General features: G+C 38.3%; 1 long non-coding RNA gene across 1 annotated transcript; it reads left to right on the top strand.

The window, feature by feature from the left end:
* The first annotated feature begins 18971 nt into the window (after window positions 1–18971).
* Window positions 18972–57819, top strand: LOC126235845 (uncharacterized). The gene is made up of 3 exons (XR_007544819.1): window positions 18972–19052; window positions 34945–35037; window positions 57746–57819. It is a non-coding gene; the product is annotated as an uncharacterized LOC126235845 (long non-coding RNA).
* The last annotated feature ends 14270 nt before the right edge of the window (window positions 57820–72089 follow it).

Here is a 72089-nt window from a genome sequence, read left to right on the forward strand (position 1 = left end):
AGTATTCACTCAAACTGTATATACATTTCTCTGTGAGATATAGTTTCAAATGATTTTTTAAACATTTTAGATCTGTTTCTTTTTTAATGATTTTGGGGAGTTTATTAAAAAAACCTTTTGCCTGCTTCTTCTGGGGCAGTCACAGCCAGTTTTAGATTTCTGTTTATCGTGTAGTAATTTTCATTTCCTCTTGTACCGTGTTTGTGTACATCTCTATTTAGGAGGTGTTTATCACGTGACCTTACCGCCATTACGCTTTGGTATATGTACAGTGAATACACTGTCATAATATTATAGTGTACAAAAGCTTGCCTACAGGTCTGTCTTGGTGGTATTTTTGCAATGCATCACACTGTCCTTTTCTGAATTGTGAATATTCTTTTTAGGTAGCCAGCTTGTGCATTTCCCCATATATGAACTGAATAAGCAAAATAACTGATGATGGTCGAAGTAGAGAGGATATCAAATGTAGACTGGCAATGGCAAGGAAAGCGTTTCTGGAGAAGAGAAATTTGTTAACATCGAGTATAGATTTAAGTGTAAGGAAGTCATTTCTGAAAGTATTTGTATGGAGTGTAGCCATGTATGGAAGTGAAACGTGGACGATAAATAGTTTGGACAAGAAGACAATAGAAGCTTTCGAAATGTGGTGCTACAGAAGAATGCTGAAGATTAGATGGGTAGATCACATAACTAATGAGGAAGTATTGAATAGGATTGGGGAGAAGAGAAGTTTGTGGCACAACTTGACCAGAAGAGGGGATCGGTTGGTAGGACATGTTCTGAGGCATCAAGGGATCACCAGTTTAGTATTGGAGGGCAGCGTGGAGGGTAAAAATCGTAGAGGGAGACCAAGAGATGAATACACTAAGCAGATTCAGAAGGATGTAGGTTGCAGTAGGTACTGGGAGATGAAGAAGCTTGCACAGGATAGAGTAGCATTGAGAGCTGCATCAAACCAGTCTCAGGACTGAAGACCACAACAACAACAACAAGACAAATGTGGGAAGACAAGTCCATAATACATTGATCTGAGGACTTTATCATCCACAGTCTTAGCTGTTTTATGCATGATGAAGATCTGTTTGTTTATCTTTTTACACAGTGCATCTATGTGCTCCCCCCATGCCAAATGTTTGTCTATTATAGTTCCTAGAAAATTTGTGCTGGTTACTTCTTTAATAGTCTTTACATTTATATTAACATTTATATTATAATTTTCACTATGCTTGGTCTGAAATACTACATTCATTGATTTAGACTGATTCATAAACAGGTTGTTTTGTGTTAAATATTTATTTGCATTTTCAATAGTCAGGAGTGCTCCCTTCTCAAGCTCCTCCTTTGTGTCAGCTGTGCAAATGATTGTTGTGTCATCAGCATACATTAAAAGTTTCTGATTTATATAGCTATGGAAGTCATTTACATAAGAGTATAAATAGTATTGGCCCAAGCACAGACCCTTGCGGCACACCGTGTTGAACTGTTTGTAATTCTGATCTGTAGTTTGTTATATATCCCCCACTAGTATGTCTGATTTCTGTGCATTATTTCCCATTTGTAATGTATGATTTAAGTATGTCATAGCATTTTCCTCTAATTCCATACTGATATAATTTCATCATTAATTTTGAGTGGTTCACACAATCAAATGCCTTAGATAGGTCCATAAAAATCCCACAAGTCTTTTGTTGCCTGTCAAGTAAATTAAGAATGTGGTCAATTATATCTGTTGATGCTGTTTTTGTTGACTTCCCTTCTCTGAAACCATGTTGTGATGAATGCAGTATACTGTACTTTGTTATAAAACTTACAGTTCTATTCTTTATGATCATTTCATAGATTTTAGCAAATGTTGAGATCAATGATATTGGCCTGTAATTTCCTAATTCATCCCTGTTCCCTTTCTTAAATATTGGCTTCACTTTACTTACTTTCAGTGAATCTGGAAATATACCTTCTTCTATCGCAGCATTCAGCATGTGTGTCAATGGTTTTAATATACATTCCCAGAATTTCTTTATGAGATGTGATGTGACACCATCCAAGCCAGATGAATGTTTAATTTTAAGTTGTTTTATTAGGTTTGAGACTTCTGCATCTGTTGTAGGTATGAAAACCATAGTATGATTTGTATGTGGGGGGTTTAACAATTTACTTACTGCATTTGTTTTATTTTGACTTGTTAATTCGTCTGCTACAGTAATATAATATCTGTTAAAAGTATTGGCTACTTCGAGAGGGTTTGCGTTGCTTTTCCCACTCATCAGTGGGCAGATGTCCTCTGCCCGATTTGTTACTTTTCCTCTCTCTTCATTAATGAACGACCATAAACCTCTTGAGTAGTTCTTTCCCTTATCTATAGAGATCCCGATGAATGATGCTTTAGTTTCTCTGATAAAACAACAGTACTCTTTCTTTTTTATTTTATACAGTGTGTTGTAGGCCTCAGTATTTTTTTGTTTGGAGAGGTCATAATACACTCTCAGATTATTTCTGGCATGGATTACTTCTCCAGTCACCCAGCTTTTCTTTTTTTGTTGCTGTTTGACAAGCTTTTTACTATCAGGACATGTAACATCATAATAATAATTGAATAAAGAATAAAATTGGTTCCATTTGGTGTTTGCATCTTTAGCTGCATATAATGTTTCCCAGTTTTCTGCCTCTAACATCTTCTTTAGCAGATTTATGTTATGTGGGTAGTTCTGTCTTCTCATCTCCCATATCTTCTGCACTGAATCACTAGTCTTTATATTTATGTCTATCATGATTGCAAAATGGTCTTCTAATGTGGAGTTTATTACCTGTGTGTCACAATAGCATGTAGGAATATTTGTTATTACATGATCAATAATAGTTTCACTATGCTTTGTTACTCTAGTTGGTTTATCTATTTTTATTTTTAGATTGTATATGCACAATAAGTCCAGTAGGGTCTTAGTACTGTCTGTATTTTTACTCATGTCTATGTTCGGATCTCCTATAATGATCAAATAAGCATATGTTTTTGAGAGGTGTTGGATTATATCTTCCAGCTGTTCAAAGAAGGTTTTAATTATACCATTTGGTGATCGATACAAACCTAATACACAACATAATTTCCCAGCAATTTTAGTTTCCAGTGCTGTAGCTTCAAAGCTCAATTCTATAGCGTATTTTGTTATATTTATGGCTTTAGTTGATTTATCGTTAGAAAAAATGGCAACCCAACCACCTTTATAGGAAGTTCTGCAAAAACTGGCTACTTTCACATAATTCTTCAAGTTGTACATTCCTATGTGATTTTCTTTTAGCCCATGTTCTGAAACTACTAGAATGTTTGGCCTATACTCCTGTAATATTACCTCTAGTTCCTCTGTTTTATTGTTTATGTATTGAACATTTTGGTGAAGTATTCTGACAGTTGGCTTTAAATGTAATAGTTCCCCTTCCTGTGATATACTAAGCACTTCACTTGCTCCCTTTGCTTCTGGTATTATGCAGTGATTTTTTTCAGTTTGTGTCATTAAACCTGGATCGTATCTTTGTCCAGTGTTTATATTCCCCTCACTATTGTCACACTGGTATTTAAGATGGACAGTTTTACTTACATCTTTTTCCATGTTCTCTTTCTGCTTACTCGGTACCATAAAAAATCCTCACTTAGTGTAGCAGGTCTCCTAGTTCTCAGGCATCTGTCTTGATTGGAAGCTGCTTCTGCTGTTGCTCTCCCAGGCCTCAGGTACCTCTTCTGTGTGGTTGCTGTTGCTGGTGGCTCCTGTGCTCCCCGACTTGGTGACTGCCCTTCTTTGTTAACTGCTGCGGCTAATGACCTTTGTATGTTTTCCTCACATGCATTTTCATTGCCTTGAGGTAGTATTATGGGGTCTGCTGTTCTGGATGCTGTTGCTGATGACGACAGCTCTGCTGATGATTGTGGTGATTCTGCTGCTATTGTTTATCTGGCACTGCTGCTGAGAATATCTGAGCCTTTGCTGCTGCTACTGGTATTTGTTGTAGCTCTACTGCAGATAATGATGGTTCCACTGTTACAGACAACTCTTGTTTTGGCGGAATTGGGATTGGAGACACTTCCATTACAGATGACTCATTAATAAATTTAAGTATTTCGGCACTAATAATCTTTTTCCCTTTTACGTTCATGTGGAGACCATGTCTTGTGAAGTGCTCTCTGTGAACACTGTTTATCTCTACGAAAGTCATATTCTGGAAACCTCTACATATTTTCTCAAATAGCCTGTTTACTGTAACAATCTCGATGTTTACGCACGAGTTTTCCATCAGGTCGTGTCTCCTGGGGATACTAACAATGTAGAAATGCACTCGAGGCATCCTTTTCATTGTTTCCTTTAGGATTCTCGTTGCACGCCAAGTTTCGTTACAGTAAACATCATTTGCGCCTCCTATTATGATACAACTGTTACCCGTCGTTAATATGTTGTCACTGTTTTTCAGAATTTCGCGTAATGGCGCGCCTGGTTTGATGATGCCTGTTACATTAAGGTCTGGGTGATTTCTTCTCATAATTTCCGTAACTCCTCTCCCACGACTATCTGCAAAAATAAATGTCTGTTGCTTGTATCCTTGCTTATGCATAACGTGGTTGTGTACTTTTTTTCTTTACGAATGTTTACCTTGTGTTTTTCTCCGTTTAATCCACTTGTATATTTTTGTGTGGATAGTTTGTTCATATTTTTATCCATAGATGCATTATTAACACTTTCTTTTGTTGCGTTTAATTCACTTGCGTCTTTCTGAGTGATCAGTTCGTTCATATTTCTAGTTACAGTCGTACTGTTTACACTTTGTACCTTTGGTTGTGCAGACCTACGAATTTTTTTGGCTAGCATTAATGAGATCTTGTTGCCTCGACGATTCAGACAGTTCCCTTATGATTAGTACCAAATTTTCCATCGTTTTTATATATTTTTTTACAATCTCAAGTTCTTTTTGAAGTTCGTCATGCACGCTGCCTTCTATTCCCGCGTAGCACTTTTCACTAGCGATCTCGCGGCCGTCACATTTACACTGTATTTGTAAATCTTCTTGAGCATAGCAGTGTGAATGGCACCATTTATGTTTAAACACGCATATTCTAATTCCATTTAGCACTGTTTCGTCACAAGCAATACACTTGATTGAAATTAAGTCCTCAAAAACTGCAGAGCGGTATAAAGATACGTGTACACTTGCCGCCATATAGGAAGTATTAAAACAAGAATTAACAGAGTAACCATTTTATTGCTCTTATGTTGCAGAGTATCCACAAACATTACTGTTTGAAACATAGGGCCACTGCATACTCCATTAGATCACATCCATCCTGTGATTAAACTGTTTTCTTAAAGTGAAAAATTCAAGTTAACATAGTTATTGAGGGAAATATTTTCTCACACTGAAAGTCATCTGTCAAATATGTCTCAGAACATTTTTTTTCATTAATTTCACACAAATCACCCGTTTTTAATGCAAGTGCATATTTTGTAACACCAAACATCTTAAAAGTAAGCTTATATAATAAACAATTATAATTTTGTTACAATATCTACACAGGATGTAAAGACTTAATTTTACTTCAATGTGATTCATCTTTCGAAGTTCATCATTACACAACAACAATTCTATGGACAAAATAGTTTTAAAAAATCTGTCAAAATGTCACACACATCTGCATGGAATGTCCCATTACATAATTTTTCCAATTTGAGCACTATACATTATTAAACAATATGAGTTTATTTAACTTCTGCCTTATACTTGATTTATTGTTTAAAATTTTCTCAGCAGCCTTTTTTTCCACATGTTTTTAAGCGTATGCAGGAGTATAGGGATGCAATCTTACAAACAAGTTGAGTCTGATGTAAGTCCTCAATCCTAATTTCATAATGGTAATCATGACCAAGAGCAGGAAATGGGTAATCTACAAATTTATTTTAAACACAATGCAAAATCTTGGCCTGTATATATTTCTGTCGCATATCCCCAGCAATCACAAACATCTGAAACAGTTTCTGAGTATTCTACAACAGAGTACACGCAGTCCCTTGTTTTAACCAGTTTTCCCCGGTTAACAGAATTTACAAATGCAATTTTATTGGCCATATTGGGAAAAGCATAGAGAGAATCACATTCTAATGCAGATTTAACTACTGGTGACTTCAGTATGTGAAGACAGTCTTTGCATGTGATCTGCCTTGAAAGACGCAATGACACATACCCTGCAATATAATAGAGTATGTTTTACTTGTGAAATGAGAACTTAAACTTATCATCAAGAAGTGCACACCACTCCTCTACTTCATTTTCTGCAGCACTTTCATCACTTTCTACTACATGCTTTCTTGCATGAAAATCATAAACAGGTGGCAAACAACACACATTAAAATTTGAGCAATTCCCATTCATTACAGTGACACTGTTACCCAAGAGCAACTTTCTCATGGCACATTTGAACAGGTATGCATTTGTATTGTTGTTCCAACCACATCTGGACCGAATGCAGGGGGAAAAAAGCTCTATGTGGTCTTGTGACAGTTTATATGTTAGCAAATACTTCAAAGGAGATTCAACACGAAGCATACTTGTCAGAGCTATGTGCCTTACTGATTGCATATTGAAAATTATCCCAAAAGCAAAAGTATTTCTTGCATGGAGCAGCAATGGAATACCAATGATTTTTAAGCTTTTGATATAATTTTCGGTGTGTCTGAAAATACCAACGTGTTGACTGGGTGTTGTGTGATGTCCTTAGGTTAGTTAGGTTTAAGTAGTTCTAAGTTCTAGGGGACTGATGATCATAGATGTTAAGTCCCATAGTGCTCAGAGCCATTTGAACCATTTTTTTTTAATACCAAGCCAATAAGATTTGTTGTCAAGTCTCAGGGGGCTCTTATACCCTTTACCTAATGGATTTCTGGAGTTCAGAATATCAAAAATCCTATCAATATTATACAAAAATTCTACTGTTGCTTCACGTCCTTTAATATTTGGATCACCAACCCTCCTCAAAAATTCTATACTATCTGCCACACTAGAACTCAAAGTCTGTGGGGCTAATGAAACATTCATTTTTCTATTTACGTTAACTTATATGTTGTCCTGATAGTTTGTTGGCAAATGTCATACCTTCTTCTTGTTGTACCTTGTTCAATTGCTCAATGAAATGGCATCTAATAATGCCAGTTGGAGACTCAATAGCAGATACTTCTGCTAGAGCATTCCTGGCAAACTTAATCATATGACATGTCCAAGATACAATAAACATCGTAGCTTTTAAAATCACCCTTGGAAAAATTTAAAGTACAGCCAAGTGTACATAAAGTGCTTATATTTACCTTGCAGCCATCACATGTAACACACCAAACCCTAATGCCAGAACTATGCAGCCTCTCTAAAGCGGATTTTATCAGTGTGGCCTGATTATTTGCCTGTACACCGTTGATAAAGAAATTTGCAATCGGGCATATAAATTTGCCTTTAATAGAGACAAGCATGAAAACCAGAGCCTCAGATGCCTCTATTACTTCTTTTGACTGAGGCACTTCCCCACCAAACTCTAAAAAACCTGTGTATTGCTTAGTTCCTTGGTCCCAAACTACTTGCTTCCTAATTGCCACAATGTCTACAATTAGACATGGATCGCTGAACTGGTCCCTTACAATTGGGTTCGAATCAACGTACTTAAAAACATCTTTTAAGAAGCCAGTTTCACAGTCGACACTTGCCACCCATTTGGAAATCAATGATTTATGGGTCACAGGCATTAATTTTTGCAGGTATTCATATGCTGCTGGTGAATAAAAGTACACAGTCATCGCAAACATTTTCACATTTGTTGTGTATCTATTACCCTTTGACGAGAGAGAGTTCTCCACTAAATTGCACACTAATTCCACTTGTGTTCCTTTCTGATGATTGAGGAAGTTATGTAACTTCTCAGGAAGATGCCCCTTCTCCTTCAATGAACTTATGATGTCATCCATGGAAAACACTTTCTTCTCTCTTCTTCGAAGTTTTTCACGGACACACTGCAGTTTACGTTTCAATTCGTGCACAATGTCTGAGAAAAAATTGCAAGTTTCAGTCGCCTTCTCTTCCATTTCTACTTTCGACTGTATACCACAATCAATTACTTGAGAACCAACTGCACTCGGAAATAAAGAAATAATTTCGTTATATATGATTGAAATAACTCAAGGCTTGATGAAAAAATATTATAAGAAAACTTTGGGGGTGTGAAAACATCCTTATACTAACGTTTTCGACACAATTCACAGCTTCTGCATTGGATAAATGGGACATGCTTTCCACGGAAGAATTCTCATTGATAACATTCTCCACGCAATCACTAGCTTCTGCAGAGGGCAAATCAAGCACGGATTCCAGGACAGAACGCTAAAAACAAAAATATGGAACTGTATTACAACATTGCTTAGACCTATGTAGCCCATTTGTGTCCGTACGAAATAAATTCACCAAAGTCAAAAGCACACACATAGCAAGGAAATTAACTAGCTACCTCCAATGGAGAAGCATCGTTGTCACTCAAAATCCTAACATGTCGTCGTGGCTGTTTATTTGGTGGCATCAAATGTGTCGGAAAGTCAAAAACTAATGGCACTGCTTCGGGCCTGAGACGTTTCTTCCACGTTCCAGGGCTCACTATGTAATCATCTTGTCGGAAAAGGTTTCCGCAAAGAAAACTGCAAGACGTAGGTTTAAAATCTTTCCGCTTCACGGAAGTAATCCACTTCTTTAGCAGCTCTGGGTGCTTTAGAGGAAACCTGTTCAAAAACATCGAATTAGCAAACGCACTAAGTCTGTATTGTTGTGGTATTGTATCGGTAGTCCTATTACCTGTGGAATGGTAAGTCACTTTCCTTACTCCATCGCTTCGTACAATTGAAAGCGGAACAAGAAATCACCATTTCGATAATCCTTAATTCCTTATACACCGTACAGACCGAGAGAAACTTCTTGGCAAATTCAAATATGGCGGGCAATACAGGCTATAGTAATCAGCTGGTAGAGCCATCTATCGGTAGGTCCGGTAGTTGAGCATCCCTCATTTCGCTAGCTTTAGACGCCTGTGTAGTAGCTGCAAGCAGCCAGATGCAAACGAGAAAAATTTTTCTCGCGCGCCCTAGATGCCAGATTCACATGCGTCTCGCGGGCCCCGAGGAATCGCTTCATGACGTCATCAACAAGGCTGAAAGCGTGACAGCGCTGCCTGGTGACTAGACCTGTTAACAACTCTGTTGACGCAAGTGACGTCACACGTTGGCTACAGTGTTTATACAGACTTGCCTTCAGCTGTTGTTTTGGAATGTCAAATCAATCCAGATTGTTTGAATGAAGCTTCCGTTAACAGAATAAAATGTAGAAAGAAGGTTTAAATGCGAATAATCTGTATTATGGTGACATGATAAATCCGCAGCATAGTCAAGGTTACATATTAGAGCTTTACGTGATTGATTGAAACCAACTCATTACAAATTATTGGTCGAAAGACAGAGTGATTTAAAGCATAACACATATTATGCATTGCGGACAATGTGTCTAAATGTTTTTAACACATTAACTGCTGCTTACTAATGTAGGCTAACTACCACTGAGACGTTTGCAGCACGAATTTGTCTTTGAACCCATACCAGCAGTAGCAAATGCGGAAAAACGAATCAAATATGGTAAAGGATGCGTAGTGGAACGCCCATTGCATTTTTCCAGTTTGTGTACGATATCTGTACGTAATATGCATCAAAACACGTCGGATGCTTGTTCATTTTCTAATATATGTTTTTTGGGGATGACCTAGTAGTTTTATTTTTTTTTATTATGAGAAATGCGTTAAATGTGGGAAAGTGCATTTAAATATGCCACAAACAAATATTAGGCAAAGACACATGTCTGTCTGTTACCACAACCTTTATTTCTCATTCGCTGTGTTCCACAACTGTCAACGAAATTATCGCTTTTCAACCTAATGTAGACCTCAGACTATGCTACAAATAAAGTTATTACTCCAGTCAAGGTTTCTAGGGAAAAATGTGCTCTTGCCCTGTGTGCGTTACTGATATGCTTAAATTTTGATCGTTGTTTTTCTGTAAACAAACAGCTATATGCCAATCACATCTTCCTGTATGTAGTTTCTCAAAAATCCAGTTTATGTGATCTTAAAATAAAAAGAGCTCAATGAGGGAATATTAATAGATCGAAGCAATACTGACATCTCCAAATTGTAAGACTGCTATAGATGGAAGTCACTGATTGTCAGAGTGTGTCAGTGGGACAAAACATTTGAAGTAAATCACGAAGCGTTAGGTTAGTTCAACTATTACTTCTTAATGTAGTAGGCAGTCACAATTTTCTTCCGTATTTTTATGTATATACATACTACACAAGCAACCAAATGGTACCGTTCCACTCGCAAATAGAGAGAGGGAAGAAAGGCTGTCTATCATCCGAGCCTTGATTTCTCATGCCTTCTAAATTTTCTCAATAGTGTTATACAAAATAATTCTCGCACATAGTTTGAAACTACTGGTAACCTATCTAGCATCCAGCCTCTGAGTTGCTTCAATGTGTTGCTTAAATCTGACATGGATCTCAAACTTTGGAGCAGTACTCATGAATGTGTCACATAAGTGTTCGATACGGGTGGTCTAAGTGATCTTCCCCTCATTTCCAGTCACAAAACATATTCATCTTTCCAGAGGAAGGAAGTAATGACCCTGAAAGCTAGAAATGGTTTTTTTATTCAAGTGCTGTTTCTCTCATACTTTGTACAAAGCATTTCAGAATTTTACAATGAGTACTGGCAGCCCTACATATAATGGTAACATTAAAACCCTGTTAATTTGAATCTTAGTGTTAACTATCATATGCATCCTTGATTAAGAACATTACGTTTAATTATAATTATAGAAGGAGAGGCTAATAAAAAAATTTTTTTACTTTGTATTTTATTAATATCTTAAGATTTTCAGTTTGCTGCTTGGTGTCTTGCAGCAACCTCTTAAAGACTTTCAATCAGAATTTGAAATTCCATTTCCTTCCAGTATTTTGCAAGTTCATTTCACTGAACAGAGTAAAATTACCCCTATTATGGACAACAAATACTATTAGGGAGTAAATATGTTGACATGTAAGTGAAAGACTCCGAAGGCCCTGAAGAGACTTCTGTAAGAAGCTGCACTATCGATTTTACACAATAATTTTACTCACATGGATCAAAAGTTCTGTTAACTTGCCATATCAGATTTGAATAATATCGCAAGCTTTTCATAACAGCCTCCATCACCGTCACCAGTAATGGTACTGGTATGTAATGGTATGGTGTACTGTAGCAGCACATTAAAAGTGTTTCAATTGAATTGATTCTGCATTATCTCTCTTCCCCATGTCCTTGACGTTAATGCTACCAAGTTATGTTCTTGTACAGTAATTAGTTTCCATGTTATTTTATTTATTTATCGTGTCAGAAGCAAACTAAAAAAAAAATCAATATTAGATACATTACTACATACATTATGGTTTATAAATTAAACTAGTCAAGAATGAAATAACTGATTAGACACAGATTGTGTTGTCAAACATAAGGTAATTTTAATCTATACAGTGGATGCCCAAAAATTTGCAACGTCCAGTGCACTTTGTGTAGCGTTTACGAGGTCCTCTATGGTGCACACAGTTGGAGGTAATGTGCATTGTATTAGATGTATTGATGTCTGCATGGCAGCTCCGCAGTCACGCTGGAGAGAGTCCACCTGGAAGCCCCACCCCTCCAGATTACTCTTGGATCTTGTGACAGAAGAACGCAGGCGGTTGAGTGATTTCCAAGTGGACCATTTCTCTGTGTGGCCTGGGGGAACTACTTCTTGCGGGATCAGCCACTCCTCCAGATGCTGGCATCTGACCTGCCATCTCTTCTCCCGGTGTTGATGTGGAGTGTCAGCGAGTGGTTCTGTACTGTGAAGGAAGCTCTTTCTAGACACAAGTCTTTGCTGTGCCAGTTGGTGGCCATGTAGTGGGTGGGCTTCGGATGTTAATGCCTTCTTTATTTCACTCCGTGCTGCTGTATCTCTTCGGATGTCCGGTGGGGGGGGGGGGGGGGGCTATGCCGGATAAGCAGTACAGTTTTTCCACAGGCGTGGCTCTTAGACAACCCGTAATGATACGACATGTCTCATTCAGAGCAACATCAACTTTCTTTGTATGTGTAGATCTACACCATACTGGGCAAGCACACTCGGCTGCAGAGTAGCAGAGGGCTAATGCGGATGTGCGCACTGTGTCTGGCTGTGCTCCCTGTGTTGTTCCAGTCAGCTTCCTAACCACGTTGTTCCTGGCAGCCACTTTTTGCTTTGTTTTTAAGCAGTGTTCCTTATATGTAAGAGCACGGTCCAGAGTGACTCCAAGGTATTTTGGAGTCTTGCAGTGTTCTAAAGAGGTTCCTTCCCAATCTATCTGCAAGGTTCTACTAGCCTGTCTGTTTCGGAGGTGGAAAGCACAGGTCTGGGTCTTAGAAGGATTTGGTTTCAATTGATTGTCCCTGTAATAGGCAGTTAATTATTTCAGAGCATCAGTTAGCTTCCGCTCCACCCTCTAAAAGCTGTGATTGCTCGGTCATCTGCATATATGAAGCTTTGTGTTCCTTCTGGTAACGGCTGGTCATTAGTGTATATATTGAAGAGGGTGGGTGCCAGTACACTGCCCTGTGGCAACCCATTTTTCTGCTGCCTCCATCTGCTTCTTTGTCCTTGATATTCCACAAAATATCTTCGGTTCTGCAGAAGATTTCTAATTAGACAGGTTAGTTTATAGTCCTTGGTGAGGTTGTATAACTTCAACAACAAGAGTCTGTGGTGGACAGTGTCGTAGGCGGCTGAAAGATCTATAAACACCGCTCCTGTTATCTGCCACCTTTGGAAGCCGTCCTCTATATGCTGTGTCAAATTCAACAACTGTGCTGTACAGCTCTTCCCTTGTCTGAATCCTGCCTGTTGAGGGATCAGTAATGGTTCTATCATATCTGTAATTCTTTGGAGGATCAACCTTTCCAATACCTTATACAGGTGGCATAGGAGGGAGATTGGCCTATAGCTTTTGGGGTCATCCCGGTCTTTCCCTGGTTTATGTATAGCTATAATTTTTGCTTTCCGCCAAGATTTTGGTATCTTGCCGCTCTTGATACAATTATTCATTAGCTCGAGTAGCCAGCACTTTGCGCCTGGACCAAAGTTCTTGATCTGTTCACTTCTTATATCATCTACCCCTGCTGCTTTTCCGACTTTGCACTTATTTAGAGCTGAGTCGAGCTCATTCAAACTGAATGGTCGAGACAGAGTGTTTCCCTCTTGTTCGGGCTCCCTTTCCAGGGTTCGTCTCCCGATTTTACTGGTATGATCAGGTTTACCATTTTTCAAAAGCTGGTATGCGATCTGATCTGCCTTCACATTTGTATGCGTATTGGGTTGGGAGGGATCATTGTTAAGGTGTCATAACAATCTCCAGGCCTTTTGACTACTTCTACTCATCTCACATTCTGTCATCAGTTTAATCCACTGTTCTCTCTTCGCCTCAGAGATTGAGGAGAGAGTATTTTGCGCAGCCAGATAAGTCTCCTCGCTATAAGGGTTTTCTTCATATAGTCGATAGTATCCGTACAGCAGAGCAGCTGTTTCAGGTGTCACACCCTGCAGATACATTGTCCTACACCCTCTTGGAATTGATGCCCGGGAGCAATGTTTGACAGTTTGAACAAAGCTGTCATAGTCTTCAGGAATAGGTCGCACAGACTTAATCTCCTTGTCCAGCATCTTAGCAAATTTTTTCCAATCAGCTTTCTTGAAATTGTATCTCCGTTTGAAATTCACCTCCTGTGGCCTTATTGCTGGAAGAACTTGACACAGTAGTGGCCTGTGTTGCGTCTTTGGTATGGGCGAGCACACTGATTTGGAGCAAAGCTGTGTGATGTCTTCACTCACAAAGAGGAGGTCAGGGTTAAATCCACGTTGCCACCTGCCACTGTTGAAGGAAGGGGGGTAGCTTGCTGACATGTATAAGAGACAACTGGCAGGATTCAGCCCAGGAGAGGACTGCCTCCCCATTTTCGTCATCTTCAGAGTATCCCCACAAATGACTATGGCTGTTAAAGTCACCGATTACAACAGACGTCTTGCTGTTATGGAAGTTCCTGGGTGGTGTGAAGGAAAATGCAGCCGAAGGGGCTTATACACAGAGGTAGCCACGCAGTTACTCAGCTCCACTGAAATGACTTCGATGTTATTTTCTACGGCGCAGTGAGCACTGATTATCTGAAGCCCTGGTCTTACAAATATAGCACTTCCATACTGAGAGTGCGGTGTTTCTGCAGCTAGTTTCATGCCCGGTATTTTTGGTCGTCTCTGTCGCTCATCTCTATGCATCTCTTGTATACACAGGACGTTGCATTTTTTGTCACGGCATAGGTTGGATAACAGATGTTCTTTGGCTGATGATATGCCTTCAATATTTATAGATATGATAGTTAAAGTTGGCTCTGATAAGGACCGTTTATTTCCATGTTATACCATGTTAAATATAGAAAGTTTAACTGTAACCAAGCAGTAGTTTTCTTTGGTGACAATATCAGTTCCAGTGCACAACTGAATTTAAAAATGTGTCTTGTGGGGTGAAAATCCGTTACTGCTGCTATCTTGTGCTGACAATGAGATGACTTTCATAGAAATACTGAATTATTTCATTTGTAATACAGTTTCATAGTTTTTGTAGTTGCTCGCGATCTTTACACTTGCATGCAATGGGTGTAGCATCAGCATACAGAACTATCCTTGAATTTGAGGAGCAGTATTTTGTCATTTACACAAATCAACAAAAGAAAGTATCCCAGTACAAAGTCCTGGGTACCCTGTATTACCTATCAGTAATGTTAGATCTGTGTGTGCCACTCGCCATCCTTATGAGTGAAAACTGATTTGTGTTAGATAAGGTTTTATTAAACTGTGAACAATTATCAGCATAATTACCAGCCGTTTTCCCTTAGTATTTACTATCTCTCTCTACAAGCAGCTGATAGAGATTAGCTAAAACAAATCTGTAATTTCAGATGGAGATCTGTCTATATCTAAAATTATGTTTCCTTTCCCATCTACAGCTTATCGCAGAAAGTTGAGTAACACCTTCAACACGTAGGAATTACATCTTTGAGCACCAATTATTGCCACTTTTTGCAACATTACCACAAGGTTTGATATCCCTACTGAAAGATGAGCAGAAATTCTTTGTTAATGGGTGCATAATAAGATTCTTTTTTGGTATACCAGTGCTCAGTAATAACTGAAACATCTGGTTTATTAAAACATGCTACTATGTCCAAATCATTGTGCTTATTTCCTGGGCTCGTAAAGTTTTGGAGGATGATCTTGGTTTGCAGGTTGCATTGTATCCACATATTTATTTATTTATTTTTTGTAACCATAAATATCCCCATTAAGCAAATCAGATGTGCTTGTCAAACTGGGAAGAGGAAACAAAAAGACCACACATGTACAAAATAATAATAAAAGGAAAGATCCCAAAAAGAGTTCCTGACAGCAAAATGTAAAACTTAATTGTTTTTGGATATATTACTTCTTATATCCTTCATTCAAAAACTTAAGAAGGCTGTTAGTTTAGTGTCTTCAAGGCATAATGCTGTTGAGCATTGCAACAATCAAGTCTGAGATAGTAGTGTACTATGATACTACCTATGAAGAAATTGATGCACTGGATGTGAAGTGCACAGTTTAGTCTACCCAGCAGGTGTTCCAGAAGATGTCACTGCACTGTTCTATACCATCATGAATATACCTATCGTTGATGATATATTCATCACTGACAGAAAATTGAATAATCACGTTTTTGCTTCAAGTTTCTGAAATGGCAGTTGATGAGATCATATCTGAAGAGACAGCTATCAACGCACACTTTCAGCATGAGGTAGGACTAGCAATTACCAGAATTCTGAAATGTGGATCTTGTAAACCTAGAGTTGCTCTAGGAAAACAAGTAAGATGTGACACGTGTCCCAGATCAAAGATGAGAAAATAAAAGGTTGCTGTATTAGTTATAGCATACAAATATGCAGTGAATAACAAGTTTGAAATGACGTGTTCACCGGCCGGGGTGGCCAAGCGGTTATAGGCGCTACAGTCTGGAACCAAGCGACCACTATGGTCGCATGTTCGAATCCCGCCTTGGGCATGGATGTGTGTGATGTCCTTAGGTTAGTTAGGTTTACGTAGCTCTAAGTTCTAGGGGACTGATGACCTCAGAAGTTAAATCCCATAGTGCTCAGAGCCATTTGAACCAACCATTTTTTGGCTGTGTTCAAAGCCATGTAGACTTGTTGAATTCCTGGTTTAAATAATTCACATTATTTCATTGCTGTTAGCTGCTGTCATCCATTAATACCTGAATGTCAACAACTACTTTGTTACTTTAAAACCTTCAACATGTTCACTGTGGCTGACACAAAGGTAAATAAGAGTTACTTACACCGTGCTGTTAAGTTTCATCCACAGTGAATGTGCAAAACATGAAAATTTTTGCAATTTAATTGAAAGTCCTAATTCAGCTTCCTTTTTCAGGCATGTTTATTTTTAAATATTAAAACTGATGAGAGTTTCATTACTAGACCACTAATTTTGAAATCTGGATGACATCATCCCAGCACTGCAACAAAATGTGCACCATACACAACAGGTTAAATGCAATCTCTCCTCTCCACAAATTTGCACCTCAGATGTGTTGTATGTCATATAATACTACAGTTAATTTTCCATATATCTGAGCAAAACCAATTCTTGTGTGTCCAAGTTTATCTCATCTAGACATTTCACCTTTCCCTTAACTTCAGTGTGCTTTACAATAAAATTTGTATGAAAAGTTTTCTGTGTAAATTACCTATTCTACACCTACAGCTAATGTTTGTGTAACCCAGTGTGCCATTCAGGTGGGTTTACTTGTGTGTCAATATAATTGTCAGGTTTGGTATGAAAGGGTTTCTTGAAATATATTCCCACATAAATTTTTTAGTATCTATTCCCAGTTGCAAAATATATTACACACTGTCAATGCCATTTCAATGCAAAAATTTTAAATCATGCTGGGGATTATACCAATAACACAGTTCCAGCCCACCTCAGAAATTTGATTGTTTTGCTTCAACCAATGAGAATTACGGACCAAGTCTTGCACTGCCCTATTTTGTGTATTAACCCGTTGGCTGGCATGAAGGTGCCGGTGGTCACAGCAGACTGCTCTGCTGGGGCCAGAAGTGATATGGTAAAAACCAGGTATCAGCAGTTTTTACACTTAAATCTTACCGAGGAAAAATATTTACTTATATTTGATATTCCTTGCCATTTCCAGACTATTTTTGGGTCTGCAGTAATTTTATTTAATGTCTTACAAAACCAAATGATTAAATGACTACAAAGTTATTCATGAATTCATTTTTAGATACATATTTAACTGTGTAAAGGATAATTCCTGAAACAGTAATTAGCATCCTAGCTGTTCTTTTTAGCCAGGACTGTACAGATGCATATACTTCACACTAAAAGTTCCTAAATGCCTGCTTAACACATTGACTACCATGCTGCTCACAGAAGAGCAGGACACTTAATGCTGTATGCCTGACCTGGTGGTGAAACATCCATTACTAATCATGTCAGGGTAAAGAAATGCAGAAGTTAATCTCTCAGGGAGTACTGTAATCCAGAAATGTAAAATTATAACTAAAAAGGCCATTACCAATAATGTCTACCAAGCAAATTATGCTTTCAGTCAGTGATTTCTTTTGCCATAAATGACTAGTGAACGCACATGCCTGAGGAAGGTAAATGTTCATATTTTGCCTCTGAGAAGCAGCAAAGCCATTAGAAACAGCTATGCCCTTAGTCCAATTTATGTTGAAATTATCACCTGGGTATTTTAATTAAATTTGGTCTACTATAAGCAACATGATAAAGGAATCAAAAGAAACACACACACACACACACACACTGAATTAATTTCTTTATTAACAACGCTCGGATTTCCACATCACCATAGAGGTACCAAGCTTGATGCGTTACTCGTTTTTTTACATGGCGAGTTTCCCCAGTAGGCCTATAAACCATGAAACAGACAAAAAGCTACTTCTCGCTGTCTTCTCTTCTTTGGATTTTTACTTCACTTCAGAAACTGAAACATCCATTACAAAAACAGATTACATCACTCACAAATCTGGATTCAGTCACTGCAATTCATACCTATTTTACTGTAAAAAATACTGACTATGATGAACGATGTAATTTTTAACATTCAAAAGTTTTCAAATGTGCAGGTTACTGACGTTAGAATAGTTACTACACAATTTTTGATCACGAAAAAGTTACGATGATAGCAACTTAAATACCGAAGCCATTTGTTATGAGAATACGCCGTTACCACAAATAACCCACATAGATGCATTGAAAGAAACTTTACTGGGTAACATAATGCATCAGAATATTATAGGCACAAAGAATGAAATTTCTGTAGATTTACCATACACTTTACTTTCCTTGAGCATTATAAGATTACTAACGGAAGTTACTTACCGTCCATTATCTGGAACATAAACTATCCTTTCTCCTCTGCAAGCATCTGCTTTTGCAGCAAGTATTATCAATTTTTTTTTTTTCGTGATTGAAAAGCTTTAACGCACACAAATCACAAAACCCGCCATTATACACCCACAATACATTAGCATGTCATGTTCAAAGAATATCCGCGTTTCGAAAACTACCAGCGATAGTGGCTAGCGTGAGAGACGACGTCATGTCATGATGTGACGTCATGATTCCTCGGGGCCCGCGAGACGCTTCTGCCAGATTCGCGCTTGCACAGAGTTGTCTGAGTTGTAGTGGGGAGGGGGTTAGTCTCCACGTGACCCGTGTTTACGTGATTTCGCTGCTTCTCTTCGTGTACAGCTCCCACGTCAAATGAAAACAAAACGGATTTCTGTGGCCGGGAGCTATCAAGTGAATTAAAATACATTCACATAGTTACGGAGGGCAAAAATATATTATTAATTTCAGTTTTCTGATTTTATTTTCTTTCCGAGTTAGTAGCAGTCAAGCATATTAATCGCCTTGCAGAAGAATGAAATTATTTTTGCAAGTTTGCTAAAGAAATTCCGCTGAGGCAATCATTTTATTTGAAACGAAGTGTTTCATTCTACAGTATTGGCTAGTTCCAACTGTTCGGTGAATTTCAAGTGCACGTTATCATCTTCTGCCATGTATGGCATTATGCCACGATCAAGAACCAAACATTAGATCGTAGAGTACTGGTACTCCAAGAAAATTTACATCCCAAAAACCACACTAAGCTTAATATCAGATGGAACCTACTTCATTGTGAATCTGGAAAAAGCCAATTTGCACTTAAAGCCGAATTATGCATTTTAGTATGGTTTAGGAAATATCGATGCTCCTTGGAGTATCCTCTGATGCCCTGTTTCTTTTTTGGTGTAATGTAAGCTCTCTTAGTGCTTTATACACACGAACATGCGGTCTTCCTACACCACTGCAGTTGCACACGCACAATAATACGTTTTCTGGCGCTCTCTGGCAAATGGTAAATCGAACCTATTTCTAACAGTATTGCGAACGGTCGTTAGAAAAGCGTTACTTTCAAAGTAAATTTCTTTTTACGCAAGATGAATTATGTTACGTATGAGAAAGTGGGATGGATATCTAAATCACAGAGCGTTCGAAACTGAACAGTTTGAGGACCAGCCACTTACAAGAATTTCGAGCCGAGGCATTTATAATTTTAAATTTACTGGCACGTTTGTGTGATGTATCTTAAAGTATAACACACGCAAAAAAATATCAATATTACATGTGAAAGCTTAGCTTCTATTGTAGCGTGTTAATCTTTTAGAGACCAATATTTATGAGAAAGCTTAGCTTTTCTTGTACATTAATGTAAACCGTTAACTTTTTCTCTTGTGTGTTCGCGCTATGTAACCAGTAATCTTGCTATTGGCTGACTATAACACGTATCCTATGCTCTGAATAGCTGCTGTCATCGGCTGGCGAGATCTCGTGGCTTGAGATATGGCTCGCTTACAAAAGGACATCGCAACCTCGGTTGCAACGCTCCGGAAACTAAGGCGCTGTGTTTGGTGCAATTCGAATTTATACTTTCGTAATACGAAATTATGCAGCGTATATGTTGCTACAAATCAAAGGTCTTTCCAAAACTTCTCTCCTTTTTTTTTTTATTAAAAGTCTCTCCAAAACTTCTCTGCTCCGTCTTTTCTTTTTTTTTCGGTAAGTTGTACGCGATTATATAAAACGTTAACCATTCAATGGATTGATAAGTTTTACAGTTTCGAGGGAAAATCTACGGAAAACCTACTGTCACTTAGCACAGAAAAAGTGTATTTTCGCCGGGAAAAAGCATATTATTTAAACGGGATATCCGGGAGAAATTCGGAAATAATCCGGGAATTTTTTTTCCTTATCACCGTATACACCCTGATAAATCCATCACATACAGTACATGTTAAAAGAGCATGTAAAAGAACAACACATTAATTCAATGTTTTAATTTTCAACATATTATATAACATTAATTTTATGTGTTTTAATGCAATGTTTTAATTTTCAACATAATGTTAATTTTGTGTGTTTGATAGAAATTTGTAATATTCTGCTGTGCATATTGTGGACAGTATTATGACAATTCCTATATCATGTAAATGATGAAAAGGGTGATAATGATGGTCAGATAATCCATTTACCACAGGGAAAGCATGTGTTTGTCCTACATCCTCTTGCTGTACAAATACATTATCTATTAGAGTACTTCTGTCCCGAGCTATACGTATAGGGAAATTGATCACTGATGTATGTTATATATCGATAACAACACTTCTAGTTCACTTTTCCTATCAGAATTGCTTAGAAAGTTAACATTGAAATCACCACAGATTAATAACTTTTTCTTTTTGTCTGACAGACAGCATAATAGAGAGTCAAACTTTTTTATGCATAGCTCCCAATCTCCTAGTGGAGACCTGTACACTGTTGCTAATATCAACACAACATTATCTAGCTGAAGTTCACATGCACAAACCTCAAAGTGCTGATCAACACAAAATTTGCTTTCTCCAACAGTTCTGTATTTATACCCTTGTTTTATGAAAACGGCAACTCGTCCTTTCTCCATACTAGATCTACAAGTGTAGGATGCTAAATTATACCCATTTATACTGACCTTTTCCATCCCCACAGTTACATGGTGTTCAGACAGACAAAGTATATCAATCTCATTCTTATTTTTGAGACCATCTAAACCAGTTATCAGTTCATCTACTTTATTTTTTATTCCCCTGACATTTTGGTGAAGTAAGTTGATACCACCCTTAGCTTTATCCGTATTTTCTGTGGATGAAGTTTCTTTTCTTCTATTTTCCTTGGTTGTTGTCTGCCTGGAATCTGGCTTTAACCTATAAAACCTGTCTGCCTGGTTCCAATAACCACAGGGATCACCCCTTGTGTGACTGTGGCCCCCCTCCCAGTATCTGCTAATAGAGAAGCTGACTTATCTTTCCCCTTCCTATTAATGTGCAGGCCATGTGTAATGTAACTCCACCTACCAATAGCATCAACTGAAACAACACTCATGTGAAACTTTGCCAGTGTCTGGAGTATCCCGTTCAGCTCAGTGTTAACACGCCTTACCGCAGTGTTTACCCATGGCTGATCATGGCGCTGAAAGACCTCCACAAACCCCACATTCGTGTGCCCAGTTTCTGCTCCTATTTTATCCAGGTCACTCCTAATACTATATCTTGGATTCATAGCCAGGCTGTTTCCTGCTCCCCGAACTATAATTACCTGATCTTCCTTCTCTAAGTCTTTGCGTAGCTGACCTAAGTTTGTATTGATTTGTATGTAATTTTCATTTTTAATAGTCCTAGATACCTTGCTGCTATTAATTACAATGTTGACTCAGTGAAATACATTCCATTTGCACGCAAATTCAGAAAACTTTACATCTCTCCAGTTTGGATATTATTTGCGAAGCATGTCGCTAGTCCTACTGGTGTCCTAAGGCCCTAATGAAATGTAATGAGCCTGAACAAGGCAAGAATAATAGCTGGTACTAATCTATGGGACCATTAGAGGAGGGTATGAAGAAAACAGGTTTTGCATCTGTGAATAAATACATGCCCACAACGTGAAAAGGGCTTCCTTCAAAGCTGACCAATCTTCCATTTCTACAATTGTAGTACGTTAAGTGCAAATGTTTTCTAGAGGACCTGCTGCAGTCACCAGATACCATATCACCAGGACTGCATTTACCAAATAAAAAACATCAGGATTGAACTATCAACCTCCTACACACACACACACACACACACACACACACACACACACACACACACACATATATATATATATATATATATATATATATATATATATATATATATAAAGGTATGCAGTATCCCACAAATACAAGGGTTCACAGTGCCCTACACAATCTTACATTAAAAACTGTTCATACAACTTTGATTGATTACATAAAAAATATTTTTCATGATTACTTTGTTAAGCTATAAATAAAAACACATTATGGTTGTAAAAACGCTGTTCAGTCTACTAATTCCAATCATAGTGAACATGTGACTGGAAATGCTATTGTCATTTAGCAACATAGTACATAAATATAATTACTTGCTGCTAGGCTGTTGAAGGTATTTGTTTACACTGTAATAGCAGTTGGTCATTAAATACTTGAATATTACTTCCTTAAATGCGGGCAATTTTTTTATTGATTTTATATGTCTAGAAGTTTGTTATATGATTTTGTACCTTGATCATTTGTTTGTTTTTGTGCAGTAGCCTTGTTTATTAAGTGGATATCATTGCACATTCTTGTATTATACAAGGTGCGACAATAATTTAATGAGACGGATGTGAAAAAAATGTTGCTTACTGTTTTAGTCAATTTTAGTGTTGTCTCCTTCAAAGTAGTTCCGTTCTGATTGCACACACTTTTTCCAACGCTTCTGCCATTGATGGTAACATTTCTGGATCTCATCTTCTGTAATATCCTCCAAGACCCTCCTCACAGCGTTTTGGACATCTTGTGTTGTTTGAAAATGGCGTCCCCTGCCCGCCATTTTGACTGTTGGAAATAGAAAAAAGTTGCACGGGGCAATATCTGGTGAATAAGGTGGCTGTGGTAGTACTGAAATTTGTTTTGAAGTTAAAAACTTCTGTACTGATAGAGCAGTATGGGATGGTGCATTATCGTGATGCAAAAACAAATTATCAGCAATGTTGGCACGGACACAAAGAATTCTTTTATGAAATCTTTCTAAAATTTGACAAGGAGGCACTCATTCTTTATAAACAATTCCCTTGGAATCAAAGAAGCACACAAGCATGCATTTCACTTTTGACTTTGACATGTGAGCTTTTTCTGGTCTGGGTGATACCTTTGAGCTCCATTGCAAACTTTGGCGTTTTCTCTCTTGATCATACTGAAAAAAACAACTTTCATCACCAGTGATAACAGAGCTCAACAATTCTGGATTGATTTTTGTTTGCTCTAACAGATTCGCTGCCACATTTTTCCGTGTTTCTCGCTGTTGTGATGTGAGATTTTTGGGGACCATTTTTGCACAAATCTTCAAGATCCTCAGTTACTATCTGATGAACCATTTCTCAATTGATGTTCAATTCTTCTGCAATCATTTTCATGGATAATCTTTGATCAGATCAGTTCACGCACCCTGGCCAAGTTGACATCTGTCCGTGATGTTGATGGTCATCCACTGTGGTCTTCATCTTCAACATTCATTCTGCCTTCACTAAACATTTTATACCAATGAAAAACTTAGCTCTTGACATAACCTCCTCTCAAAAAGCCTTCTGAAGCTCACTGTTAGTTGTCATCATATTTTCACCCAATTTAATGCAAAAAGAAATGGCATACTGTTGCACAATATTATGTGGTTCCATTTCCGTGACAAGAGACACAAACACGTGTTAACTTATTACAGCACAACTCTCAACTGAGCAGTTGCATCGATGTGTCACTTGGACTAGAAGGAGCTTATAGACCAAGGTCAAAGATATTGTGCCTACGCAAGCCTGCAGGGTTGCCACATTCTTCAAAGAAAATCAGTCTCATCGCTTTATTGTCACACCTCGTATGAATGCAGATATGAGTTAGTTTTGAAATTTTCACTGTATCTTTTTATGATAATTACAGTTTTTGTATGTAGAGACATGATAAAGGTAGAATATTTAGCTGTTGAAATAGCTGTTTGGATGGTGTTAGCCTTGAACTGTTGGTAATTATTCTGACAGCTCATTTTTGTAATGTGAAGATGAGATGATGATGATGATGATGATGATGATGGTGATGATGATGATGATGATGATGATGATGATGATGATGATGATGATGATGATGATGTTTGGTTTGTGGGGAACTTAACTGAGCGGTCATTGGCACCAATACAAAGTCGTGATTTTTACACAGTCCAAATTTTATGCAGTCCAGTCTACTGTCCCAAATAATAATGATGATGAAATGATCAGAACAACACAAACACGTGGTCCCTGGGCAGAGAAAATCACCAATCCAGCCAGTAATCAAACTCAGGACCCTGTGATCCAGAGGCAGTGACGTGAAGATGGTTTTTATATTTGTCATATTATGACCCTAGAAAGTAATCCCATGGGTAATAGTTTTGTGAATTCAAGCAAAGTAGGCAGTTCTACTACACTGTTTACTAGACACATTACAAATTACATATAGTGCAAAGCAAGAAGAACTTGACTTGGTAGTGCAGTAGTGGATTTGAGCTTTCCAATCTAAATTTTCATCTATGTGGACACCTATAAGTTTGGTGACAGCTACTTTCTTAACTTCTTTATTTTTTATTGTGTGGTCGAGGTCATTTTATGACTTTATTTTCACATGTATGGATGTAATTTGTTTTTGAAATATTTAAAGCTAACTTATCCATTTGAAACCAATTTTGTAAATATTCCAAAACTCTAGTTGCAGGTGTGGGCAATACTCGTTTTACATCAGTTACAGCAATATTTGTATCACCAGCAGACGTGGTTGTATGAGTATGACTGATTGGAATTTTGATATCATTTACATAAATTAGAAATAAGAGAGGCCCCAAAACACTTTCCTATACTACCCTAGATACTGAAAATCATATCTGTAAGCAATACTTTGGTTTTTAATGTTGGCTGAGGTAATTGCTACTATCTGCCTTCTGTTATGGACATGAGACTGGAACTATTCTTTTGCAGCTCCTCTTATATCAATAGCTTTTAGTTTGTCTAGCAATATATCATGTTGGATAGTCTCAAATGCCTTCAGTAAGTCCAAATTTATTGCCATTGTAATGTTGTGTCTGTCTAGTACCATTACAACATTTTCAATGGAATGGGAAATAGCTGTTTCTGTACTCAGTTCTTTGGAAAAACCATTCTGGTTTACAGACAAGAGATTGAATTTTTCAATTTGTAATTTTATGTTTCATGACTGTCTTTTTCACTTTTGAAAATACAGATAACAACGCTATTTCTGTATAATTTCCCACTTTTTATTCAGTTGTTTTATTTTAGAAATTTTTAATCTTGAGGTAACACTCCTTCTGATAATGATATATTTATGATGTGTGAAAGTGATTCTGGTATGACCTATGACACTCACACATTTTATTATGACTTAACCAGGTACTTCATCACTCCCTGAAGACATTTTACTCGTTGTTTTTATTATTCTTAGAACTTCTGGTTTGTTTGTGTGGCATAGCAACATTGAATTGACTTTGTTCTTGCAGAATAGAGGTTCCACTATACCCGAGGCAATTTTTACTCAAGTTGACTAGAATATTATAAAGTAGTCATTTATATAATTTTCAAGAGTAAAATTTCTGAGCTGCACATCATGATCATCTTTTAAAACAACGTCCTTGTGACTTTTAACATTCTTGTTTACTTCTTTTTTTACTACAGTCCACATTGCTTGCAATGTATTTGCTGACCCTAAAGTTTCTTTGTCATTTTGCATTGTTTTAGCTTTATTAATCACCTTCCTATAAATGTTCTGATACCTCTTAACATAGTCTGCAAATTGTTTATCTTTGTAGTCTTTTTTGATTTGGCTGAAATGTTGTAGAGTTTGGCTAGATCTTCTGGTAGATGATATCCACTGGTTGCTGTTCTTTGGCATGACATTGTTTTTGTAAGCTTTTATGGAAAAAATATCTCAAAGAGGGACATGAAAGTGCTAGAAAAAGCATTTATGAGTAATCAGTAGTTTTTTTTTTAAAATAAATTCTCCCATGTTTCCTTTGCTAACATCTGAATAAAATTATTTACTTTTCATGAGCAGAAGCACCTTTCATATTATCATTTATTTTATTACCTTGGGTATACAAAAATTTCCACTTGCGATGAGTGTGCTGCAGTCTGAAAGACCTAAGTTTACATTTTGTGTCTCAGTGATACCATTTTCTGTGTTTGTGAAGATAGTGTCTAATAGGAAAGATGGAAAATTTATTCACTGGGGTTCATAAAGAGTGCTTTCATGTGAAAGCTGTTTAGGATACTTAGAGGCTGTCCCTTTTCTTTACTTTCAGTCACCATGTTAATGCTAAAAATCCCCACATAAAAATAATTTCACTTGATTACTATATAAAGTGCTTAATGCTGCCTCCAGAATTTTAAAAACCATGTTTTTATCACCCACTGGTGATTTATATATTGACATGATAATTAGTATTTTACTATTCTCCTCAGTTTTTATCTCTATGGCACATTATTCAAAATGTTTCTCAGTATTTAGATGGTTCACTTTGTTAAACTGTAATCCTGTGCCTGTATAAATGTATAATCCAATGTGGCAGTACTGAGATGCTGATTTAAATGTGCTTAAGACTCAATTCATTTCCCTTGCACCAGTGTTGTGTTCAGATAAACAAACACATGAGGCATCAGCAAAATTATTTAAAGCTACTTCTAAATCCAACACTTTGTTCTTGAGGCACTGTATATTTTGACACATTATCCTGAACAATGTTCAAGTATTTCTGTTTTTGTCATTACCTGGTAATGTTCTGCTTTTTTCTTGATGTTTGTCACTTATCTGCAAGCTTCCATGGAATAATATATATTGTATGGATGTCATCAGTTTATAATACATGAACACACATTTACATTTACAATGAAACACATTTCTCATATTTTGTGTAGTTTTTATAACTAGTCATACACACATTTATAATTACATCATATTTTGGGGATAATGTCATATGTTGCTTATAATCTACCTCAATGTTAAATATTCTTTTACAGTATAACAACTTTTACTTACTAAGAAGGTTTTAAGCTTTTGTCTGAAAGTGACGGGCTCATTTATTTCTTTAATTTCCTGTGGTAATTTGTTATACAGTTTTATCCCATTATAAAATATACTTTTTTGCGTCTTTGCCTTGTTCTTTCTATCTAGATGGAGGTGGTGACAAGATCTTGTTTCATGTTTGCAGACATAAAAAATCCACATTAAGTGGAGTTGATATACATTGCCTTTGGCTCTTCCTTAAGCAGTGTTGTGCCCCTACAACTGTTGTTGTTGCTGTTGGTGATGATGCAGATATGATTCTTTGAATGGTATCTGTCTTCGTTTCTTTTACTGATGCTACTGGTACTGCTGATGTCTGATCTGCTATTTTTGCTGGTGTTGGTTTTGTTGCTGTTACTGGTGATGATTCTACTATTTGTATCAAGTCTTTTGCTGCTGCTGATGTTTTTCCTGTCGTTGTTGCTGTTCCTGTTGTTGCTGTTAGTGGTGGTTGTGGGGCTGCTGCTGCTACTAGTTCAGTTGTATCAGCTGTTACTGGTATTTGTGATGTTGCTGGTACTGCAGATGTATGTTTGTGTCTCTTGGTTTCTTTAAATAATTTCTGCATCGCAATTTGCTTCCCTAGGCCATTCAAGTGAAGTCCATGTGTGGTGTGAAATCTGTGCGCAATGCTATTAATGTCAACAACACAGACATTTTTGAACTGTTTGCAAATACTCGAAAAATGCAGCACTAATCTCCTTCTTTACACTGGACCAATGCAGCAAATCATAGTGGTGTGGAATGTTCACAAAGACAATGTTTGAGTGTGACGAATGAGCCAGACGCTTCTCTACTTCAGCACAGGCTGTGGATGTTTCGTTCTTGTATTACAGCACACCTACATGTATACTTGGCTAACACAGAAGGATGCAAAACATAAAGATGCAAAGAACTCTCTGAGTACAGACCCATTTGCATTCTACCAGCATTACCTAAAACTTCAAAATACATTGTTCACAATCAACTTACAAATTACATAACATCACATGACCTGGATGAATACCTGTCTGATTTCCAGAAAAATCACAGCATTTGATCTGCTTTATAAGAGCAACTGACAAACTGAAACAGGCTGTTATCCCTTTTTGGATTTCAGCAAAGTGTTCAACACCATTGACTTTAATATTCTACTTGCTAAGTTCAAAAGTCAAAACTTTCCTTCAACTGCTGTACAACATTTCCACTCATACCTCGCATTGTATCAGTAGAGTACAACGGCTGGAGCAAAGAGGTTACAGTGAAGAACGTAGTATCAGGGTTCCACAAAAATCAATATAGGGCCAGTGGGAGTGACAGAACTGATAACTGACAGCGCACCATGTGCAGATTTTCATAATAAAAGTACTTTATTTGATTATATTGTTGGTTGGCATTTACTGATGATACACAGGTGCTGTTGTGTCTTTTGTGGTAACCAAGATAATTTTTGGTGTGTAGTATCCATGTATGCACTATTTAGTATGAGTACTTCTATACAAGGGATGATCCTGGAACTAAAGGAGCATGATAATGGACCCATTACTAATCCATAACTCACTTCATTATGTACCAGCATGTTGTCCATGCATAACTTTTTGTGCACGAGTGATGGTGCAATCCAAAATGTCAAGAATGAGATCAAGGTTGTATAACACCCTGCTGTGTTACCAATATCATGAGATTCTGCACCTCACGCTGATATCAACTGTGAGGTGATGGAATCATCTGCCATGCTGTCAGATTCAGTACCACTGCCACAGAATATTGGATGCCTCTGTTTGTACCCAAACAGTTCGATATTTGGTTTACTGTACAGTTCAGTCACATTAATGTGACCGTCATCTGTGTTCAGAGTCAATGTTCAATAATCACTCACTGATGGCAGTTGGTAGCACTATCAGTGGAGGATATATAAAGCATGTGGAGGGGGAGCTTTGGAAAAAAGTACAGTCATTGTCATGATTTGAAAATGGACTGATTTATCGGGGATGTCAAAAAGGGCTTGATCATTGACTTTCTGGCCAAGGGTATAGGCATTTCCAAAGTGGCTAAGTTTGTAAACTGTTTGCATGGTGCTATAATCAAAGTGTCCTGCTCATGGCAAAATGATGCTATTTGAAACTAGCAATGAAGCAAATGTGTGCGCCATGGACCTTAGATGAGAATGGTGAAGAATGGCTGTGGAGATGTTTAAAGGCAAACAGACGTGCAACTGTTGTGCAGCTGACCACCCAAATGAATCAAGGGGCTACCAACAGTGTCTCAGCAACAACCTCTCAGCTAACATTGCTGTGTATGGGCCTCCACAACAGGTACCTGGTTTGTGCTCCAAGCTGACTGCTGTTCATTGGTGATGAAGGGTAGAATTCACATACCAGTACTGCAACTGAACGTCCACTGACTGGAGGCAGGTGAGCTTTATGATGAATCACATTTTATGCTCCATTGGACAAATGTATGGCCCTGCAATGACTGTCAGAAGTGTCCAGGCCAGAGGAGGGAGTATTATATGTTGAGGAAGATTTTTGGCCAGCAGGAGTAGCCGAGTGGTTCTACGCACTTCAGTCTGCAACCGCACGACTGCTACGGTCACACACTCGAAGCCTGCCTTGGGCATGGATGTGTGTGATGGCCTTAGGTTAGTTAGGTTTAAGTAGTTCTAAGTTCTAGGGGACTGATGACCTCAGATGTTGAGTCCCATAGTGCTCAGAGCAATTTGAACCATTTTTGAATATTTTTGTGCCTTTCCTAGGTGATCACATAATTCCAGAAGGCATAAAGGATCAACACAAATATGCATCAATCTTTGGAGACCATGTCCACTCTTACATGCAGTTTGTTTTTCCTTAGCACAAGGCCAACTACCAGCAGGACAATGCAGTGTGTCACACAGCTTGCAATGTTTGTGCGTGGTTCAAAGAAAACCAGGATGAGTTTATTGTACTCCTCTGGCCACCAGAGCCCTGGTTTAAAAATCCCATCAAGAATATGTGGGACCACCTCATTTGGGCTGTTTGTGCCAGGGATCCTCAGACATCAAACCTAGTGCAGTTGACCATGGCACTGGAATCAGCAAGGCTCCACCCTCCTGTTGGTATCTTCCTGAACCTCACTGACTTTCCCTGCAGATGCATAGTGGAAAAGGTGGTTATTCTGGCTTTTGGCAGGTGGTCACATTAATGTGACTGGACAATGTATTATGGAGAATATTTTCATGCAACAGAAAATACGATAAGTTGAACAGTTTATGTTGTTGATCTCCAACCTTCACGAATGTGCTTCTTCAATGATATAGGAAATTAATTTACACTCCACTTCACAGCATGCTTACAGCACCCTCAAAATGACGTTGATCTCCTGCTGCAAGAAACCAATATATCAGTGACTGACACAGTTTCTTTACTCAGAAAAACATAGTGAGGGGTCACTTTCCAACCTTTGGAGATACTTACATGCTGTGCTTGATTCCAACATTCTTTCAGATGCTACACACTGTAGTTGATTCCTGTGTATTTTTGGATGCTCTGCTCTTACACATTTGGGAGCAACAGTTACCTCCACATGTATGTTTAAACTAAATTGCACGCAAAAGTTGCCCATTATGTGAGTTACGATAAGTGGCCAATAGAGTGCATGCCCTGCTTGACTCGCCCACTATCATGGCCACCACCACAACCACCATTGTTTATGATAATATCAAGCATTGATGAACCCTGCAGATGTAGTGCTGCCAAGCTGTACAGCAACAACTGACTGATGACCAATGTATGTCACTGTTGACCTCCTGCCTCTCCATGCCCCCTTTGAGAAGCTACGTAAACAACTGCAGATTTTGCAGTTGTGGAACACAGTAGCAGATGACCCAGTCTTACAAACTAACTGCCCTTCAAAACTCAGACACAAGGAACCTAACTGGACAGAGTGTTACTGGTTCCACAGGCATTTTGGCTTTCAAGCTATTTAGTGAAAAGCACTGTGCTGTCACTGAAATGCCTCTTATGGTGAATTTTAGGTGTGACAGATTGTGGTGACAGCAAACAGAGCCTACCTGCACAAGCCGATGTTGGGAGACACAAGCTGCACACAACTAAGAATGATATTACAGCATGCAAGTAGCCTTCCCGAGCACTGGTCAGACATGCAGCATCACAAAGGCTTTTCATTTCTTATCACTCTACATGGCTGATGTTTTTAGTCCACACTGGACCTGATGTTGGCACACTGATTGTTGGTTCCCTTCCATATGCCACACACACCAATGTAGCTTCCTTGAAAGCCATCAACAACCCTGTAATAAAAAAATATGGACTAACAACAGTGGTCTTTGACAGTGGACTCTCTACCAAGTGTGGATGGACCTTTGTGCCCACCAACATTGACCAACCCATTCTAGTCACTGATTTCCTTAAAGAAAATACATTGATTGTAGACTTGTACAACATACAACTTGTCCATAGCCTCAATGGCCTCATTATTCCCATAGTCAAGGGACAACAGAAATCTTGTGTCTACTGCAGTGTGGACAGCCTCGGCAAACCTAATCTGGAGGACAACAGGAGATGGTTGCAGCATTATCACAGCACCCTGCAAATGGCTATCTTTAACTTGGAGGAGAAGAATGAAGCAGATAGGCGTGAATCAAACAAATTACACAGAGAGAACAAAGTTCTGGAGGACGCTGCTTGGAAGTGGGGTCCTACCTTCAGGTTACTCTGAAAGCAACAGAATAGCTCACAGCACAATAACAAGTAGTTGTTTCTTCACCCTTTTCTACAGCCTCTGAGTCACTGCAACCTGCAGCAAATAAGGGCGTGGTCAAACACGAATCAGTACACCCCATCCAGACAACACTGGGTCTGCCAGTTTTCTCAAATATTCATTGAATAGCACCTGATTGTCTATGCAAGACTAAGGCTGTCTTCAACAACATAGCACAAGAAGGAGTCACCTGCCCATCTGACAATGCACTGTCCTCTCTACTGCATCTTGTGTGTAAGAAAAATGAGTCATATCGTCTTTGTGGGTCATATCATCTTTGTGGTGACTATTGGGCACTGAACACCAGACCTGTCCTAGACAGATACCCCCTACCACACATCCAGGATTTCAGAATTCACTGCTTTGGCAAAAGTTTTCAGCATGTTAGACTGTCATACAGCTTACAATCAGAACATATTTCAATGTCTGACATACTTAAGAGTGCAGTGACTGTCCTGTTTGGGCTATTTGAATCTGGGTTATATCATTTGGGTATTGAAAATGCTGCTCAAACTTTGCATCATTTTCAGACAGTCTACTGAGGAGATTACCTTACTGCTTTGCTTATCTTGATGACATGTGTGAATTTTCACAAAAATCTCAGGACTATGAGAAACATTGGATTAAAGTACAAAGCAGGCTATATACCCATGGAGTTGCACTGAATGAAGATAAGTGCATACCTGGTGCACCTGTGGTAACTTTCCTTGTTTATAGACTATTGACCCCAGAGATGCCATTTGCACACTATGGTAGGCCAATTCCTGACATTTACAATGCTATTCAGGCTTGTCCACATTGATTTAGTTGGGCACCTCCTGCTTCCTAATGCCAGACTGATGTGTGAAGAAGATTCTTGAATGGATACATTGCTACTGGCACTGATAGATCTACAAACAACACTGAAGACTGGTGTTGCTTGCTCGTCAGCAGTGATGGTATATAGAGAACAACACAGATTCCGGCGTAATTTCCAGCACCCATTCCACTAGCTAATAAGGTGTAGTTATCCAACCCAGTGCATAAGCTCTGGAAACATTTTGGAAAATTTCAAACTATTCCAGCATCACAGAAGAATATTCACCCAGTATATGTACACAAGTCTCACAAAAACTCTTCCCACATCATGCTCCGTGCAGTACTTGTACACTATCCTTTACAGCCTCCATATGCCAACCTGTACCCCTTTTTTAATGTGACACACACATGAAGGACACTCTTCTCCAAGGAAACCAACCATGGTTTCCATTGAGCAGATCAGACTGACTTGGTAGCTTGTGACATCGTCAAACAATACCCTGAATGCCCTTACGAGCTCCTGCAATAGGAACTGCCACCCCAGTGACTCCAGTCAGATGTGCCATTCCTGAATTTCACACAAGAGGACTGCAGGGATCATCAGAGTTATTCACCAGCCCACCTTGCCTGGCTGTCTTCACATGTGCATGCCGTGAGGTCAAATTTAAGTATTCTGGCACCCCTGGTGCTGCACACCTTAGGGGTTGGTCAGTGTGGGAGTGACACAATCAGTAATTGACAGTGCACTGTGTGGAATCTGTCTTTAAAAAGCTACCTTCTTTGATTATGTTGTAGGTTGACATTTGCTGATGATTCACATGTGCTTTTGTATTGGTTGTGCTTAAAAAGTGAATTTCTGCTGTTTGATACCTGTGTATGCTTTGTTTCTGTAATATGACTCTTCCTACAATCCAATTACTTTTCTCATTGTATGTTAATTGTGTGTTGAGTATTATTTCACATTGTGACTGTCTCCTCACTCCAAAGGTTAGCATCACTAGAAACAGATAAACAGCTCATTCGTCCAATTCCTAGTGATCATCTTGATTTTTTTATGGGGTGAAAAGATCACAAATGGGATCCACTCAACCTCGTAAGGCCACTTGAAAAGTTTATCAACTAAATAAGCAGTGATTGAAACACTGAAGTTGCTAAACTCACATCTCATTGAAGTGTTTACACAACTCTGTAATCAAAAAGTTTTTACTATTTCCAGTAGTAATAATGTGTTACTGTACACACACTCAATAAAACCATTTAATTCATAAACCAAGTTTTTGGGACTTGAATTATATCAGAATAGTATAGTTCACACAGTCCAACTGTTTGTCGTATGCTAATTTTTTTGGGAGGAGCAGATCACATCCAAGAAGTGCTTTATACATTCAGTTCACACATGCAAGATGACATAAATAGTGCCTGTGCAACAGTGTCTTAGAATTACATTGCAGACTCATCATAAATTTGGCCCTAACAATTATAACAGATTGTATCATGTATTTCTCAATAGAGCTACCAGTTTCAGCAAATTTGTAACAGTATTATATTTAATGTATATTTCAATATAATTGATTGATGGTTAGCTTATGCAGTAAACCATAACTTAGTCACTATAATGTTTGTGAATTTTTGACTTCACTTTGTTTCCTATTATTCTCTCATAACATTTAGTTTATGGATGTCATTTGAATATATGAAATAAACTGAATAAATGTAATATCTACTGTTTGTGGATAAATTTATTTCAGATTTATTTTTAGCTGGATTATCTGTTGTATGTTTCTTTTTATTAAATCTGTTCATAGTGGCAGAATCTTCATTCTAAAAACAATATTTTAAAATTACATCATTCTGTACTCATTTAAACTGGCACTATTTTGACTGTTCTGGACATTAAAATATTGATCTGGATAACCTTCTCTCTCCAAACAGGATGCTAACCAAACTCTTGAGGCCAAAGAGAAAGAACTAAGAAGTCTGCAAGAGACACTTGAAATGCTGTCGGCTGAACGTGATAGGTATAAGGTAACAAACCATTTGTTACTATTTACTACCAAATTTTAATAAGTTTTAAGTCATAATTGGGCAGATTGTGGCAGTTTTTCAACACAATTAGGAAAATGTACAATAAACTGGGGATATGTTAATGTTAGAATATGTTAATATTGTGTAACTTAATAACTAGAAAAAATAATTTAATGGTTTAGCCACTGAAAAGTAATAAATACTTAAATTTAAAAAAAAAAGTTGTGTCAGATGTCTTAAATTAATGACACTATCTGGCCTGGCTACACTTTCTAGCAATCGTACACTTCAATTTTGTGACTTCAGTTTCAGAAGATACAGTATCTTCATTGGGAGGTTACTAGCTTACAGAATTTGAAACACTTACTTTGAACCTCTACTATGACAGTGACATCTCATAGAAGTAGTATTTCCACATAACATCATCTGTTAATTGGTTTATAAACTGATATCTTTATTGTATCTGTAATTTTATTTTGTGCTTGAAGTCAGAACTTAGCTGATAATTCATTGAAAAAACTTCAACATGTAATAATAGTAGCCTGAATTACAATTGAAGCTTATAACTGCAAGTGTTTGCCATTATGTAATTCCTGAATACTGTAAAAAAAGTTCATTCTAATGGAGGGAATCATAATATTGAAGGTAAATCATTTTATAGTGTTGAGTGCATCAATTAATATTCACATGGTCATGTATAACTTGAGAAATTTATTTTTCATTATTTTTGCCCTGGACATTTTTTTGCAGGCATAGGACAAAAGAGAGTTGAAGTTCATTACTAATATTATTACAATTTATCTTTTGTGATTGCTATTTACAATATGGACTTTGTATGTAAAATAAAGGCAATGAAACTACTCTCTCAAAGCTGACTGAAGTGTGGCACACAGAAACTCCCAATAGAATACAGTACTTGCACTTGCTTTCAAGGTCTTGCTCTTCCTCCAACACTTCCACATTCACACACTTTAGCACACAGACATGTGAACACATACACCCAGAGCTGCAGTGAGATGTTTGGGTTTTTGGGTGATTGTGGGTGTTCTGACTGTCACCACCCTCTTGTTGCCAAAGCTGCTGGTCACATTTTCACAGTACTTGCCATACTGTGATAGTGACACAGTGCAGTGAGAGATAGCAATGGTAGAATTTGAATAACCAGTTTTATCAATAATACTCATCTTTTTTTCCTCTTCTTTTTTGTAAGTTGAGGGCTCATTACCCCTTTTTTGTGTAGCTTTTTATGATAGTCCTGAGGATGTCTGGGTTCCTTCTACTGAATCATGCAAACACTGGTGGACTTCCTGGTCATTAACTCATATATTTTCAGTCATTTCACTTCACACTACAAATCAATATAACAGACATAACTTGTACTCCATCCTTGCATTTCAAACTCATACAACCAATCACTCAAAGACAAATTTTTATCTCTAACATCATGCAGCAAAGAAAATAGTATCATTTATTAATCTATATGTGAAAAATTATCTTTGGAACATATATTCCATAAATAAAATACAAATAATTGTTTATCTTTTTAGGATGCACATAATCATCATTGTAATTACATTAATTGTTTATATAAGTTTATGTAAACCATAAATTTAATAGTCATGTGTGACTGGAATTCGATAGTGGGGAAAGGAAGAGAAGGAAACATAGTAAGTGAATATGGATTGGGGGTAAGAAATGAAAGAGAAAGCCGCCTGGTAGAATTTTGCACAGAGCATAACTTATTCATAGCTAACACTTGGTTCAAGAATCTTGAAAGAGGGTTGTATACATGGAAGAAGCCTGGAGATACTAGAAGGTATCACTTAGATTACATAATGGTAAGACAGAGATTTAGGAAGCAGGTTTTAAATTGTAAGACATTTCCAGGGGCAGATGTGGACTCTGACCACAATCTATTGGTTATGAACTGTAGATTAAAACTGAAGAAACTGCAAAAAGGAGGCAATTTAAGGATATGGGACCTGGATAAACTGAGTAAACCAGAGGTTGTACAGAGTTTCAGGGAGAGCAAAAGGAAACAATTGACAGGAATGGGGGAAAGAAATACAGTAGAAGAGGAATGGGTAGCTTTGAGGAATGAAATAGTGAAGGCCGCAGAGGATCAAGTAGGTAAAAAGATGAGGGATAGTAGAAATCCTTGGGTAATAGAAGAAATATTGATTTTAATTGATGAGAGGAGAAAATATAAAAATGCAGTAAATGAAGCAGGCAAAAAGGAATACAAACGTCTCAAAAACTAGATCGACAGGAAGTGCAAAATGACTAAACAGGGATGGCTAGAGGACAAATGTAAGGATGTAGAGGCTTATCTCACTAGGAGTAAGATAGATACTGCCTACAGGAAAATTAAAGAGACCTTTGGAGAAAAGAGAACCACTTGTATGAAAATCAAGAGCTAAAATGGGAAGCCCAATTCTAAGCAAAGAAGGGAAAGCAAAAATGGAAGGAGTATATAGAGGGTCTATACAAGGGTGATGTACTTGAGGACAATATTATGGAAGGAAGAAAATGTAGATGAAGATGAAATGGGAGATATGATACTGTGGGAAGAGTTTGTCAGAGCAATGAAAGACCTAAGTCAAAACAAGGCCCCGTGAGTAGACAACATTGCATTAGAACTACTAACAGCCTTGGGAGAGCCAGTCCAGACAAAACTGTAGCCTCTCCCCAATGTTATTCAATCTGTATATTGAGCAAGCAGTAAAGGAAACAAAGGAAAAATTTGGAGTAGGTATTAAAATCCATGGAGATGAAATAAAAACTTTGAGATTCATCAATGGCATTGTAATTCTGTGAGAGACAACAAAGGACTTGGAAGAGCAGTTGAATGGAATGAACAGTGTCTTGAAAGGAGGATATAAGATGAACATCAACAAAAGCCAAACGAAGATAATGGAATGTAGTCGAATTAAGTCGGGTGATGCTGTGGGAATTTGAGTAGGAAATGAGACACTTAAAGTAGTAAATGAGTTCTGCTATTTGGGGAGCAAAATAACTGATGATGGTTGAAATAGAGAGGATATAAAATGTAGAGTGGCAATGGCAAGGAAAGTGTTTCTGAAGAAGAGAAATTTGTTAACATCGAGTATAGATTTAAGTGTAAGGAAGTCATTTCTGAAAGTATTTGTATGGAGTGTAGCCATGTATGGGAGTGAAACATGGACGGTAAATAGTTTGGACAAGAAGAGAATAGAAGCTTTCAAAATGTGGTGCTACAGAAGAATGCTGAAGATTAGATGGGTAGCTCACATAACTAATGAGGTGGTACTGAATAGAATTGTGGAGAAGAGAAGTTTGTGGCACAACTTGACTAGAAGAAGGGATCAGTTGGTAGGACATGTTCTGAGGCATGAAGGGATCACCAATTTAGTATTACAGGGCAGCGTGGAGGGTAAAAATTGTACAGGGAGACCAAGAGATGAATACACTAAACAGATTCAAAAAGATGTAGGTTGCAGTACGTACTGGGAGATGAAGAAGCTTGCACATGATAGAGTAGCATGGAGAGCTGCATCAAACCAGTCTGAGGACTGAAGACAACAACAACAACAACAACAACAACAACAACAAGTCTATGTTCAAACATTTTTGTATTCCTATGTACTAGTGGATTTCTGGGTATTGAGTCATCAATTTGGAATCGGTCATGTCATATAATCAAAGATTGGTTTGTGAATTTATCTCACGATAATCAGATTTATTACAGTGTGAATGTGTATATGTGTACCTACATTAGAGAAAGAGCATGAGCTCAAAAGCTTGTGTTAACACACTATGCACCTCACATCAGTCAGCTGCAAATGAATGTTTTCCTTTCCATTAAAAATGTATTCCATTGATGGATTTCAATTTTTGTTAGACCTGGAGAAAAAACATGGTTAAACTCATTAGAACAATTTATTACACATGAATGTGCTATGAGCAAAAGAATGTTAGTAATTAAACAATGGAAACTTCAGGTAGGAATATCAACAATGTAGGTAAAGACAGATTGCTGCTTACTGTAAAGAAGACATGTTAAGTTGCAGACAGGTACAATTAAGTGTCTTTTAATTGTGCCTCTCTGCAGCTTAATATGTGCTCTTTATGGTAAGTAGCAATCTGTTTCTTCCTACATTGTTAATGTTACTAATTACACCTGTATGACAAAATTAATATACTTTATAACACATATGTGCAATTTTAGTCATATCACAATATACATTTAGGAATGTGTGTTTATCAGATAGTAAATACTCACACAGTGTACTTTGTTTAAGAAACTAATCATTAAATTATATATAACACCAGTACATTATATTCAGCTGGCACAATTTAATAATACTGGTTTTTGTATGTGTGTGAGAACACGTACATGTGTGTGTGTGTGTGTGCAGTATACATGAAGACTCACATACATACACATGTTACTCAGGAAATCGATTAACCTAAAGCTAAAAAAGATTTCAGTCTTGCTTATATGCCTGTCAGTTACTAAGTGCCTCTACTACTTGGAGAGTTGTTATGTTACAGCTAAATGACTTATATTTTCTAGAACTTCCCCCTATCAATTTTAGGAGTGGTATTTCTCTTCTCTTTAATGGGAAATGTGAAAGATTATGACTACAGTTGGTCTTAGTTTATAGTATAAGCTGATTTTTATTATCAAACCAGTGTGTTAGCTCAAATCATGATGTATCTGTTGATTACTCAATGATCTAACTCAATGATCCTACCCTGAAATCAAACTGTTGGAATCATCCACAAATAGAGATTTCTTTTTGGCATCATCAAAGTCTCTCAGATCATCCATGTACAACACAAAAATTTTGAACAAGTGTTGACCTCTGCTACATTACAGTCTTGGTTAAACAGTATGCATACACCGTGTAACAAGTGGGAAACCTGAGAAAAATTCAGAATTGTTTTCATATGGCAGAAAACCAGCGAAAACTGCGGGAATTTTTTAGAATTCCAGGAATTTTTTGTTGTTTTAGTTTTTAGTTAAGTTTTTGTAATTTTGTCTAGTAAGAACTGATACTCTAACAAAGAATTTTACTGTATTCCACTACAGCAAAAGAATACTGCTGCAATAAAACATAAATGAGAGAAAAAATAAAACTTAAGCTGCAAAGGAAATGTGCCATTTGCAACAATAAAATGTAGTATACACATAAATGACTACCAACAGCAAAATGTGTCAAAGGTTTTAGAAAGAAGACTATACAACACTTCATAGCAAGAAATTGCTTCTGACAAGCATGACTTCACAACATTAGGTTTGTTTGAGCAGTTGCAAGTGGGCGCATGCACCATTAATCACTACCATCTCCCATTTATGACTACTTGAAATGTGGCTGTTATCTGTATTGGCAGTAGCAGCAAGCAGCCAGATTACACTCGGAAAAATTTCTCTGGCATGCCCAAGCTGCCAGATTCACACATGCACAGAGCAGCCTGAGTTGTAGTGGGAGAGGGGTAATCTCCATGTGACCTGTTTTTATGTTTAGTGATTCTGCTGTTTCCTCTTTGTTTACAGCTACCACGTCAAATGAAAATGAAATGGATTTCTGTGGTTGAGAGCTATCAAGTGAATTAAAAAACATAATTATGGAAGGCTAAAATATGTTTTTAGTTTCAGTTTTCTGATTTTATTTTGTTTCCACACTTTTGGCAGTTACATTAATCACCTAACAGAACGATGAATCTGTGGGGGACGAGATGTTATGTACGGTAATATCTAACCCAACATTAAGTATTCGCTCATTTATAATGAATTAACTTTATTTTGATCATGTCGGTACAAACACATCCGCTCCAATACAGAGTTCGTAACACACTGAGGTCAACAGTTTTCAACGAAGTTCATTCTCAAAGATGAGGCGGTCGACTCTTGCAGTCAATAACCGCCACAGAGACCCCCGCCGGTAGTGCGGAGCATCGTAAGGATGATGAGAGGCGTGTGTGCACCCGGCTGGCTGATGGCACAGGTGCACGTGACCGATCGTGTCATGGCACGCGCTAGAGCGAGGCGCAATCGGACCATTCCTCGATGTCTTGGTAGGCGTGACCAGTGGAGGGAAGGAGGGTGCAGAAGGCGTCTACAGGTTGACCGTGCCATGCTGCTGATGGCACGGTGGAAGCAGAAGGCGGCAGTGTGTCGGTGGGGAGAACATCGTCACGCTGAGGCCGTGTGGCGCAGTGGGGTTTTGATCCGATCAAAGGTGTGGATTGCGTAGAAGATGTGATGTGATGTATTACCAAAGTATTTGCCGGCAAGCGCCACGGTAAGTTCAGTGTGTCCATTAACAGTTTGCTACTGGTTGTATGACATAAAGGAGCAAGCATGCTGTGGCTTAACAGGTTGTGTAAGAGATGCCAGATGAGCAACACTCGTGGTAATGAGAGAGTTATAGAGACACTTGATGTCGCAGCAGGGGAGAAAACAGCAAGCTGCACATGACTGACCTTGGCGGCGGATGACTTCGCTGTAGAAGGAAGCGTCACCCCAGAGTCCACGGATGGTGAGTGTGTTACAGCGGTAGATGGCAGGATGTTCCGAGTGGAGTTGACAGTGTTGGTGTTTGGATGTGCGAAACAGCCATGATCAAAGGTTGGGGACGTGGCCGTGAGCCCTGTGCATGAGGCATGGTGATGGCGAGAGGTGGTGGAAGGCGGACATGGTCGCCGAAACCATGGTCGGAGCAGGAAGGCGATGAGGCTTAATGTGAATGTGAAGAAGTCGAATCGGCAGATGAACTACTGGTCCGTGGCAGAGAGGCGACACAGTTCGATGGAACTGGAGCTGTGTGTGTGCTGTCGCTGTTGGCACTGCGGTCGAGTTGTAAGGCTGCAAGCTGCTGGTGCGAAACTGCTGCACGGTCGTGTGTCGGAGCGAAAAGATGCTCACTCGTTGAAGCAGAAATGGCAGATGTGTTGGTCGTACATTGCAGAGGTAGTGAAGAGGGCGGCAAAGCAAGTGGCACTGGAATGCAGCTGGTTATGTCATGGTACAGAAACTAAGTGTCCTTAACTACCAAGGAAAGGTGGCAGCGGCGTAAATAAGTTGCTTGTATCACATCAGTAACATAGAATTTCCACTTGAGGCGGCGTGATGATGACAGTTGTGACATCTGGGACATAGATCCATGTAGCGTGATTGTCAGGGTATTAATGGTAGCTGGTAGTAACGGCAAAGGATAATCAGCAGTCAGAGGCGGAACAATGACAGGAGCATCTCATTGCATGTCGTGCTTGGCCATTGTCAGCTGCAGCATGTGTAACTGATCTTGTACCAACATATTGTATGTTGAAATTTGCTCACGTAGCTGTTGCAGTTGTTCAGGCAAAAATATATGTCGTGAAGCAGTCTGCTGTGTATCACTCAGTAAGATGGGGTCGAAATCAGAATCTGTCTCTATCAAAGGTTAACCTGGTGTACAAGACAAGGTCAGCGGCACGGTATTGACGTAACAGTTCGAGTAGAAGAGATCATGTGTGCGATTGCGAATGTGAAACTCAGTACTCAGCGGTGGCAGAGTGAGAACACATTCACTGCTGTATGAAGCATTGATACGGCCGAAATCATCTTCTGGGGTGGATGAACAAGTTGAGGGCACGATCGAGTAGTGAACAGCCGGGTGGTAAGCGTGCATAGTGTCGGCAAGTTGTTGAAAAGTTGCGGGTGCGGTAGCCATGGCAGGATTGTATGTCATGCAGCTGTTTGTTTTGACAGGGTCAAGGTCAGTGAGCCAGCAGGCGGCGGCCGTGGGGTCGCTGTCAGTAGCAGTCGAGCAGAGTCGGTGCGGCTTGGGTGATGTGTAGATGGAGGCGTAGCACATCCAGTGTTGCACTGAGAAACAGCCAGCATTGTCGTCAGTGTAATTGGTGCATTGTTGTTGATCGGTAGGTTGCCCTTGATGAAATTGTTCCTGTGATGTTGGTGACAGTCGCTGAATTAAAGCGGGTTTCTTTCTGGTGTACTTGTCACTCAAATTGTCACAGATAATGTCCATAATTAAATAATGCTAGTCCTTTAGGTGCCTGAAGAGTATGAGGTATTTTTCACTTTCTTTGGTGATGCCATAAGAGGAGAATATATACTCTGCGGCCAAGAACCACATTGGAAGTTGGTCTGAGAGAAATGTTGGTAGTTGAATGCTGCAAATGAGGGTCAAGTGCGGAGAAGTGACGGAAAAGATGACATGAACATTCGAACTCTGGAAGACGGGCTGTGCAGAAACTGGGTCGAATCGATTTGCATGTGGTGCGGAAGATGGGCATTTGTGAATTCGACCAGGCATGGAATTTAGCCGTAGTTCGGAGTTCATGCGAACTGGGATTTGCAAAATAGTCCCCGTTTGTTGCAGTCCATTGTTTGGCATGATTGTCTGGTGTCGAAGCACTGCACTGATGAATGTCACTGTAATAATTATCACATAAAAGCAAGTCAAAATTGTCCAAATTAATAGATGAAGGAGCACTGTACTGTCTGGAAGTGAAATTACCGACGCGTTTAGCGGGTATTGACGGACGACATGTGCACCTTGGTTGCATTGTCGATGTGTGAGAAGGTGATGAAAGTTACCAAAAAGCACGATTCACACAAGAGTCAGGAATTTACACACTAATTACACTTCCTGTACACTGCATCCAGATGCGGCACGATGCGGTCCATGGACGTAGAAAGGGTTGCTTCATTGCTTGTCCATGGCAATGTTCCAGTACACATTTCTGGCGTAGTAAGCAGCGTTTGTGAGTGTCGGGGTCATCAGTGTGGCGATCAAGATGTTACATATGGTAATATCAAACCCAACATTAAGTATTCTCTTGTTTATAATGAATTAACTTTATTTTGATCATGTCGGTACAAACACATCCGCTCGAATACAGAGTTCAGAACACACTGAGATCAACAGTTTTCAAAGATGTTCATTCTCAAAGATGAGGCAGTTGACTCTTGCAGTCAATAACCACCACAAATTTATGTTTGTCAGTTTGTTAAAGAGATTTGGCTTTGATTAATCTTTTCCACAGAGACAGTCAATTTATTTGAAATGAAATGTTTCATTGCACACTATAGGCTAGTTTCAACTATTCACTGAATTTCAAGTGCATCTTTTCATCTTACATCACATATGGCATTATGCCATAATAAAGACCAAAATATGAGATAGTGTGCACTCCAAGAAAATTTGCATGTCAAAAACCATACTCGAAAGATTAATATCAGGTTGAGGCCTACTTCAGTGTGAATCTGGACATACAAATGTGCACTTTAAGCCAAATCATGCATTTTAGTATGGATTATAAAATTCTGAGACTCTGTGAGTATTCTCTGCTATGCTGCTTCTTTTATGATGCAATGTAAAATCTGGACATACGTCACCATAGCTGCGCAAATGCAGTAATGCCTGTTCTCTGGTGCACATAGGGGCTTTTGGAAGTATTGATTTTTGTGAAAACTGGTGAGTGTTTGAATAAATTCATTCAATTTTCACCAAAAAAGAACGTCATTTGCTAATAAATATTGTTTAAATTAACAAATCGAAAAATGTTATTTCTAAGTCGTCATTAAATTTTCAAATAAAACAATTCAAAATAGTTGGAGTTACGGTGTGTGCCATTTTGAAAAGTCATATTCTGAGCAAAAATACATTTGAACTTTTGAAATGTGTCATAGACAGGAACAAATGAAAAAAGTCTACTTTTAGAGAATGCTTACCATTAATCTACTATCCCAGGACTGGCCTGTTGTACTTTTGCCATTGCACTTGAAATCATGTCCACAGTTTATCAGAGAACAATTGAAATATCAATAATGCCAGTTCCATGAACAAGCAAAACTTTACAATTCTGTTTAGCCCTCCTCCAAGCAGGTGCATTGGTATGTCAATTTGTTAGTTGATTTCACATGCTTACTACTTGGTGTAACAACTTCTGGACAATTTGTACAAGCAATAATTACCATAAAGCCTAAGCCTCTTGGACCTCGTCCCTGCAATGTGATGTCTGCGCTGCACATTTTATGTTTCACATGTTGAAAAATAACACAGAAGATAGCAGAAAATTCATAATTCTATAACTCAATCTGCAATTCACATCAAAATCCTGGTCACTGTCTTCAATTTTATTAACAGAGGTAATGACTGCTTCTGAACTGCTCTCAGCCACATATCTATTATTTGGACACTTTGATGAAATATTGCTTCAGTGCTGCACTGGGTTTGGTGTTTTCATATCTTTTCTGCCCAAGTACACTTTGTTATCATGCATTCTTATTTGAAAGACAAAACTGTATACTATAAGATCACAAATACACCATTAAAGTGAATACAGCACACAAAACACAAGATCTGCAGATAAAGAATTTTTTTTCCATACATGTACTGATGCTTGCTGATGCCAGGCTAACGTAACATTGTTGTAAAATGCTTCTAACTATACCTAGATACTACAGGGGGTATCAAGTTGACACAGGTAGGGTATTTCAGGTCACCCAAGGCACTAGAGGAGGAGCTCAGAATTCCATAGAACAAATTTTTCTTCGAGGATTAGACTTTTTGTCTTACATTGCAGCAGATTTAAAGTATCTTTTAAGCCAATAAAAAAAATGATTTTTTGAAAGTCCTCTGGTAATGTTATCCATAAATATAAAAGACCTTTCATAGATGTTTGACATAGCACTACATGGTCTACAGGTCTGCAATTACTAACATTACCTGTCTTCCTTTACTGTGCAAGAAGGTGACTGTACATCTCTCTAAGAAATTGGTAAAAGTAGCTGTGGAAATGCAGTGATAAATGATATGCCCTGCAGTGTGTGACTGCTGTATGCCTTGTTTGTTTTACAATGCAGCCTGGAACATAATCAGTAACATATAAAATTTCAACAGTGAGTTCATAACCAATATGAATGCATCTCATGTGACTTATTTACAAAAAATAGGGCTTCTGGAGGTTTGCCTTTTTCAGAGCAGTGGGTACTACAAATTGCAAAACTATTTAGGATACGATCAGTTTCTATTATGCTGAACTACTTGTTACAAATGCAAACAACTGAGTTGGTATCAGACACTTCTCTGTTTTCTGTTTTTAGACTAGTGCTTTTTGCTATTAGTTTTGTTTGTATTCTAGACCGGGCAATATTCCATACAACCTGATCTTGTGTTTATCATTTATTTTTTATTATTGAAGATGTATTCATCTTTACACCTTTTGTTACATTTTAATACCTTTTTATTATAAATTTGTGTTTTTAACAATATAGATTTTGGTTCATATTGTATACATAGATCTTTCTTTTTACTGGAGATTTCCAGACCTCTGTATTGCCAAGAACTTTCATTAGATTGTAGTCAGCATTCACTAGCTCACTCTTACACACATCAATTACACCAACAGTTAATGAAAACGATGATTATTTCCTTTTATGTAATCCTATGCAATGTCCTTAACAATTTCCTGCCTATTTGCAACTGGTTTTACAATATTCCATTGTAAGATGACCAACCTGAATGTTGTTGTCCGTTCTTCTATGTTTTTTCAGTAGCACAGCAGCCTGTAGCTTTGGAACTGAAATTTATGATGAATATTATATGGTTTCTACTTAATAATGTATACAGTGCCATAATTTTGGTTCTTTTTCATTCATTTATTATCCTTGATACCCTGCTGTAGGAACAATTGCCTGTTGCTTAACTTTAGAAGAGAAACAGTTCATAAACTGAGTCATCTGTCTCACACAGCAAGAGCCCAGTGGCAGGATTTATCACATAAATTATGATGTTATTGAAGCACAGTTTTTACAAACACTATCCAAGATTAAACAGATCAGAGGAACTAAATGATCACAAGTGGCACGGAACACAGTTCATATTCACTCCATATGTCATAGTACACATACGGTCTTGCAGTAATACATCAAAGAAATTTCCTCAAAAGGATTTCTCTTAGTCCATTAATGAAGGTCACCATATATTACAGTAAATTATTCCAGTGACAGTAATGATCTGACAGTCCTACAACACAACTTAATGGAAATATTTACAAACTCACTTCTATGTCATTTAGAAGTTCCTTGGCACATACATTACTGAGCTGTTGCAGATAACAATAGATATTTTCATGGGTAGGTTGCACATAGCTATTACATGAGTGATTACAGGGAGCAGACTTGACAGTTGTGTTACTTGTTTACTCATTCAGCCAGGACTGACTGTTTTGGGTGATGAATGTCTATTTAAAGAGTGATATGCGAACAAACTGTTTTTCAAAGACTACACAGTCATTTGAACAAGTACTATGTTAATGAATGAACCATAAGTATTAACCATCAATTTGTTTCTGAAATACCATGCCGCTAAGATAAAAGAGTCCTTGTCTTACACTGAATGTGAAATTTGAAGGTATCTGAGTGTTGTTATTTCTTAATGCTAGAGCAGCATTAGAGTGGGGTTGTGTGATGTCATATGATGTGGGATAGTGATTTAGAGATCACTGCAGCATTGTCAAAAGTCAGTTTGAAGCTTGTTGTGAACACAGTTTTGCATGATCAGTTGCTTGTGTATATTTAAAAAATGGTTGTTGACAGCAGTAATCTTATTGTGTACAAAAGAGCAAGGTAGCAAGTCATGGCAGTGTAGTATGTTTATAGAGAGAATGTTTGTGTGAGACATATGAGCAAGATGCTTCTCTAATTCACAGCAAGCTGTTGAATTTTCATTCTTGTATACAGCATTAGAACCAACAAACAGTGCTAGAAAGTTCTTTGAAGTCAACTTGATAATTCCTTCAGAGTGAATGTTCTTAATTATATCTGAAAGACAGGCACCAGGTCTAATGAAGCTTGTGAATTCTACAACTAACACTTTGTTAAGGAGTGAGATGATTCGCTGTCCATGGTTATCTGCTAAAATGTAAAGTTTCTGAAGGTGATCATGAATGCATGGTGTTCTATCACAGTCTATCCTTGCAGGCACTTCAAAGGGGTTTTCTTGCACCAAATTTACTTCACTACACTCACTGGTTTTACATGTTTGCACATCTTGCGCACTGTTTCTATGAGTCACTTACCATCTGATAGCAAAGTACTTGTCAATTATCATGGACAGATTCACTTGACCACAGTGAAAATGAAATCTTCTGTTGTGCTATTCACACCTTATTCCTGATTCCACAGTTTTACAACATTTCTTACAAATATGAGATTTCAAAGCAGTGTTTTGAAGTGATCATCTGTGCACATTCTTACTTTGCTTACTTTGTTTGTTGCATGTCACACGCTGTTTCACTTAAATATCTTCTTGTTGATTAAGTGATGTGTACATTTTAAGTTGATAATATCTTCTATTTACATGGTAATGACCTCTCTAATGCGATCTTAGTTGTTAATTTTTGGCTTGAGTTGTGCTCACATTTCACACATACACAAATTTTCTGCTTGGAGTCAGCACTCATGCATTTGCTATGGTATGTTACCTTCCTTGCATTTAACACACATAAGACATTTTTTTCCCCCAACAGCAAAAGTTTCCTCAGGAGTGTGTGTCATTAGGTGTACTAGCTGAGCTCCCAAGGTCACTAAAGAATCCTTCTGATTCCAACTTGCATTTTTCTATCACCTTTGATATAACATATAATAAATTTATTGTCACTGTAAATAGTATGTTTTTGCAGCAATGTCAGTTTTCCTCATTACTTTTTGTTGTTTACATTGATCTTCCAAAATTATGATTAGGATATGGTGCCATATTGAAAATGGAGGATTTTAAACATGTTGTACTGACGGAAAAATATAATAAGAAAACTGCCTCTGTCTCATGTTAATTGTTACTGTCTTTATTTAGACAACAGATCTGCTGAAGTGGTGTGTTATTCATTCCATAGACCCATAAAAGAGGGAATCCTCCTGGTTGTGGAAAATGTCAGATAAACACATTATAAAAATGTAATTAGAAAAACTTGAGTTTCATTAATTTTAATGATCCTCAGTCAATAAACAGTAAAAGACTTACATCTGCTTTCCACACATCCATCATTCACACAGTAGGTAGTTACTTGGCTGTTACAACCAAGTATTGTCAAAAATTAAAGTATAATAAATTTTCATTAAAATGGCCTACTGCACATGTTAAGAAACTCATGGACGGAATAGAATGAGTTGTCCACCAAAATGTCTTTTAAATTATGGTATGAAACTAAACTCTTAATGGTTGCTGGTAACTTATTGAAAATATGCGTTGCTGAATACTGGACTCCTTTCTGGGCAAGAGTAAGTGATTTTAAATATTTATGTATATTGTTCTTATTCCTAGTATTTATACTGTGTTCTAAGCAGTTAGTTGGAAAAAGAGATGTATTATTTACAACAAACTTCATTAAGGAATAAATATACTGAGAAGCTGTGGTTAATATGCCCAATTCTTTGAATAGGTTTCAACACGATGTTCTTGGATTTACACTACTCATTACTCTTATTATACGCTTCTGTACTCTAAAAATTATTTCTCTGTTTGTGGAGTTACCCCAAAATATGATACCATATGACTTAATGAAGTGAAAATAAGCAAAATATGCCAGTTTTTTTTATATTTATATCTCCTATGTCTGACATCATTCGCATTGCAAACACAGACTTGTTTAGGCACTTAAGCAGTTCGTTAGTATGTTGTTCCCAACTGAATTTATTATCAAGTTGTAATCCCAAGAATTTTGCACTCTCAGTTTCTCCTATTTCCATGTCATCATATTTTATACACACACCAGAAGGAAATCTCTTGGAAGTCCTGAACTGCATATAGTGGGTCTTTTCAAAATTTAATGACAGTGAATTGGCTATGAACCCCTTATTAATGTCAGTAAAAATTTGGAACCCCTTATTAATGTCAGTAAAAATTTGATTAGCTGCCCTTTCTAAATTTATATTTGATTTACTATTTTGATGCAGCTCTCTGGGCTACTCTGTCCTGAGCAAGCCTCTACTGCGGCCTACATCCCTCTGAATCTGCATACTGTATTCATTGCTTGGTCTTCCTCTACGATTTTTTCCCCCAACACATCCCTACAGTACTGAACTGGTGATCCTTTGATGCCTTAGAATGTGTCCTACCAACCAATTGCTTCTTTTAGTCATGTTGTACCACAAGTTTCTCTTTTCCCCATTTCTATTCAGTACATCCTCAGTAGTTACATGATCAACTCATCTTATCGTCAGCATTCTTCTGTGGCATATTTCAAAAGCTTCTACTCTCTTCATGTGTAAACTGTTTATCATCCATATTTCACTTCCATATGTGGCTACACTCCATACAAATACTTTCAGGAATGACTTTCTGACACCTAAGTCTACACTCAATGTTAATGACTTTCTCCTCTTTTTTTGCCATTGCCAGTCTACATTTTATATCCTCCCTATTTTGTTCATCATCTGAATAGCAAAACTCATTTACTACTTTAAGCGTCTCATTTTCTAATATAATTCCCTCAGTATCAGCTGGTTTAATTTGACTACATTGCATTATCCTTGTTTTGGTTTTGTTGATTTTTGTCTTATATCCTCCTTTCAAGTCACTGTCCATTCCATTCAACTGCTCTTGCAAGTCCATTGCCATTACGGAGAGAATTACAATGTCATCACCAAAACTCAAAGTTTTTGTATCTTTTCCTTGGGTTTTAATTCCTACTCCAAATTTTTCTTTTGTGTTGTTCACTGCTTGCTCAGTATACAGACTGAATAAAATCAGGATAGGCTACAACTCTGTTCCACTCCCTTCTCAACAGCTGCTTCCCTTTATAACTGCCATCTCGTTTCTGTTCAAATTGTAAGTAGCATTTTGTTCCCTGTATTTTGCCCCTGTCACTTTTAGAAAGAGAGTGTTCCAGTCAACATTGTCAAAAGCTTTCTCTAAGTCTGCAAATGCTATAAACATAGGTTTGCCTTTCCTTAACATATCTTCTAAGAGAAGTTGTAGGGTCATTATTGCCTCGTGTGTTGTAGTATTGAGTGTATAAGTGTGTCAAGGGAAATTGTTTACAGTGAACAATATTGACGTAATCATCTGTAGTTGGAAAAAACCAATTGTACCTTCCTTTTCCCTGATGCTCAAATAATAACATATCATACAATGCACTAAGGTCACAATAAACACTGTATTTTTCACATAGTACACACTTTTCTCACTATTAATATTTATATTTGTGAAGCTAACACACATGCGATTTATACTATCCACCATCTTTCTTGTGAAATGTAATAACAACAGTATGACAAAGAATAGATGCATAAAATCAAGTTCTCTTGCTGGAAAGAAACTCCATTTGGTTAGAACACAGTCTCATAATAACAGGTGCTCAAAGAATGTTGAAAATATACAGTACATACATATTCATAATCATCTGCCCTAATTGATGCAATATTAACTACACAATATTCAGTAAAAAGTAATGTTATTCACAACTAGAACCTGTGTTCAATTTATTTGAAAGTTGATTAATGTTTGAGGAGAGACACTAAGTTGTTATGCATGCACGTATATCCTTATAACATCTGAATTTGACATTCAAACACAGCAAAGAATCCAGCAGCTCCATCAGTCTGCAGCAGCGAAAGCAGTACATAATGCTCTTATTTGTGCATTTTCCACATTATTTCTGCTTTCTTCAACCCCCTCCTCTATCGACTCATGCTCTTTATCTCCATGTTAGATCAGGAAAATATCCCTAACCTTAGCTAAAACCCAGTCCTTCGTTATGTTCCTTAAATGCTACCTAATCCATGGGATCCTCCTCTCCACTCAACGGCCCAATCACAAAAATTCCCTTCTCTAAATCCCACCTATTTATTACACCACTTTCAACTTTTCAGATTCTGCCAGTCCATATTCCTCACAAACTTTGTACTACAGAAACAAATCTTCATAGTACCACCTCTGCTCTTGTCTGCAAGATATTGTTACTGTGCAATCCAAAATACCTGCACTGTAAGTCCCAAATTCAAACACTTGCCCTCCAACACCTATAAGAGCACTCCAGTCATTACTTCCAAAAATTACCCAATTTATTGACTTCCTGTTCTTGTCTCAGAGCACCACTATCCAACAACATCTGTCCTACCACCAGTGTACCCCATGTCAACCCCACATACCATCCAGATCCTGCCTTGGACCTTTTCCATCTGCCACATCCTTGAGACCTCCCTTTTGACATTACATGAAATCCAGAACCTAACAATCTCAAAACACTGTTGGCAACTTGTCTACCAAAAACTTCAGTCCTGTGGAGGCTTCTTTCCTAACTAAGGACCTCATCTTCAACTCAACCAGTTCAACCATACTGGCCTCATCAAAGACCTAGTCTTCTTCTTGTGATTCCAACAGCAGGAACACCAGTTTGCTAACAATTCCTTCAATGGAAGCCAACCTAATCCCAGCACTGAACCTTCCCTCTCCCAGTTCATTTCACCATCCACCCTGGCCCTCCCCTTCTTGCACCTAATCACCCGACGGCTGTTTTCCAAGAATTCCTAACCTCCAACTTGGCCTCACCGTATTTACCTCTGTCCCTTCCCAAGAACATAAACCTCTCCACACAAGAAATAATGGTCATCTGCAACCTCAAGACAGACCATGATTCAATCATGCTTCCTGCAGACAAGGGATCCACCACTGTCAGATGAATCACTGTCACTACCTGACGCAAGGCATCCACAAAGCTTCTGATCGCTCTAGCTACAAGCTTTGCCAAAGTGATCCCATACCACAAGTCCAGTGTAATCTCCAATCCCTACTGAAATTATAGCCACTGTCATGAGGTTCACGAGGGTCAGTTTGCAAAACATGTGAGAGAGACGTTGACCAGAACACAATTGATGTGGGCCAGAGGTAGTGGTGTAACACTGTGTGGTTAAGACTGGAGTCACACGAAATAGGTGTGGTGCTGCTAACCTGTGTGCTGTTGTCAGCTGAGCTGTCAGGTGTGGCGGATGAAGGCTCGGGTGTTGGCACTGCCGAGTGGTGTGAATTGATGCAAGCGGTGTTCGTAGCAAGGTCATCCTCGGCACGTGCAACGCAATATTTCAAAACAGCATTCTCATAGCAGAGGGTGCATATCTTGACACTTTCTGCCAGGATGTGATTCACAGTTGCACAAGTCCTGCTCATGAGAGCTGTGCACTGATGCACTAAACAGCTAACGGCATTTCCACTTAGAGCAGGTGACAGAGGACGGTCACATGTGGTATGAATGTTAGAGGTGTGGTGAAACTGAGAACCTTGAATGACATTTGGAAACAGGTGGTGGTGTGATAAGAAGTTGATTCCCAAGATTGGTTCTGTGATGGGGGGGCGGCGGCCGGCCGTTAGGGAGGTGGAGTTGAAGCTCGATAGCTCGATGGAGTGGAGCTGTAGGTCTGGAGTGTAGATGAGTTCACAGCTTGCAGGAGTGAGCAAGTACGTGAGAGGGGCATGTGACCATCAAATTAGGTATGACTGAGACTTCAGTGCTGGTGTCCATGAGGAAGTTGTGACTCGAAGAATAGTCTTTGACGTAAAGGCGGCCATTCAACAGGATGGAGGCATGAACAGAATGTAGCATGGGTTGGAGCTTATCAGACAACTGGCTTTTCAGATGCTTGCACAGGGGCAGCACTTTTTTGCGTCATTGCCAAGTATGGTGTGGTACCAACATTGAGTGTACTTTGGGAGAGGAGCTGGCTGATCATCCTCTACGTGTTCAGGTTCGTACACTGGGGTGTCAGCACAGGGCGATGGATTCCAGGGTGTGGGAGGAGGAGATCAACCTGGAGATCTGTAGGCAGTTTTGATAACCCAATGAACACAGGGTTTCATCTGGCATCATCTGCTCGCTGACCAGAAGGTGTAGCTAGCACCAAAACTGGAATGGAGTGTTGTTGCCAAGATGTTCCTTGTACAGTACTCACAGAATAACCTCTTATGGAGAATGCAAGAGGCACTCGATCATAGTCTATTTTGTGAAATCATACTTCAAAGTAAATGGTGGCATCAGAAGTAGGTCGCAGATCAGGTCTGTGTGTGTGTGCAGTTGAGTCATGAGGCACAGGAATTTTGAATTGTCAGCTGTGATGCAGTACAGTTCAAACAAGTTCTCCACCAGTGCAAACCACGTTGCTGGGTTGTCCTTACATAGCGGGGGCAGGGTTGGTAAGCAGCCTGGTGGTGGCAATGAAGCCACACCTAGTTCTGTATCTGAGTACCTCATATCACTCGTATGACATGAATGCTGGACTGGCATGGTCAATGCAGATGGCACTGTGAAGTGTGTGAGTGAGTAGTCTGTCAGAGCAGGTGAGAATGGCACCTAAGCACTAGGAAATGATGCTGTTGAACTGTTGGATGTGACATTCATAGCGCAGAAGTCTGACACAAAAGACATGGCCAGTGCCATGTGAAAAACAAGCTGGTGAATGGCTGCAGCCAAAACTCCCTGCAAGTTTACTTGTGGTGGAGGGTTGGGTGGAGGAGCAGACGTGCACAGAGCATTACAGTAACATGTTCCCACCGGGCTGTTGACATGACGAGCTGAGGCATGTTCAGAGGGGTGGAAACCACAGTTAGTATCACTATGTGGTACATAGTTCACATCAGGTGGGGGCCCGTAAAGTGCACTGAGGGGCCAAATGGTCACTGGGGGTAGAAACTGGCCTGGAAACGTTCATAATATACACTGGGCATTGTCCACTTAGTAAACCGATGAAGTGGTATAGCACTCGGGTATCACAGGAGCACAATCACTACACGTGGCCTGTCCTAACAAAGGCAAGGTTGCACATGGCACTGTTGTAACGGTCGCCCGGCCGGCCGGTGTCTGATACATTTGTGCATGAAACCCAGAATTCACATCAGCATGGTGAAATGCAGGAACTTTGCTCTGCTCATTATCATTTTCGAAATGCATGTGTCAATGCACAGATGCTGGAGGGGCAAAGCCTGAGTCTGCAGTCAAATGTTGCACTGTCGATTGGCGGAAGTATTGAGGCGACAAAACTGCAGGAAACGGGTTGTAGAATTCGGGTGGTTGTGAAGCAATGAAGTGTCCTGCTGTAGGTGCAGGAGCTTTGATATCCATGTGCTGGGCAGCAGGATACATGGCCAAGAAGAACAAATGAAGGCGTAAACAAAGCTAGTGCGGTAGACATGAGAACACTTGCACTATGAGGAAACGGAGTTTGAATTCTTACTCGGGGTCACCACTATGGGATTTCAGTTTGGTTGTAGCCAAAGGAAAAACACTTACTTCTGTAACAGTCAGTATATTTCATACAGACATTCTTATTACAACAAATCATACATTGAACTGAAAAAGTAAGAAGGCATGGGCCATTGGGTTACAGAGTCAAAGAACTTGGCAGAGATGGGTCATTTGTACGTGTCGACGCCACACACTTATTTTGCTAAGAATTGTAGAAGATGAATTTTAAGGTTTCTTCTGAGTCCATGTGTAACTTAGAAATTGAATGTTCACTCAGAAAAAGCATTTACTTGTGTAGATCAGCATTATATGGCTGGGATGTGGTAAGTGTCCAAGAGGTTTCTCACTTATGATTGTTTCTCCTCAAAAGTCATTCAGTCCATTTGATTGTTTCACCTCAAAAGTCATTCAGTCCATTGGCGCATGTGACACCTTGAAACTGGGTTTTGTTTCAGAGATTTTTACTTTATTGATTCTGAAAAGCAATAAGCAAAAGTCTCCATCAACTGTGATATAAAATATTCCACTTCCATAACACATAGTAGTTGCTCAAGGGTGCATGGAACTTACGAGTAGAAAGGAATTGCACCACTGATTAGCCCCTGACTCAACAACTCCAACTCAGCAATCTAAAACTGATCTCTTAGAGGCGCTTACCAACTAGCACCACTCAGAAGGCAGATGTAGCTTATGACTTGCTGCAGATAGGGTAAGCAATAATTCTGTTGCCCTGTTTTAATTCAACTCACTAAAATATTATTTAAGAAGTATTGGACCTAATAAAAAACCTTTAAATTATAATTTTCTGTTCTGTCTTACGAATGATTTGCTTGTGTTGTACCCAATTTTGAAACTGAGAGTGTAGTTGTTTCACACATTCTTGCTAAGAGTTGAAACTATTTTTCATAATATGTTTGAAGCTTAACAGGAACTTAGTGAACCCAATATGGTGCCACCTGCAGCAGATACAGTAACAAAAGATATCAATGTCTTTAGCTTCTTCTGATGTAAGATATCAGTGCCACTATCTGTTATACTCCCTCTTGGAGTCTACTTTGCATACTTGACTTGCATTGTTTACCACTCCCTGAGTTCTGCTGTTACACATTCCAGGAGTTTGGAATATATGATAATTAATATGATTAGCATGTTGCTTGACATCTGACTGTTTTACAGATTTAGGGATTGCTGTTGCTGAGGCTGTCTCAAATATGAAATAGCTTATCAACTCTTCTTTGTTTACTTTGATGGCTAGATATACAGGAAATTCCTTAGCTTTCACTTTCATTTGCCATTTGAGCAAATATTTGATTTACTTCCAATTTTTCATAGTAGTGACTGTGCCTTTCTAGTTTCCTACGTCTTTGATAATGTTACCATTAAAGCTAGATAAACAATGATCTTCTTCTAATTGAATTCATAATATTTAGATAAGAAATTAATTCTCCCATGTATTCTTTCTGATCATTTAGATGGTTTTTCTGATAAGTTTTTTGTAATCCTTTACTTTTATCCCTGCTGTGCACTTCCTGCCTGTTTTTCACCCAGATGCTTTTCTTGAATTCCATCAGAGTAAATAAACTGTTTTTGGTGTTGGAATTGCAAAGATGAGATTGCTGAATTTTTATGATGGTATGTATAGATGAAAACTGAGCAAGATTACTATAGGTTTACCATCTAGCTGAACAAAATATTTTCATTCATTATCACAAAATTTGAGGTGCAAATGGTACATTTCAATACTTGAAGTTATGCTCAGAGTATTTTTTCATTACTTGTGCAAGCCAAGGTTTTGGGTAGGTTTAATGTTTTCTATCTAGGTACTAGGCTTCAACAGTCTGTATCAACCAAAGTGGTTGCCTTTTGCATTCACAATAGACCCCTGGTGAGATAAATTTCCACATAATATTGCATATTTAATCACTGATGAGAAGAGGTATAATATCAAAATTATGTTCATTGCCAATTTACTTCAGCTGCTCCTTATAGAGACAGTGTATTTATTTTAGTCACATCAACTCAGAATCATAAATTTACATTAGCTAGCTCACAGGCTGTGTCCATGACTAACTGAACTGAGAGTCTGATTTGAAAGATTCTCCAAACTGGGTTCCTTGTGGACCCAATGAAGGATAAATAAACATGAATATTATCTTATTATTGCTGTTTTACACTGGATTTGTCTGTATATTAATTAAAGTTCTGGTTATGCTGGTTAACTTGAGAATTTTTAACACTTCTTTTTACCATTTTGGTTCACTTCTAAATAACATTACTCAGTTGTGAACAATTCTGAGTTAAGTTCTTGTACATCAATACACATATATACGCCTGACCATGTTGTACCTGCCTTCCTGATTCAGAATTTTTGTGTGTGTTGGAATTGATAGTGCTATAATTATTAGTGCTGTTATACAATTTTAAATCAATTAAGGTAATTCTTTGAATGTTACTCACTGTAGTTTTGTTCTTTTTTGCACAGGAAATTGCTGAACAAGCCCAGAGGACAGCAGATTCAATGCAGGCAGACGAAATGGGTGTGAATGCTGAACTTATAGCTTCACAACAACAAATTCTTTCTCTTACAGAAGCACTGGCAAAACAAAAAGAAAAATTAGAAAAGCTACAGTCAGAATTAAGTAAACTTAAAAGTACCATGTCAATTGTAGAAATTACACAGAAGGAAGAATCTCATAAGTCTGTATCAGCAATATCCCTATCAAGCCTTACAAGTTCAGATATGAGAGGTATGCCAATACAGGCACGCAGTGCACTATCAGTTGTAATGATGGAACTGGAAGATTCAGCAAAAAATATGGAAATTTTAGGACAAAAGAACAAAATCCTAATGGCAGAAAATGAGCAACTTAAACAAGAGCTTGAAACTCTACAAGGAGGATTCAGGTTAACATTAACAGGCATTGAAGTAGAACAGGACAGATCAGGAAAAGAAGAACTGTTACCTAAAAAGGAAGAAAAGAGAATGAAGGATGTACAGGATTATTCATCTGATCAAGACCCACTAAAACAAAAGGTGAGGAATAAATGAGTAGCCTTTATAATCAGATTTATTTTGCTGTGTACAGTGTAAATATGTTGTAATTTGGGTTAATAATTCATTCTCTTAAATGTCACTTATTACACATTTTCACTTTGTTAAAATTTATTGTGGCTTCATTTGTCTACTGATCAATTTTAAATCATTTTCAGCAATAATTCATAAAAATATTACTAATTATGCTCTTTGCTTGCTGATAACAGCTTAAATATTAACATCCATTTAAATTATCAGTTCCTCTGATCAGATACTTCTCTGCCTTACATACAGTTTTGGGAATACGAACTTGTCTTTACTAAAAAAATCTCATTTCTGTTGTCTATATTTTATGCAAAATGAAATTCTGTTTCAGCTTTACAATCAGGAAGAATTTTTGGGAATGAATTTGCAAAAGTGTATGTTTGTTCACTTCTCTTATATATCTTGATCTGTAGCTTGTAAAATATAGATGTTTATTTATTGGGCTTCCAACATGTTTACCATGAAATTGGCTTCATCAGTTGGAGTTGTAGATGTACTTTTTAATTAAATACATAAGTGTTCAACACATTTACAACCTGTCGATTCTCATTAGATATTTTACATTGTTGTATATGTCACTACATATCTACACAATCATTGATAAATAAATACATCATTCCCTCCATTATACATCTGCATGTTAATTATTAAAGTACATATATTCTTCCAGTTTCATGTTATGTGTACGGTATAGCTACGTTTAACACAACTTGAAAAGTATGTTATAGTTACAGAGCTACACTATTCTTATTTACTAGCAATTAGTCATGACAAACACAACAAAAAATTGCACACAATTATAGCTTTTGGCCATTAAGGCCTTTGTCAGCAGTAGACACACATACTCACATCCACACACACACTTATACAAATGCAACATACACACACAGCTGCATTCTCAGATAACTGAAACCACACTGTGAGCAGCAGTACCAGTGCATGATGGGAGTGGTGACTGGGTGGTGGTAAGGAGGAGGTTGTGGCAGGGAGGGGGAGGGATAGTATGGGGGGAGGGGGTGGCGGACAATGAAGTGCTGCAGTTTAGACGGAGGGCTGGAGAGAAGGTGGGGAGGGGGGGGGGGCTAAGTAGTGGAAAGGAGAGAAATAAAAAGACTGGTTGTGGCGATGAAGGTGAAATTATGGCTGTGTAGTGCTGGAATGGGAACAGGGAGGGGGCTGGATGGGTAAGGACGGTGACTAATGAAGGTTGAGGCCAGGAGGGTTATGGGAATGGAGGATGTATTGCAGGGAAAGTTCCCACCTACGCAATTCAGAAAAGCTGGTTTTGGTGGGAAGGATCCATATGGCACAGGCTGTGAAGCAGTCATTGGGATGAACGATATGATATTTGGCAGTGTGCTCAGCAACAGGGTAGTCCACTTGCTTTTTGGCCACAGTATGTCAGTGGCCATTCATGTGGAAAGACAACTTGTTGGTTGCCATGTCTACATAGAATGCAGCACAGTGGTTGCTACTTAGCTTGTAAATCACATGACTGGTTTCACAGATAGGCCTGCCTTTGATGGGATAGGTGATGTTAGTGACTGGACTGGAGTAGGTGGTGGTAGGAGAATGTCTGCGACAGGTCTTGCATCTAGGTCTATTACAGGTGTATGAGCCATGAGGTAAGGGATTAGGAGCACAGGTTGTGTATGGATGGACGAGTATATTGTGAAGGTTCAGTGGATGGCAGAATACCACTGTAGGAGGGGTGGGAAGAATAATGGGCAGGAAATTTCGCACTTCAGGGCATGACAGGAGGTAATCAAAACCCTGGGGGGAGTGTAATTCAGTTGCTCCAGTCCCAGACAGTACTGAGTTACGAGGGGAATGCTCCTCTGTGGCCATACTGGGGGACGTTGGAAGGTGGTTGGAGACTGGAAAGATAAGGCACAGAAGATTTGTTTTTGTACAAGGTTGGGAGGATAATTACAGTCAGTGAAGGCTTCAGTGAGACCCTCAGTATATTTTGAGAGGGACTGCTCATCACGGCACATGTGACAACCATGGATGGCTAGGCTGTACAGAAGTGACTTTTTGGTATGGAATGGGTGGCAGCTGTCGAAGTGGAGGTATTTCTGGTGGTTAGAAGTTTCAATATGGATGGAGGTGCTGATGTAGCCATCTCTGAGATGTAAGTCAACGTCTAGGAAGGTGGTTTGTTGGATTGAGTAGGACCAGGTGAAACAAATTGAGGGGGTGGAGGGGAGGGAGGGTGGGGGGGGGGGGGTGAATCTGGAGGAATGTGAATAAGGTGTCCTCAACTTCAATCCAGACAGCAAAGATGTCATCAATGAATCTGAACCAGATGAGGGTTTTAGGGTTCTGGGTTTTTAGGAAGGATTCCTCTAGATGGCCCATGATTAGGTTGGCATAGGATGGTGCCATAGCCATATCCTGTTGCTGAACATGCTTCCAAACATGATATCCCTCATTTCAATGACTGCTTCACAGCCTGTACCATATGGATCCTTACCACCAACACCAGCTTTTCTGAATTGCGCAGGTGGGATCTTTCCCTGCAATGTTCCTGTAACCCTCATGGCCTCAACCTTCATTAGTCTCCATCCTCACCCATCCAGCCCCCTCCCTGTTCCCATTTCAGTACTACACAGCCGTCATTTCACTGCCACGCCCAGTTTTAATTTCTTTTATTTCTCTCCTTTCTGCTACTTATCCCCCTCCCCTCCCCACAATCTCTTCTGTCCTCTGTCTAAACTGCAGCATTTCACTGTCCGCCACCCCCACCCCCACCATACTATCCCTTCCCCTCCATGCCCCAGCATCCTCCTTTCCCCCCACCCGGTCACCACTGCCATCATGCACTGGTGTTGCTGCTCACAGTGTGGTTTCAGTTATCTGAGACTGCAAACGAGTGTGCAAGTTGCGTTTGTGTGAGTGTGTGTGTGTGTGTGTGTGTGTGTGTGGGTGGGTGTGTGTATGTGTGTCTATTGCTGACAAAGACCTTGATGGCCAAAAACTATAATTTTGTGAAACTCTTTGTTGTGCCTATCATCACTCAGCGTCTCCACCATATGGTGAGTGGCAACTTTCCTTCTCTAATATTGTTACATCCCATCCTAGATTTTCCGTTGTTTGATTGGTCCTAGCAATTAGAGTTTTCTCCTTCATTGTAGATGTCACTCAGGTTACCTTTGAAGGTATTTTTCCATTGAATAATATGACATTTTAAACCATATCTCAGGTTCTACCTGAAATTTAGTTATAGTGATGATTTTTACTGATTGTGGCCATTTATTGTACATCTTCAGACTTGAGTGCTCGTGGCTATTATGTATAAGTGACAGTCTTGAATATAATATGTCTATCATGCAGTTGTTTCTGGAACTGTGCATAGGTACATTCATTAACAGAGTAAATTTCTGTATATTTTCTTAAATATAAGTTAAGCAGATATACATATAAAGACTTGGGAATATCTTGATATTAAAGTGACTGACATGTTTCTAACAGGATTCTCTACAACCCAATCCTGGAATACAACTATTTTTTTCTGCCATCTGAAAATACAGTTTGCAGCTAATCAGTAATTTTTGTGACAGAATACATTAGTTTACATAGCAGGAAAGTCAGATGTGTATGTCTACCAGTCAGATATTTTATATACTCGTCCCATGAGAGTCCTTTGTGTATTGTGAATCCCAACAGTTTGACACTTCGATTCGCTTCTTGTATTTTCTTTAGATTAAAATATATGTCATGTGTCTTTGTTTTACAAGGTGCATTCAAGTTCTAAGGCCTCCGATTTTTTTTTCTAATTAACTACTCACCCGAAATCGATGAAACTGGCGTTACTTCTCAACGTAATCGCCCTGAGACGTACACATTTTTCACAACGCTGACGCCATGATTCCATGGCAGTGGCGAAGGCTTCTTTAGGAGTCTGTTTTGACCACTGGAAAATCGCTGAGGCAATAGCAGCACGGCTGGTGAATGTGTGGCCACGGAGAGTGTCTTTCATTGTTGGAAAAAGCCAAAAGTCACTAGTAGCCAGGTCAGGTGAGTAGGGAGCATGAGGAATCACTTCAAAGTTGTTATCATGAAGAAACTGTTGTGTAACATTAGCTCGATGTGCGGGTGCGTTGTCTTGGTGAAACAGCACATGTGCAGCCCTTCCCAGACGTTTTTGTTGCAGTGCAGGAAGGAATTTGTTCTTCAAAACATTTTCGTAGGATGCACCTGTTACCGTAGTGCCCCCTGGAATGCAATGGGTAAGGATTACGCCCTCGCTGTCCCAGAACATGGACACCATCATTTTCTCAGCACTGGCGGTTACCCGAAATTTTTTTGGTGGCGGTGAATCTGTGTGCTTCCATTGAGCTGACTGGCGCTTTGTTTCTGGATTGAAAAATGGCATCTATGTCTCATCCATTGTCATAACCAACGAAAAGAAAGTCCCATTCATGCTGTCATTGCACGTCAACATTGCTTGGCAACATGCCACACAGGCAGCCATGTGGTCGTCCGTCAGCATTTGTGGCACCCACCTGGATGACACTTTTCGCATTTTCAGGTCGTCATGCAGGATTGTGTGCACAGAACCCACAGAAATGCCAACTCTGGAGACGATCTGTTCAACAGTCATTCGGGGATCCCCCAAAACAATTCTCTCCACTTTCTCGATCATGTCGTCAGACCGGCTTGTGCGAGCCCGAGGTTGTTTCGGTTTGTTGTCACACGATGTTCTGCCTTCATTAAACTGTTGCACCCACGAACGCACTTTCAACACATCCATAGCTCCATCAACACATGTCTCCTTCAACTGTTGATCAATTTCAATTGGTTTCACACAACGCAAATTCAGAAAACGAATGATTGCACGCTGTTCAAGTAAGGAAAACGTCGCCATTTTAAGTATTTAAAACAGTTCTCATTCTCGCCGCTGGCGGTAAAATTCCATCTGCCATATGGTGCTGCCATCTCTGGGACGTATTGACAATGAACGCAGCCTCATTTTAAAACAATGTGCATGTTTCTATCTCTTTCCAGTCCGGAGAAAAAAAATCAGAGGCCTTAGAACTTGAATGCACCTCGTATTTATAAACAGCTGGTTAGCTTTAAGCCATTTACTACATTTTCCAATGATTCTTTATTTTTGTGTATAACTATGTGAATATTCTCACCAGATGAGATTGTAATCATATTATCAGCTTACGGAACATTTTTGCATGCTGTATAGTTTGAGAAATCATTAACACAGGCAATAAAAAGGAATTGTCCAAGAAGAGAGCCTTGTGGGATTCCTCTCTTGGTTTTCAATTGTTTTGACCTCTCCTTGTTGACATGCACTAATTATCGCCTGTTCCTTAGGTAGGATTTAACTAAATTTCACTAGTGTTAACAGATATTGACCTTATTATTGTCTCTGTGTACCACTCACCAGATGGTAATTTTGAAAACTTTATTGCACAAATGGAAACCTGTTTGTCCTACCTAACACATCTTAAATCTAAAATTGCACTGTGTGGAGATTTCATCATACATATAGGTGATGGAAGCACTAAAGAGAGAATCTTCATGACTTTGATAAATAGTTATGGGCTGTTTGTTGCAAACTGACTGCCAACAAGAGGTGATGCCTGCCTAGACACAGTTATCACTAACCTCAATATCTGGGACTATAATATCAGTGTTGTTGAACCAATGATTGCTGACCATAGTGCATTAGTAATGGAAATAAGTATGTAATGCTTGAGTCAACTGCAACCAAGCTCATGGCACACAAGTTACACATTTAGTAAAATGATCATAAAAGTAGAAAGACTAAATGATCTTAAAATAGCCCTGTCAAGTGTAAACTGGCAGCAAAAAATTGTGGGAATGGGGGCCAGTGCCTCATTTGAATGTCTGTTTCAATCATTAAAAGCTAAATTTGATGATTTATTTCCAGAAATCCACAAGAAGTATCCTACAGGCAAAGCTAAAGGAAGGGACAAACCTGCTACAGGGAAGATGTGGTATACCCCTGAGCTAAACAAATTAAAATGCATTGTGCTAATTTTCAGGGATGGTATGAAAGCAGCTAGAGATCTCCCATCTAGAGACCTGCTTCAGTGTAACTATGTAAGAGCCAAACGAATTCCCAGAAAGCAAGTGGAGGAGGCAAAAAAAAAAAAAAAAAAAGATATAATGACAGGTTCATTAAAGAGGCTCACAATCAATGCAAAGAAGCTTGGAATCTGGTAAACGAGTGCAGAAAAAAGCCCACCTCAGCCTTAAATTCCGGTAGCCCTGACACCTTCAATCAGTACTTTGTTAGGATAGTGAAAGATACTACTAATGAAATACCTGACTCGGGCTTAGTCCCCACAAGTCACATGAGAAACATAACCAATAGCACTTTTGAAAACTGGAAGGAAGTGCACCCTAAGGATATTGTAAAAATAGTTAAGTCATACAAGAACTCAGAGAGCGAAGATATCTATCTTGCTCAGCCATTATCTATAGCAATTAACAAATGCTTATCCTCTGGTGTCTTCCCAAAATTTCTTACAATTAGCATGGACAGTACCAATCTACAACAAAGGTGACCCATGTGAAGTGTCCAGCTACAGACCAATTTCTATCATTCCTATTCTAGCTAAAGTTATGGAGTCTGTTATGAAACTCTAGTTACAGAATTATTTTGAAGTAAATAAGCTCTTCCAGGACACACAGCATAGTTTTCGCAAGGGAAAGTCAATGTTTATGGCAGCACTGGACTTAACGAGAAAAATATGGCAAGGATTCGAAGACAGAGAAAGTGTGGCACTGACACTCTGTGATCTTAGCAAGCCATTTGACTGCATTTCCCACAAGATACTGCACAATAAATTGAAGTGTTACGGTGTTGGAGGTGTTGTTCTGGCAACTTTTCAGTCTTATCTGGAAAACTGGAGACAAGTGGTATCAATTCATGGAGCAGCATCACAAGAACAAAAGCTGGAACATGGAGTACCCTAAGGGTTCATCATAGGGCCTCTCCTGTTCCTTATTTATGTCAATGATATGGGTTATAACAACAATATGTTACAGTTTGCTGATGACACCACCCTTTTTGCCAAAGGAAGAACTGCTGCAGAATCACTCCAAGAAACAGATGTACTCTTCCAAAACATTAAAGAATGGTTCATCAAAAATAAAATGAAAATGAATGAAGAAAAGACAACATCTGATATGCACCCTTAACAACATTGGATGCCATGATAATATGGAACCTGTAAAACTGTTGGGCTTCATGATAGACAGGAAACTAACAATGAACGAACACACAGTGTATGTGTGCTCCAAGTTCTCCCATGTAATATACCTTCTGAGGAGGTTAAAAGGTGTATTGAGTGACCAATATCTCATAACAGTATATTATGACCTATTCCATAGCCATGTCAATTATAGCCTACTGTTATGGGGACATTCTGCAGGTTGTAAGGATGTGCTAATTCTACAGAAATAAGCTCTCAGAATAATCATATCTAGTAAAAGACATGTGCACTGCAGGCCTATATTCAAGCAGCTAGGAATTATGACAGTCTTCAGCCAGTATGTGTTTTTATGTCTCATCAGCGTGAAAGAAAACCAAGGAGTCTTCAGCATGTGGCAAGATATACGCAATCACAATACCCTTAACAAGAGAGGAGCATCGAAATACGCAGGTGTTGACTGATGGGAATGCAAGACAGCTTTCCAGTGGTTGCCCTAAAGATGTTCAACTCACTACCTCAAGAAGTGCAATCCCTGCTGCAAGGAACATTCAGAAGGAGAGTAGCACAGGACCTGAAAGAATGCCTATTGCACTCCATTGGGGTGAATTCTTTAATAGTGATCAAAGTGAACGGACAAACAAATATTGTTTCTATTAAGTATAAATGTCTTAATTATGTGAATATTTTTTTAAATGTGTATGTGTAATTAATCTTGATGCAGTCATGGCTGTTAAATGAAACAGATCTAGTAATAAAGTAATAGTAATAAATTTAGTGGTTTGTCCATAAAACTGTAGTATTCATGATTTTTTGCAATAGTCTCATGTGGCACAGAATCAGAAGCTTGACTTAAGTCTGTAAAGATAGCAGAGGTAATCAGTTTCCTTTCATAACCATCGAGAATTGCAGTCAGAGGTCTTTGAATAGCTTTTATGGCTGATTGGCGTGATCTGAATCTAAACTGGTTTTCACTGAGTAATTCATTATTCTCACAATACTTGTATCTGTGTATGTATGCAGCTCTCTATGATTTTAGACATTATAGAGACCATTGATACTAGTCTATAGTTGTCTGGTATGGCTGTGTTACCCTGTTTGTGTTTTGGAAGTGTACCTGTAATTTTAACACACTCAAGAAAAGTGCTGTAATCAAGAATTTTGTTTACAAGATACGCAGAGGCTTTCTGTTTTCCTAGATGATAGATTTTGGAACATAGTCACTGAACCCTTTGTAGTCCTCTGTTCTGGGGCTGTGCAACTTCTTTACAGCATTGGTAATATCCATAGCAGTAATTCTTCTCCTAGCGAATTCTTCATATAGTTTACCTTTGACTGCAAAAGAAAGAACCTTGGCATCGGATGCTTTATCACTTTGTGATACAAGAGTGTTTGCAGAGTTTACAAAATATTCATTGAGAGTGGTACAGTTAACTGGAATACTGATTTCTTCCAATCCCATGTTTATTTCACTTTTCACTACACCACAAGCTACTTAATTTTTAGAATTTAAGACATACCTTTTATTTGCTTTGATTTTTGCTGTGCAATATCAGACCTGTAGATTTTTTTAAGGTTATACAGTTGGTCTCGTTGTCATAACTGTCAGTATTTCTGCCCTTCAGCATGAGTAAAACTATCCTGATTTTACTGAGTTGTGGTGTGTACCACATGTATGTATGTTGTGGTTATTATTGATAGTGTTGCATGTTTTAGTAACAAGGGTGAAGTTATTGTGTAGTGCATGTCTTATGATGGAAATGAATCTGGAAAAGAATTCATTAATATCTTCCTTTGTGGTTAACACAATGGACCACCTATTTTATCTCAATTCATTTATCATTCTTTTGATATTCTTTTTCGTTGACAACTCTGTAGTCATTTGTGCCTGGGAATTATCAGTAGGCTGGTTTCCAGTTTGAACAATATGCCATCATGGCCAGACATTCCAAATCTGATGATTTCTACTAACATTGCTAATCATGTTGTCAGGGCATGCATCCATCCTAGTTGGTTTATCATTTAAGTAGTAAAATTTCATTGATTGTAATATATGTAGTAAACAAATCACATTTTTTCTCTTTACTCTTCTGTCTACGTTAATATATCCTGTGATAGAAATTTTATAATGTTTATATTTAGCAGTCTTCCAAATTAAAGCAGAGAGTTTTTCTGCAAATTTTTCTTTGTTAGAAGTTGGTGTTTAGCATACAGATGCAGTAATGTGTTTCTGAGCATGTTGTGCTACAGCAGATACTTCAAAAACACCTGCTACACATAGGCTGCTGAGATCTATCTTTGGATGTTCCAAATTCTTATTGTTATTGAAAGAGATGGAGACTGCACCATAGGCAATTTTGAGCTACAGTAACTACTTGCCATGAGTAACAAAAAATGGTTCAAATGGCTCTGAGCACTATCGGACTTAACATCTGAGACCATCAGTCCCCTAGAACTTAGAACTACTTAAACCTAACTAACCTAAGGACATCACACACATCCATGCCAGAGGCAGGATTCAAACCTGTGAGTGTAGCAGTCACACAGTTCCAGACTGAAGCTCCTAGACCCAATCGGCCACTGCAGCCGGCCCCATGAGTAACTGGAGTTCAGCAACTTTCTTCTTAAGGTTTGTACATTTATGTGTATCAAAATTAGTTCATTTTTGCTGTAGGGAGGTACAGTGTTTGTACTATTCCTAGTTTTTTTTATGTTCAGTGCTTCTTATGTACTGTGTTCTGAAGCTCTTTGCTTTCCTTGATCTGGTTCTGATGATTATGAATTATCACCTGACTTGCTAGAGCTAGGTAATTTTCTGTGCACTCATTACATTTTTTTGGGGTCAACAAAGTCTTGCCCAGCCCATTAAGGTTCTGACCATGTCTTAATGGCAAACTGCTGGGCAATTAAAATTATTCATAGATGGATGATTATAAGTAATATCCTTAATATCAATAAGTGTTACATTCTTAAACTGTTTGCAGTCTTATATAACTGACACATGAGAAGTATAGGACATATTTTGTGATGGGTTGAAAAGACTAATTTTGAAATGAAATACAGGAGTTTCAGAAATAAGTCTGATACGTGCATTACATTGGTTGCTGCAGATCAATAAACATCAGATATGTAATTTCAGCTGAACAAATATATTCCTCCTGAGTTAACAACAGTTTTCACCTGACCTCTTGAAAATTATGTTAATTTTCTTGAGTTACTTATAACACGTTATAAGCTTTTGCATTATTTTACTTACTGGTGCTCTAAACATTTTGATTCAACAGTTGTAGCCCGCTTTAAACAAAGAAATACCTTATGAAAAATTTCTGATTCATCAAAGAATGTGCCCTCTAAATGAACAATGGAATATTCTATAGGAGAGGAGAGCAATTATTACAATATTTTAGTATAACATTGCCTAATGCTTTTTTATTTATTTATTTATTCATCCATCCATGGAACAATAATATTGTATGGATGTCGTCAGTTTATAATACATGAGTACACATTTACATTTACAATGAAACAGATTTCTCATATTTTTTGTAGTTTTTGTAACTAGTCATACACAAATTTATAATTACATCATACTTTGGTGATAATGTCTTATGTTGCTAATAATCTACACCTATGTTAAATATTCTTTTAGAGTATAACAACTTTTACTTACTAAGAAGGTTTTAAGCTTTTGTCTGAAAGTGAGGGGCTCATTTATTTCTTTAATTTCCCGTGGTAATTTGTTATACAGTTTTATCCCATTATAAAATATACTTTTTTGCATCTTTGCCTTGTTCTTTCTATCTAGATGGAGGTGGTGACAAGCTCTTGTTTCGTGGTCATGTATTAGGCTGTTTGTGTTATACATGTTGAGATTTTTCTTAATGAAAATTATGTTCCGAAAGATATACTCACAAGAAACAGTTAGAATGCCTAGCTTTCTAAATAATTCTAGACAGTGGGCACTGTTGTTGCTCTTCGTTACTATCCTTATGTCTCTTTTTTGTACTTTGAACACAGTTTGTATGTTACTGGCACTTGTTCCCCAAAACATGATCTTATAGCTATTCGTAATATGTTATTTTAAGACAGGTATTATTGCATACCGGTGCAAGGATTCTAAGAGCATAGCATGCTGTGGATAATTTCTTTGCCAAAATGTTGACATGGTTTGTCCATTTCAATTGGCTGTCTACATTCATCCCTAAGAATTTGGTACTTGTTACACATTCTAATTCATTATTATTAACTTTTATTCTAGTGGCATTGTGTTTTTTGTTCAATTGGAAGTTAATATAGTTAGTTTTCTTTACATTTAGGGTTACTGTATTTTTTAATGACCAATTGTGGACATCACTGAGAGCCTCGTTTGCTCTTTCTGACAGTTGTGTTGGATTTTCACCTGTTATTACTATGTTGCTGTCATCAGCAAAAAGTATTTTTTCTCCATGTCTGATACTTTGTGGGAAGTCGTTAATGTATATAAGAAACAATATTGGGCCCAATACACTTCCCTGTGGGACACCTATATTCACATGTTCTGGGTCAGACAGGTGTTTTACAAGGGAACTGTTTGAAACGTGTGATATCTCAACTCGTTGAACTCTGTTTTCCAAGTATGATTTGAACCACTTCTTTGTCACACCTCTTATTCCTATTTGTCCTAATTTATGAAGTAAGATTTTGTGGTCAACTGTATCAAATGCCTTTGTCAAGTCTAAAAGTATACCACTTACATTTTCATCTTTGTCCAGTGCTTCTAAAATTACTTTAGCGAACTGTGCTGTAGCAGATTGTGTGCCTTTTCTGGGCCTAAAACCAAATTGGTCATTGGAAAGAAGGTTATATTTATTCAGGTAATTCAGCAGTCTCTTTTTGACTAGTATTTCTATTATTTTAGAAATGATAGACAGTATAGAAATCAGCCTGTAGTTCTCTACATTTTCCACATCTCCGTTTTTAAGGATAGGTATAACTTTTGCTTGTTTTAGGTACTCCGGAAAGTATCCAGATTGGAAAGATTCATTAATTATGTCTGTTAATGGGCCCTTTATGGAGTCTATACATTATTTAATTACACAGACTGGGATTTCATCAAGTCCTCCTGAAGTTTTATTTTTTAGTTGGTGTACTACTAAAGTGCGCGTCATTTATGTTGGCGGCCGAATTTACGTTCCTTCTGTGCATCTGATGTCAAAAAATACAGTCAGCCAATGAACAGAGAACGACGTTGCCAAATCTCAACTGCAGAGCAGAACACGGACGAGTGTCTTCAGGTTTAGAAACGTTCAGTCATAAATAAAGTAATAGAACAAAAGCAATGTTTTGATAGCAGACTTTGTTTTATAGAAAGTTTGGAAAAACCATTCTTTATACCAATTTCTTCATATTCTATTAATTAATTAAACCAAACAAGCAATAAGACTCCTAATTCAGGCGATAGCAAGGAAAGGTGTTTGTATCAATTTCATGAACCGCTTTTTCGCAATAAAGAACAGCGGTAATTGTTTATTTCCTATTGTACTTCGACGAAGTGCGAGTAATTCATAAGCATACCAACAGTGTTTGTCAGAATTTTGCGTGATCTGTTAGAGTCCTTATGGAGACACATGGCAGAGTGAGCTGCGCTAGCGTAACGGATAAGGCGTTGGGTTCGTAAGTGAAAGGTAGAATTCAACCCTTGTGCGAAACTAAATATTTTCTTTATTTAAAAACAGTATCGAAGTGTCTTACTTCACGAATTTTATTCATTTGAATGCAATTTTTTGAAATTTCTAGTGCTTTGTCTCTTCATTAACCCTTTCGCTGCTGCAGTCACATGCTCCCCGCATTCCGCACTGTGCGCGATTTTGTCATCACTGCACTGCTCGCCTGTGCAGACACATGGTGTTCGCACTGCTTTGACACACTTATCATTCGATTTCACAAAAACTATTTGGCCCAAAAATTAGATTTTTACACATCTTCTTGACTGATACCTTCCCTCCATAAATGACTTAATTTTGTTTCGATGTTCAACCCAGTTATTGTGCAGCATTAAATGTAGTAAGCCATTGCACGAAATTTTGAAGAGTTTGGGGAGGTAAAAGTCCATAGCGTATACTTTCCGTATTGTCAATTTTAGTTGCCACAATGTTGAGAATGAAATGTGGACAAGGTACCTAAATTGCATATAAAATTTACCGTATAACAATATCTCATTTAATTTAAGCACCACATAGGTGTCGTATGTAATATTGAGAAATATTCCGTCTTTCGCGACTGTAATAAAAATTTTATTTACACCGGGCGCGTTTGGCTTTATTTTAAAGCACTTCAGTCAATGAAAGGTATGGCACATACACAATGGTACTCATGTTCTCTTTCTTGTTTTTGTTCCACAGTCGAAGTTTTACCAATGGTATTGAAATATATTGCTCTTCTGCAACTGTAATAAACGACTTATTTAGACCAGACGCATTTCTCTCTTTTGAAGCATCTTCAGTGGACAGTATTTTGTCTCTTCCATTGCCAAGTCACCTTTCGTAGTTTTGTGCTGCGGTAACACAATA

This window comes from Schistocerca nitens, chromosome 1 (genome assembly GCF_023898315.1).
Source record: "Schistocerca nitens isolate TAMUIC-IGC-003100 chromosome 1, iqSchNite1.1, whole genome shotgun sequence".
Classification (NCBI taxonomy): domain Eukaryota; kingdom Metazoa; phylum Arthropoda; class Insecta; order Orthoptera; family Acrididae; genus Schistocerca; species Schistocerca nitens.